Source organism: Coenobita brevimanus, chromosome 68 (genome assembly GCF_032717465.1).
Source record: "Coenobita brevimanus isolate Jiangsu-jjx chromosome 68, ASM3271746v2, whole genome shotgun sequence".
NCBI lineage: Eukaryota > Metazoa > Arthropoda > Malacostraca > Decapoda > Coenobitidae > Coenobita > Coenobita brevimanus.
In genome coordinates this window covers 7,198,331-7,270,419 of record NC_137021.1, presented here as the reverse complement: position 1 = coordinate 7,270,419, position 72,089 = coordinate 7,198,331, and the positions used below count along the sequence as shown (strand labels likewise).

Below are 72,089 nucleotides of genomic sequence, written 5' to 3'. Positions count from 1 at the left end.
TCATACAAATATCCGTATACCCTTAATTCATCCATATCTGTTATTCATCTACTATTCTTGGCTTTCTCAGCGTCCATGCCTCACCTTCTCACAAAACCACACGCAATGTTAAGTACTCTTCTCGTCCTTCTACTCTTCGTCCCACGCTCATATTCAATCACGTAAGACTATAATCTCATTCAGTATCCTACTCCTATCCATACTTTGTTTGACTCTACCATCTATCCACTATCTTAACCTAATGAATAAACCCACACATCTCTCATTGTATCCTGTCCTATCTTCACAGGCAACATATAGCTAGTCCTTGATAGTCCAGTTTACAGTGATCTCTTGACTGTTGGTACTCAAGCCCTGTCAATTTCTTACACCTAAGAGTCAGCCTTTTTTTAGGATGTGAGACGAGTTTATTCATTTGAGAGAGAGAGAGAGAGAGAGAGAGAGAACCTTTGTAACTCTCAGGACGTCAGATGTCTGCACAAACGGTAACCATCATAGCCTACTCAGACTACTGCCAAGCGATTCAGTTCAGCACAGAAGCTTCTCTTCCTCTAAGAAATAATTTAGGTAATAATATTCGCCTTAGCACTCGTCCAGCAACCTCTAGGTTATTATGCTCTGTATTAAGTCCTGCATAAGCTAGCGCCAGCCATTGATCTTCCATGAACCGCTCTATTTTTCATTTCCTTTTTTAAAGTCTTCTCTCATTTCCATCATCAGACAAGGCCAGTGCTGCTTAAAATCACTTACCAATGTCAGAATTTTTCCGCTCACCAACACAGTACATTGCAGCTGATTTCTTTTTCCAACAGCTCTCACTTCAGCCTATCTACATTCACTCTCAGATACCCCTCCTCACAAACATCCACACACCTTACGAGTCTGTATATATCCCGTTCAGTATTGGCAAGCTCCGAAACTCAGCCCAAAATATCTGTTCAGCCTCTAATCCTGAAGCTGGAAAGGGAAATTCAGCGGCACCCAAGCACAGCATTCCTCCCCCCCCACTCCAAAGTTACACCTCCATCCATCCATGCTATGTGACTTGAATATTTCCCCTCAGCAGTTCATTATACGCGCTCCACTACGGTGCATAGCCTAATTTCTGCATTTAGCTTATCAGTATGACTGCCATCTCATTCTTCTCTCTTTTCACAGTTCACATTATTTCTGCCGTATAAATCACTTAAACGCTTTCAGTCCGATGGTGTGTTCTTTTTATTCTTGTTACCACCGGATGATTGAGCCACTATGGAGCAGATCGTATGTAGTGAGAGTGTTCATGAAGTACTATCTAGCGTCTCCAGTTCAAGAAATGTTGCCTAAATTTATTAAAATCGTCGGACAGCAGTAACAGAATAAAAAACAATTGGACTGAAGGAGTTAACCATTTCTTCCCTTAGAAGCACCTTCCATCACCCTCCTCCCCTCTTTATTCTTCTTTGTAGCTTTCCGATTTGCCCAGCGATTGTCTTTCATTTGTGAACATTCTTCCTTTTCCATCTTCTTATTTTCCCATTTCTCTCACATTAATCCCTACAGATTTACACCTCCTTCCAAAACTGCTTCACACTGCTATTGAAGCAGTTTCTATCTTTTACTGATATATAGCTACACACCTCGAACTCTCACAACAGTATATTTCCTCTTTATTCCCTATGAACTTTTTCTTGTATCACCCTCAACCACTTCATTTTTTCTTCCACTGCTTTTTAAATGCGGGTTCATCTGTAGGAGCGCCCGGTCAGTCAGCGACATCCTAGGGGTGCAGCCACACTTGCTTCAAACATGTGATCGACAAGAGTAAACGAGGTTCCGAGGTGCGCCCAACGTTCAGACTCGGGTATTGCAGCGGCTTAAACCCAGTGCTTCGTTTCAGCTTGGCGATCACATGTTTCGGGTAAGTATGGCCGTACACTAAGGATTTTCATACTCGAGATGCTTCACTTTAACAAGGCCTCACTTTCTTCGAAGCCCCATATAGTGCTTCAGTTTAACAAAGCCCCTTTGCCCCGCATCTATCTTCGTTTTACATTCTTGACCTGACCACCCTATTATTACTGTCCTGCTAGCTGCAACCTTCAAAAACATCAGATAGCTTTAAAATAACTTTGCCTTTGTTATATATATATATATATATATATATATATATATATATATATATATACCGGTATATGTATATATTCAGCAATAGTACGTGTACTGATATTATGTTGGTAATATTGCTGTGTAGCGGAAAAATACTGTGGACTGCCAGTTTATTCGCTCTGTAAACTAAAATTATTTGCGCAAAGGCAGCAAAAAATACGAGCATATCATGACATTTTTACGGCCAAATTTTTCATAGCCACCCATAAACACAGCTTATTTTATGCCAGGATCAAATTACTTCTGATATGAAATCTGATATACGAGCAAACTCCATGACTAGAGCGAATATATATCCATCGCAACAAAAGCGGTAACTTGACTTCATTGCCCCGAACTAGAATATAATAGTTTGTGCTGTGCTTCTTTTATCAACGCTTAGTCATCGTGAAAATAATGAAGTTTATGTAGCATGTTCATTCTGTTAGCTTATACATCAAAGGCTTTCATTTACGCCTGACTTAGCAGGAATGTTTCGCATGGATCACAGCGCGTGAAATCTAACATAGCTACCGGTAATTTATCTGAGCTGGTAAAGCGATACAAAATTCAGCTGAAAGGCAAATAAAGAATCAGAAAAATCGACAGCGCGAGATTTTCTCTGTAAATGTTTGGTCTGGAATACAGACAAGTATGGTATAATGATAACAAAATAGGCACTTTCGAGATAGGAGAGTGTAAATAGTTCTACAGTAGTTTTAGTAAAAATAGTACGAAGATGGATACGAACATCTGTCTATCTGTCTATCTATCTATTTGTCTACTCGTATCTATCTTTAGCCAGAAGCCTCAATCACAGAGGAGCCTCTACAAGCAAATTGCCTCCATGTCACCTTGCACTTCACCATCACGCAACCCTCCTTCCAACTCACACCACGTTCATTCATATACCCTTCCGCTCTCTCTCTCCACCTTATCCTTGATCTACCCCTTCCCCTCTCCACCTTCATTTCACTCACATACCCTCTCCTAGTTATTCCCTCATTCTCCATTCTCTCCACATGACCAGCCATCTCAGGGTACTTCTTGCACTTGCTATCACATTTACATCAGCACCACAGTACTCCTTAACTTCCTCATTAGTCGGTCTTTCCTCTTAGCTCCATATGCTCCTCTCAGATAACTCATATTCTCTCCTCTTACTCTTTGTGTCCTTCCAAGAAAGTCCAGGCTTCACTTCCATAAGTAAAGTGGGGATCACAGTACTCTCGAGCAACGACTCCTTTACGTCCATGGTCATTTCCCTATTCTTTATCACTGCCTAGTCTTTATCCTGTTCCTTATCAACAACCTTCCCTTTCTGCTGTACACATTCTTTTACATCATCCACTACACTTCCGTCTCTGCTCATCTCACTACCTAAATTATATGAAAGCACTCAAGTTCGCTATTCCTGACCTTTTTTACCATCACTATTCACTGGCCATTTTCCAACATACTACACAGACTGCCATCATCAGTGACCAGGTTCCTCCCCCCTTCCCCATGCCGAACTCTCTCTCAGTGGTAGGAGTGCAGTCTGAAATTTGTAATCCTTTCATAGTCGGGACGTTTCAAGTATTTTACTCCAGCTGACTACAGATGATTATATTCAGCTGAGTAACCCACAGGAGCTTGAGAGTGTTTAATACCGTAACCTTTCCCCTCTCGGGACGGCTAAAATACAGTATTCATTTCGAACTAACGCCAGACGACTGTATTCAACAGAGTGAGTCATAGGAGGCTGAGAGTGTTAATTTTAATGCTGACGTTTGTGACTTAGGCTGTCCAGGCCAAGAGGTGCTTCCTTTTCTACTTAAAAATATCGGCGGTAGCAGGTTTTTCATTCATTCATTCATTGCCAGACGCCATGTATCCCAGACGGGGTGGCCAAGGGCTTAGAGTTAATTGTTTTACAGGGAGGGGCACTAATCCTCCACCAACCCCACTTGACACGTAGGGATGCCAATAGCATCTGGTGTTCCCAGGCGGTCACCCATCCAAGTACTAACCAGACCCAACGTTGCTTAACTTCGCTGATCGGACGGGAAGCGGTAAATATAAATATTATATATATATATATATATATATATATATATATATATATATATATATATATATATATATATATATATATATATATATATGAAAGGTTAAATTACACCCTAGTGATTACAGAGCGTTAGTGCTGGTGATTACAGAATGTTATATTTCACCGCAAAGAGTAACCTAAAAATCTTAAATTATAAGTTGAAAGTTATTACATGTATCGTACAATATTACTATGTAGTAAAGAGTCCTTCCTTAATCTGTATTATAACTTGTCTGCCCTAATGGAAGAAAATGAAGAGAAGGATAACCCCACGGTCTATATATCTGCATCTCCCCTGGTTAAGTAAAATTTTAAAATGGAAACTTTTGTTGAATAATTTACTGTGTTAGTTAATGACCCACCGCATTTAATAAACTCAGGCTGCCAATCCTGCGTTTTATATCTACACGTTTTTAGGCGTACTATTCGTTATTGAAAATATGACAGAGTAATATGCTTTAAAATTGGTTATTGTAGTAGCTATGTAATTTCCATTCATTTTGATGTGTTGGTAATTTTATTAAAAATATTGGTCATTGTTATCCATAAACTAATAGTATATTTGTCGTGTTCACAGATCGGAAAACGTGGAACTTCTCCCCACCTCCCCGCAGAGTTTCCTGTAATTATCATTGCTATTGATATTATGATAATTTTTAATAATAATAATATTATTATTACGTGTCCGACTCTGAGCATAGACTTAATAACCTGTTCTCGAAGGACCAACATCCCTCGTGTGTCCTACACATTCACATGTCGTCACTTTGGTAGCAATACCGGGTACATGTTAGAGCTGCCTCGTACAGGACTGGTGTGATGGTATTAGCGGGGTTGATTTGTGGATTTTGCAGATCAATTAAGTCTATTTTACCGAATTTCAAACAAATATGTCCTTTGCTCCAGCCCGGAATCAAACTCGCGTCTTTTTTTTAGACGACACACCACCTTTCCAGGCACTACTATCTCCCATCTCTCGCTGCTGCCCCAAGAAGGTGGTGTTATATAAAGAACGGTACCGTGCTGTGTGGGAGGGTTCGTAAATATGGCCGCAATGTGACCCTGATAGCGACTCCTCACGACCCCCCGCACCATTCTGCAACATAATAACCATTCACTTTTTCACTCTTCCGGGCCTTCCCACACTTTTATACTCAGCACCATCTCTTCTCCTCCAAACTTTACCGAAACCCAGATATCTGGTTGGAGGCCTTTATCACTTGAACTGCTCTCTCACACACTCACTCACCCCAGGTTTGCAGTTTGCTTTATACCGGTACTCCAGGCAGGTTGTATATGCAGTTCACTGAATTTACGATATAGGCTGCCTCTGCATTTTGATCTAAACCATTACATTCAGTATTTCCGTCTCTCTTGTCTAAGGGTCTTCTTAATCCCACGAACACGAAGACGTATTTTTCCTTTGAATCAAGGCCTCACCAAACAATTATACTTTACTTTAGATGTTATTTCTGGTGGTGAAGTGGTTAATTAAGGCAAGGCATATCTAACCCCCACCAGTTCAAATATTCTCCCAAAGCTGTATATAAACGTCTGGAGATAGCAACACTAACAAGAAGGAACAGCCTCGTCTATTACTGGTCTAAAGGTTGATTATCTGGTCTTACCCTATGACCTTGCCTTCGACCAATTGCTCATAAAAACCAGTTACTTCAGTCTTGTGTGGCACTTAACAATTACACCAACTTCCGTCCAAATCGTATTAAAACTGCCTGCGTAGACATCGCCCAGTGACCTTGACGTTTGGCATAACTCGAAATCAAAATACTTCGTCCTTGGCTGATCCTAAGTTCTTCCACCAAGTCTGGTCCAAATCGAATAGGAGCTGTTTAAGTTACAAGGTTGAACATTTTACCTTTCCCTGTAACCTTGACCTTTGATTGTTCTCTAGATCAAATATTTTCATAACTGCTTTACTCTGAACCGTTCCACAAGCTTGAGCTAAATCTTATAAAGCTGTTGATTTGGTCATGTGCCCTTCATCTTTACCTTTCCATATGACGACCTTTGACTGATTGTTCTCGAAACTGAATCCCTTCGTTCTTGCATTACTGTCAACCCTTCTAGTAAGTTTAGTCTAAACGGAATCAGAACTATTGACTCATGTGATATTGGAATTTGACCTTTAACTGTGACCTTGATCTTTGACTTATTGTTCTCAGAATCGAATCTCTTTATCCTTGATTTACCCTGAACATTTCCACAAAGTCTGGTGTAAATCTGAAATGGACGGAAATCAACACGGCTGATTTACGTCCATAACTTGGGCCCACCTGGAGTGGCTGAGCCACGACTGTCGCATAATTATAATTATGTCGTAAATATTAAGGCAGAATAGAGTAAGACGTGCATTTCAATTCAGGCAACATACGCCTGACTTACAAGTTCGTTGCAGCTGAAATGAAGTGTTCTTCTAGCGTTCATAATTCTGCATATTGCATTGCGAACAAGCCAGTATGTCTTACCACCGACAGATCAATGCACACTCCACGGAGTCATGTGTGAAATTAGCGACGTCAGTTAACGAGGCATATTAAGGAATGCAAGGGGACGTAATTTTTTGCATTGGTGCATGCACCTACCTACCTGTCTGTGCTTCTGTCTGTCTGCCTGTCTGTCTACCTATCTGTCTGTCTATCTGTCTGTCTGTCTGTCTGTCTATCAATCTATGTGAATAAAATATTTTGGCTGAGGTCAGAACAACATGGGTCTGAATACGATATATACAGAGCAGTGGTCATTGTACTGATTTATTTATTTTCTATTTATTTATTTCCCAATTCACTTTGCCCCCTGCACTCTATGCAATTTAATTTTTGTGTCCTTGCTAGTGTAGAAGCAAATGGGTGTTAGGAATTGTTGCTTTGTAGTGAACACGAAAAGTCAGATATTCTAGTTTCTGTTTAAATAATATTTCATTTTGACTAAGCTACACTGTTCTCTCGGCACTTTTATCCTTTTTCACTGCAGTATCGTTTTCCGCGCTAGCTGCACAATGAAATAATCAAAGGGTTACCGGGATGGATGATACCGACTCTTTTCACAATCCCTTCTGACTCTTAATTGGTGTCGTGTGGCTGAATGTGCATCCGTGTTCGCTGTTCACCTCAGTATTGTTCCGTTCCTTTGATCTGAGGCCAGTTAATCCTTTGACTGCGATGGCGTATTAATCAGTTTACTCAGAACAACACTAGACGATTTTATCCAACACAGAAGTTTCCTCTTATAGTGAAGGGGTCTATAAATGCAGTTCCTTACCTCTAAAGTGCGAAAAATCTCGCCTAAGAAGAACTAAATCATCTGATGGTAACAAGAATAGATAAAAAAAAAAAAGACCGTTTTAATGAAGGGGTATATTCTGAAACAACCTTTACAAATACGCGGCAATGGAAACTAGATAATAATGGCCACGGCGGCATTCAATCGAGTTAATATTTTTTTTTCCCTGATATTGACGCACTCTGGTAGTTTATTAAGTTGAACCAGAATGAAAATGATTTGAACTGACCTTATATGAATCCCATGTCATATTACACTTCCTGAATATCAAGAGTCAGGTCTAGTCATGACTCATCACTCGCCTTTTCCTCACTCATATTTTTTTTAAAAGACGAATCAGTTCGAATCACGCTCAGTCGAGTCGAGGCAAGTACCGGTACTACTGTATCCATTATCTCGTCGGTCATTATGAGTCTGTTGTGCTGAGGGCATCACCGCAGAATCTGAGAAGCTGATAAAGCTCGTTCGTGAGTGCCCTAATTTCTGTGATCCTAGCGATTAGTGGCAAAGTGTTATGATCTCAGTACTGTGAAGAGAGATTATGCAGATTTACAAAGAGACACTTCGATCAAATAACTACGAGGATGTGCCCAGCTGGTTGAAGTAAGGTGTGCTACCTATAAATATGACGCTTCACGATTGCCTGTGTGAAGATGAATAATTCTTTTTGACCTGAATTAAATGACTCCAATAACCTGGCTTGGCTCTTGGTGTGCAGGCAGCCGCAGGTCTGAGTGGAAAATGACGGGCCATTGTGAATGTTTTCCAGAGAGTTTTTCTCCGAGACGGGTAGGCGGTCGGAGAATGGGCTTGTTAACATAATGGAACGCTTTCACTGAAGGGAATATTTTTAGCTATATAAAATACGATAGTTTATATGCGAAATTTTTGCTTATTTTTACATTCTGAAACTCTTGCTTTATAAAACACGCCTCCAGACTCCAAATTTTTGCTGTTTTTAAGACTCGTATTTTACATAGTGTAGTCTAAACGTAAATTATTCTGCACCGTGTGGAAAGATTACTGAATAAAAAAATGGCCTTCCTTATGCTGTTTTTTATTTCTTTTTAATTCTTACTCAATGAAACACTGTAATTTATACGTGAGGTTTCTGCTGTTGGATGCATTGTGGAAAGCCGTCAGTGCATAAAACACGATGGTCCATGTGTCAGATCTCTGACTTTTTCTGTCCAGCACTGAATTCCTATTTTACAGTACACCCTAGTTCATGGTAAGTTTATTTTTTCCGTACGTTATTGAAATCTGTCAGTGCATAAGCCATAATTCACCGCCGCATATGATATCCCTCTGGAAATACAGGTGCCTCCAAATGCATATTCGGGCATTCAGGTTAAAGTCGCGGAAAAATGTGGCCACTCTAGCCGGCGGACACGACCTGTGGTGAATATTGAGCGGGCTAGCATGCACTCCCCTCCACCCTCCCTCACCCTCCCTGCCCCCATGACCACCTCCCTCACCTCTCTCTCTCTCGGTCCCCTCCCCTCGTCTGCATCCTCTCACCTAGCTCTCACACCTCCATCTCTCCCTCCTCTCCCCACCCACGACCGTCTCTCCCCCTCTCCCTCCCCTCCCTACCCCACAAGTATGCATTCTCTTAAGACTTCTTCCCTCACGCTTCCCTCTTCCCACCCACTACCTCTGTCCTTTTCTCCTCCCCATACACTACCTCCTATGCTCCCCTCTCCCTCTTCCCACCCTGACCCTTACTACCTCCCTCCTCTGCATCACTCACACATCCTCTCCCGCCTCTCCCTCACCACTGAACTTACTCTCATTCATGTGTCCACCCCCACCTCAGCACTTATTCCATTTACTCAGCTCCGCCCTGCACTTTTTCATGGAACTACTCTAACCCTTTTAGCATATTTTCATTCATTAATCCACCCACACTCTAGCATTAACTCTCATTCAGAACCCACTTTCACTATTTACGTTTTCTCATTCATTTTTACCCATCCCCACCTCTGCATTTTCATTCATTAATCCTCCTTCATCGCCTCAGATACTCTCTCCTTTACGCATTTTTATCTCAGCACCATATATATATATATATATATATATATATATATATATATATATATATATATGTGTGTGTGTGTGTGTATATATCTATATATAGATATATATATATATATATATATATATATCTGTGTGTATGTTTGTGTGTATATATATATATATATATATATATATATATATATATATATATATATATACATATATATATATATATACAGCATATGTATTATCAGATCATCAGCCAGGTATATTTATAAATTTCATCAGAAGACTCTCCACTTTTCCTCTTTACTGCATTCATTTATTTATTTGTTTTTCCTCAATTTTCCCTCTCTCCTTTCTTCCTTCTTACCTCCTTTCATTGATTTATTTTTCCTTTTTTTCCGTCCTTCTTTCCTTCCTTCCTTCATTCTTCTTTTCTTCCATCCTTCATCCCTCCCGGCTTTTCTTTCTTATTCTACCTTCCTCCCGCCCTTTCTCCCACTCTTCCTTTCTGCAGCCAACTTTTTCTCTTCTTATCACATTTCTTAGCTCTCATATCTTGCTTCAGACTTGTTCCGTCACCTGATCCCTTTTCTCCCTTGCATTTACCTCATATTTTAACTCTCACCTCCCTCTTTCTTTATCTCCACTTATCATTAGCTGCCCTTATCCTTACTTCTCTTATCCAAACAGCCCCCTTATCCTCAATGCATATCCTCACACCTCATCACTCGTCTCATTGTCCCCTTCCCCCTGTATCCTCACTCTCACCCCTCTCTCATCCTCGCCTCCACTGCCCTCACCACCTCATCCTTTACCACCCCACCGGCTTACATTAGAGGGTGAAAAATGGAGCAACATTTGAAAGGACGGAGGAAGGGAGAGACGAAAGGAGGGAGAGACAGGGAGGAAGAGACGAAGGGAGAGAGAGATACAGTGGGAAAGAGTGACAGAGGGAGGGAGAGACAAAAAGAGGGGAAGAGGAAAGGAGGGAGATAGGATAGAAAACGGTCGCATTCTCATGGATTTAGGGAACTTCTTTTCGCTTGGGGAGGGGGGAAAGAATACTTCCTGTGTCCCTGTTTGTCGTAAGAGGCGACTAATAGGGGTCTTTTTGTTTTCCAGTCTTTCTCTCCTTACTGTCCTCTTCTTCTCTTCTCTTCTCTTGCCTTTGTTCTTGATATTTCCATGTTTCCTCCGGCCTATGTTTTCCCTCTACTCCTATCAGTTAGGCTTTGGGTTTCATGGCATGAGTAGAGAATGGGCTTCCTATTGACGCCACCCTTCAACCTTTCCTGGTTAAGCCTTTCGATCAACCAACCAGTCTAGTCACTTCATCGCCACCATCTCATCGCCAAGACATTTCAACGCCAAGCCACTTTAACGCCAAGCCACCTCATCGCCAAGCCAATTTAACACCAAGACCACTTCAACGCCAAGACCACGTCAACACCAAGACTGCTTCTACACCAGGACTGATTCAACACCAAGACCATTTCTACGCCAAGACCACTTCAACACAAGACCGCTTCTACGCCAAGACCACTTCTACGTCTCCTTTCCCGTTTTCTGTCCCATTGCTAGTCATATATCTTTCCTTTGAATTAGTGCCATTTGGCCTGTCATACCATTTTTCAATTCAGTTTTGGTAATTTTTTCTTCCCAGTTTATTTTTACAGGTGGCACGTTAACCACCTTCAATAAAGTGCATTTGTAGTAGGCCCTAACCTGGTAAGATCCCTAACCCCTATCAGCTCAGTTGATGGTCAAGTGTGGCAAAACTGGAGAGCTGACTTGACTCGTAACCAAGGAGATTCATTCCTACCTAAGAGCTATGGCTTATCAAACTTCATGAAACAACGACTAAGTGTTCAAGTCATGGGAGTGGCCTAGTTCCGTCAGGTGAAAACAAGAGACTACAGCACAGGAAAAGCCAGATAAATACTTCAAAACTCTCCAAAAACTCTCCAAAACTCTCACTACAAGAGGTTCTTCGTGAATAAAATCATCTGGAAATATACCGTAACGCATTACTAGGGAAATAGGCTAAATCTCTAAAGATGATGTGGTATCGAGCCTCCCAAGGTCAGGAGAACGTCTCAGAGTCAGAGAAAGCTGCTTTAAGGCCAGAATGAAGTCCAAATTAGGTCTTCGGAGTGAAAAGGTTAAGATGAGCGTCTGAGGCATGATCAATAACGCTCCAGCATTATTCACCAAAGTTACATGATCGATAGTCTGGCCTTCCACCGTGACTCAGTGAAGTTCTTGAATCCAGTGGCGTCTTTTTTTAGTTTCTTCTTGCTATTTTCAGACGATTTTCTCCAGCTTAGGGGAGACCTTGTGGTGGAGGGGTAGATAAAGGGTGTACTCAATCTCTTCCGTTCAGAATGTCACTCTAAAACTAAGTAGCCTGTAATCGCTGGGAGATGGCAAGAATAGAATGAAAAAAATCGTATTGAAGGAACTAACCCCAACAATACAATGACTTCTAATTTTTTCATTTTATCTTATGCTTTGACCTTTCAGTACCTTCAGACCATTCCCTTCAGTTCTCATGGTTGTGATATGTTTAAGTCTGACATAACCCCCTCGCGGTCTGTACAACTGCATTCCAGCAAATGCCAGACGACTTAATTCAGCTGAGAGTGAGTGGTAGGAGCCTGAGAGGGTTCATTCCAGCGAAATTCCTAGCCTTGGTGTCTTCCATGAGTGATACAGCTATAGGGGACACGTGGAAGTTGACTCATATTCTTCAGCAACAAGGCACTCCCATGCATAAAGCTCCATGAATCCTGTCCTGCCAAAATAAAGCTGTACAATTCACTGTCCTGCCAAAATAAAGCTGTACAATTCACTGTCCTGCCAAAATAAAGCTGTATAATTCACTGTCCTGCCAAAATAAAGCTGTACAATTTACTGTCCTGCCAAAATAAAGCTCTATAATTCAGTGTCCTGCCAAAATAAAGCTGTACAATTCACTGTCCTGCCAAAATAAAGCTGTATAATTCACTGTCCTGCCAAAATAAAGCTGTATAATTCACTGTCTTGCCAAAATAAAGCTGTACAATTCACTATCCTGCCAAAATAAAGCTGTATAATTCACTGTCCTGCCAAAATAAAGCTGTACAATTCACTATCCTGCCAAAATAAAGCTGTATGATTCATTGTCCTGCCAAAATAAAGCTGTATAATTCACTGTCCTGCCAAGCTGAGGTCGGGGACATGATTTTATTTCTGGGTCTTCTAAGGCTTGAAATGATGATTAAATGGAGGTCTGGCCAACTTTCGTTCGACACTAATAATAGTTTTCCTGCTCTATTTTTCGTTTTTATTTTTTTTTTATTTTTTATTTTACCCACCGCAGTAATAATAATAATAATAATAATAATAATAATAATAATTCATTCTCCTCTACCTGTTTTCTTACTTTTCTTCTTTGTGTGATTCTGTTTATTCCTGTTTTCCTTTGGTTGCACTCCCCCTTTTTTGCACATTTCTGTTCATTTATAGTTGTATACAATTTGTCCTTCCTTTGTGACTATTAAATTCAGCTCTTCCGTTAGCTTCATTACGACTGGGATAATGATGATGATGACTTCAACTTCGTCTTTGCAATAATCGCTAAAATTAGTTTACATTTATAAAGATTTACTGATACCAATCTTAACCTTTAATGTATCCAGTTCAGTGATCCTCTCACATCATGTGCAGATAATCAGTACTGTAATGTGAAGAAATCCTCCTTAGTATCTTTGTATTACTCACTATACAGATGTTGGGAAAACAAAGCTTTTGTATGTATATCTATCTATCTATCTATCTATCTATAAAATGTATGTATATACTGTATATATATATATATATATATATATATATACATAGAGAGAGAGAGAGAGAGAGAGAGAGAGAGAGAGAGAGAGAGAGAGAGAGAGAGAGATGTTCATCCCATCTTTAAGTGGAGAAACGTCAAGATTATACTCATGATATTTGTCAGAAAGATACATTACACGAAGTAGATGAAATAACATTATATTTCATACGACGCGTCCAGTAATGTAGAAAAGGTTGGTAAAAAAAACAGGACATTCCAAACCCTGAAGACTGTATCAGGTAAAGGTCATCGCCCGTGTTTAACTCGCATCGCCAGCCCCGCTGCTCAAAGGAGGAACATATAACTCTTTTTCCCTTTGGCCGTAATTGTTGGGATCTAAATACGGTAACATTTGACCTCCACTCCAATCACCCCTGCTATTATCCTTTTATCTTTTCTTGCCAGCTGCACAAAAGAGAACATTATTTTTCTTCTTTATTTTACAGTCGTGAGATATGTTTCACTCTTTCTTTAATCCCACCCAGCATTTCACACCCAACAAAAGCCTGTTATCGGTAGTTCGAAGTTCTCCAGACTCACAAATGTCATCGCGAACTGTTCCCCATACAGCCAAGCACATCTTTGAACCACTACCTTAACGCTGAACAGTTCCTTCTTCGGTGTCAATCTGCAGCTTCGATTTCCCTCCAGCCGGGGCAAATTAGAGGATGAGTAAGAAATTATGGCTCATGAATATACAGTGCACCCGTTAAAAAATTATTCAGCGCCCTTGTGGTGTGATAAAATATGACACAGGGACCAAGAATTCTCAATTATCAATCCTGCCAAATGAACACGGTTTCACTAATACTAATCATTTCAAATCTCATCGCACCCAGGGATATTGAATAATTTTTAGTGGGTGTACAGACAAAGACAAGTATCTCTCCAAAGTTTGACGAATACATTACGGAAACATCGAACCATCTGAAACACGCACTAGCAGAGATAGGGTTCTCGTTGTATTTCGCCAGTTGTAAATTTTCTTCACACTGAACTGGGCATATAATTGTGTCCTTGATTTTGCCTACCCTACCGGAGACACAAGTGATCATCCCACCCTACGGTATGGCACTAGTTATTTTCTGTTTCCCTTTTTCATTCCTACATCTCTTATTCACACTCCATCTCTGTTACATTATATATAATCTCATCTTCTCCCTCCTCTCTTCACTCCCGAAGGCGAACTCTTATTCACACTCCACCTTATACATTATTTATTTCGCTGTCCTCCCCATTCACCCCCGTATTTCTTAATGGCTAACATTAATCATTAACTCATTCTCTGCTGTGCCCTTCTTTTGATATTAACGCATTTTCTATGGTGGCGTTCTTTTGGCACTTTATTCTTGTTATAATCATACGTTATTATTCTGTTTGGAGACAAGACAGATGTGATCTTTCCATTTTGTTATATTTTTTGCTCGCTGTACTCCAATGTACTGTATATTTATTTATCTCATCACCGTAACTAACATAAAAAGTCATTCCTTCTGTAAAGTGACGTAAATACAGAGAAACCCAGAAGTGAAAGGGTAGTCACTGTCCATTATTATTCTCCAGTACGATAACATTAATTTTATCTTCATTTTACCAGATTATTGTATTCGGCTGAGGCATGATCCCTTGGTGAAAGGATTAAAGGCGATCTCCAGTAACCCTTGAATATACTGTACTCACCTTTTTAATCTGAGTCAACCTAGGCTGGGCTGTGTTATTTAGCATGAGAGAGACTTACTATTATTAGGTGAATATGTACTCGCTAGTGGAGGTAGTAATTATATCTGATTATTTTGGCTGTCAGATTATATTATTAACCTTAACACAGACTGCCGTGTAGACAGGTAAGCAAATTCACCTTACTCGAGACTTGCCGTAATGAAGTGGCTATGTAAATTAATTGAGACTGAGAGAGACTTGCCGTAATGAAGTGGTTACTAACGCATCTTCTTGCATCCCTCAGCGGTGCCCACGTCTGCCATCCAGTAATGAAATGGATAATAATTTGTGCCCTTCCTCTCCCTTGCGATTCACAGGTCTGCCATGCCGTAATATGAATAATACGAGTCATGTGGCTTTTTCCTCCCAGCGGTTCACACATTTGCCAGGGATAATAACTTGTCTTCTCTTCCCCACAGCGGTGCACACGTCTGCCATGGCGGTGGTGAACCAGAGGGCGCGGCTGCCGTGTGACGTCACCTCCAGGCTGCCGAGGGACAGGGTGGTGCTCATCCTGTGGTACCGAGGCTCCACAGGCACTCCCATATACAGGTCAGGGCCAGGATGTCAGGCAGGGACAGGCGTACTGGGCAGGGAGAGGGGCAGGACAAGGGTAAGGGACAGTGATATGAGGCATAGACAGGGTGATGACAGGGGTAGGGATCAAGGGCAGGGGTCAGGGCGAGGGCAGAGGTAGGGGTCAGGGCAAGAACGTGGTTACTGGGGATGGACAGGCGAATGGCAAGGTTAGGAATCAAGGATATGGATAAAGGGTAGAGGTCAGGGGCAGGAACCAAGACGAAGGCAAGGATATAGGGCAGGCTATTCAACTGGCGGCCCGTGGGCCAAATCCGGCCCTTGAGCCGTTTTTATTTGGCCCTTTGAGCGACTCAGAAGAAAGTAAACAAATAAACAAGCATAAAACGGAAAGTTGTGTATTTTTCTTTTCAGTTACATATTTAGCAGAAAATGTACACGCAAATAATATATGAATTTCTCGTTTCTTTCTGTGTATAAGTGTTTAGATAGAGGGAAAAAATAGGGGTAAAATAATGTATGGCCATTTTGTTAACCTGAGTTTCCTAATTCGACCCTACTTTTAGAGTAGTTTAATAGCCCTGATGTAGGGCTTGGTCAGGGTTATGACAGGGTGGGATGAGGGCGAGGGCACGAGTACAGCAGGAACAGAAATCAAGGCAACAGCACAGGCATGAGGAATGGGCAGGGGCGTGACAGGGATGGGGGTCAAGGGCAACTCTCAGGACAAGAATCCGGGACATGGCAGGGGTAAGAGCATGGGCAGTCCTTTCGTTCCCAGTAATTTAGTCACCGACCACTTAATTATCAGGGCCCCGATCCCCAAACGTATTTACGATCAACCAAAAGACGTGCCTGTGGTTTGTTTTCCCCGGAAGGACAACGAAAGGGGAGTATAGCAACCTCCCATATCTCGTGTTCTTCCTGTAAATCAGAACCTGAGTTACGACAGTGTTGATCGTACGGTTGTTCGTGGATCCAGGCCCAGGACCTTTCGTTATCATGACTTTTCGGTACCAGGTCATTTTGTTACAAGCTTTCGCAAGTTGTTTATCAGATACTGTATTTGCATATGATTAGTGTTTACTCTTACTTGCCAATTCTCCTGGGATGATGTACTCTATCATTCTATCTATCTATTGCCAGATGCCTTAATCTCGTAAGGGATGGCCAGAAACAAATTGCCTCCATGTCGCCCTGTTCCCCGCCATTTCACTGTCCTGCTCCCAGCTCACACACCCCTCTCTCATATACCTCTCCACTCCATCCCTCCATCTCATCCTTGGCCTCCCCTCTCAAAAGCGGTAAATAAGTTAATTATTCGGTGCTACTACAGTGGTAAACTAAGCTATAAAAACAAGTGGTAAACAAAGCAGTAAAAACAAGATATTGCTTCGGTGCTTACTGGTAAACGAGACGATAAACAACTTATTGATTCGTGTTATGGTCTGGCGCGCTTGGCTTTCAAGGTGTGTATGTCATTTTTCTTCAGTTTCTGGCTGTATACCTACGTCTTCAGGAGATGCCAGCATACTGTTACCGATCAGAATTATGTCTAAGAATGTTGTAAGCGCTCCGAGAAATACTTTTGTTTTGAGATAAGGACTTGCATATCGTGTGTTCAGACCTGGTATCAAGACTGAAAATATTCATCTGGAGAGCCAGTTTACAGTGCCAACGCTACCAGGGTAAATCTCAATAGTGAAGGCTGTATGGGCCGGGGTCAGGGCAACGGGACGGGAAGAGCAGAGACAAACTAAGTGGTGACATGTAGAGGTGTATGGTATGTAGGAGGACTGCTGGGCCTTGATAGCAGGCTGTGAAGCCTATGCCCAGAGTCGAGCACATAAAAAAAAAAAAAAAAAAAAAAAAAACTAGCAAGGGAGAGGCCACGACGGAAGAAGGTCATTGGCAAGGGAGGGGCAGGTGCAGGGTCAGGCTAAGGGCAAGGTCATGAACAGGCTTGGTTCAGGGTGAAGGTAGTGGCAGGTACATGAATGTGTGGTGGGGTGGTTAGAGGAATAGGCTGGTGACCAAGAGGACGAGAGTTCGATCCAAGGCTTGGGTAAGGAAATAGTTTGATATGAATTTCGTTAAAATCGGATTTTACTGATCTTCCACAGGACCCACTGACATGTCACAAAAGACCGACAGTAAAACCATTACACCGTGTCTGAATGAGACCGTCCTAGCATGTATTCGTTGTGGAAAGTGGATTTTAGTGCTAAAATGGTGACATGTGAATGAGTGTGGCATGCAGCAGGACTGTTAGGCCTCAGGGAAAGGGTTATTACGTCTATAACCAGAATTGAATACATTTATCAAAGGGGTGGGTGGGTGCACAGGGGCAGAGGCAAGCAGGTCAAGACAAGGGCTATAGATAGGACATAGTCGGGAGCTGGGGCAGGATCGGAACGGGCATAGGCATGGCAGACAGCTACACAGGAGCAGGGGCAGGGACGTGGATAGGGGCAGGGACGTGGATAGACTCAGGGATGATGCTGGAGCAAAGGAATGGAAAGATGTGGAGTCAGGACAGAGACAGAGAGGCAGTGCAGGAGTGGAGGCAAAGTAAGGTCAAGGATAGAAGCAAGGGCAAGGTAAGAGCATAAACAATAACAGAGTATGGGAAGAAGAAGGGTAGGGCAAGGGCAAAACATGAGCAAGGTAAGGGCAGGAGCAAAAACGGGGAAAGAACAGGGTAAGTCTAGCAGCAAGGGAAGGATACGGGCTGGGGCAAGAACAGGGTGAGGAACAGACAAGATAATGACACGATCAGAGACGGGAAAAAGTACAGAAGCAAGGGCTATAGCAGTGGCAGGTTCTAGGATGGGGTACGTGTAAAGGTAGAGTAATTACTGGAGCAAAAGCAGGGGCAAGGTAAGGGGGAGGGCAAGAGCAGGTAAGGGCAGGAGCAAGGGCATGATCAGAGTAAGGGAAGGGTAAGGGCCAGAGAACGAGCAGGTGAGGGCAGAAGCAAGGACAGGATAAGGCTAGAGATTAGCACATGAGGAAAGTCAGGGGTCAAGGACGGTGTGAGTGAGGGTCGAGTGAGGATGAAGTGTGGCAGCGGTGATGGGTCATGCTATTCTGGTCCCGGATTCACAAATGAACTTATGATAAATTCTCTGTCGTAACTTTGATTTATCCTTGCAGGAGAGACAAGGAGAGAAGATACCAGAATCTTCCCTTGTCTCTTGTTCTCCCTGCTAAAAACAAATCACTTACGACAGAGAAAGGATCGTAGATGTGCTTGTAAAAGAAACGAAGAAAAATAAAGCCAAATAGAAAAATCAAGAACAGGAAGGAATAATAGATAAGATGAAGAGAAGCAAAGGAGAGGCAGACAAGAAAATTGGGGTAAGCGGTATTGCAGGGAGAGTGTGAGTTATGATGAGGGTCCGCACGAAAGGTTGGTGCTGAAATCTGAGCTGGTAGACGTATTGTGCTGAACTATATAATGTAATTATGTTAAAAATCCTATGTGCGGTCAGCGCGAGATTCGTATGATCAGCATTTACAGTTTACTTCAATGTTTTCACTTTGTTACAAAATTAAGCTGACTATTTTAGCGCTATTACATCCTTTGTGTTTTATTTTTATTGTCTTCAAACGATTGCATTCAGCTCAGGCGATACGTTTAAAATTCGAGGAGTTGGATGCAGCCTTCGTAACTATCTCATTATGAATGTTTTCCTTGACTGAATAAAATATCCTGATGATAGAATGAAAAAGTCTATGGGCTCAAAGGACTAAGACGACTGAGAAGTGAATTACAAAAAAAAAAGGTGGCTTATTTCTCTGTAGTCTTTTGTTACCTTCTTAGTATTCCCTATTTGCTCACTCGTTTTTAGATTCTTTCCATCTCACTTAGGGTACAAGGTGGGAGCTGGGATGTAGTGATGAAATTTCAGGAAACATGGGATGCAGGACTCTCCGGCTATTAAAATACAACTTACAGAGCGAATGCTTTGGTTTGACTTCGTTACTAATTTAACTTGTTTTTGCATTGACATTATGTAGGACTCTGTGAATTTTGAGGACACAAAGAATGAATTAATGCACTTCTGCTTGGTCAGTTTCAGTTTAGTGATAACTTTTCCTAGTTTAAAGTGTTTCCTTATTAGATCTGGATCCTTTTCACTCTGCTGAAACAAAGGGAACTTGGCTTGGATGGGAAGAAGTAGACTTTCTGTTACACGGATCCCATATCCAGTGATTTAATAGGTGCATTTTGAGTCTGATCCTGGATTGGAATACAGTGATTGACAATAAAAGTGATTAAGAAATAAATGCGATACATGAACTACATCACATACCGAAATCAATAACGCATATACCACGATCTTGTACAAGGATCATGAAAACTTTTACTCTCACCTTCTTCTACTTTACAGTCACGGAAAAGAGAAAGCAATTTTTACCCTCTTCATCCTGCGGGGTAGATAATAATTGTGTCCACCATTTTCCCATCCGTTCCACCATACTATTTTACACGAATACATTAACCCTTACAACTTCGCCTGGCGTCATTAGAGGTACAAGTTTCACACCAAAACTTTTTTTTCCCAACCCTAATTAGTCGACGTAGTTTTTCGTATGCTAATTATGTGACAACTAAACTTCTGTCGCACTTGTTAAATTTTGTTTGATGTGTAATAAAAGTGGTTTGCAGCCTTAAAAATTGGTTAAAATACTTGACAAGAAATTACGACATTAGTGTATGCGTCTCGTACTCAAAGTAAGAAGTAAGGGGAGGTAGGGAACAGAAAAACAAGGGAATCTTTTTGTAGGGGGGGGGGAGGTGCAGGATGTGGGGTTGGGCAATACGAAGATAGATATAGCTGCCCACATCTATACAGTAAGAGTCATAATTTTCCTTAATGATCCATCACGAGTAGTTCACCTTTACGGCAGGTCAATCACTTCCCCTCCGGACACATCATTATCAAAGGGAATCATCAGTGGAAAGGGGAAAAAATACTAAACAGTTCTCATTTTAGGAACGTTAGCTTCCACAGTACACCGAGACGTAAAAGTAGTGGAATTTTAGGCAATCTTACTATATATCTCTGGCTGTAACTTCAACTTTTGAGGCGACTGTGTTGATTAAGCACGATAGGGAAACATATATTTTTGACTGTGCCTTCTGCTTCTTGGGTAACGATGGGTACTGTTCTTTGCCCTCAGCTTTGACTCCCGCGGCAAGAGTATGGCGGACGGGAAGCACTGGAAGGATGTGAAGCTACTGGGGGATCGTGCCTACTTCCAGCTGCTGCCCGGCCACACCTGGAACGGGCCTCTTGCACCTGGGGCACACCTGGAGCTGTACCCCGTGGAAGACAGGGACGAGGGCAGGTACAGGTGCAGGGTCGACTACCTCTACTCACCCACCAAGAACACCATCGTCAACTTCACCGTCATTAGTGAGTCTATTGATATGATTATGAATGAATTTTAACCCTCTTACGGTTGGGTGACGGGGAGAACTCTTGTCGCCATCAACAGTGAGTACCTTGATTATTGAAATTTAGTCCTCTTACGGTCGGGTGGTCTGAATAACTCTAGTCACTACCTCTTCTCGCTCACCAAAACACCATCGTCATCTTAGCCGTCGTCATTGAGTGCATTCAACTTTTTGATTACAACGAGTTTCTGTGAACTGGATAAGATTGTTCGTCATAAGCAGGAATAAAATACGCATTTCTTTCTTCTAGTCGTTCCGTCAGTTGTTATAATCATACCGTTGCTTGTTATAATTTATGTTTTTGTTGATGTCATAGGTTTCACTTCAGCTTTGTAAAATCGCCCATCGGCAGCTACACTAAAATGTCAAGCAGGTAATCGCAGTCATTTCTTATGTTGAATGATAACTTGCTCATGGAGGAGACTGCTGTGTTATTCCATTTCAGGAAACGCCAGAACGATTTCATAACCTGAAGTTATATGTAATCAGCCTGCATCCCACTTTACAGCGTGCAGTCAGCAAGGACACATAAAGGCCAGACATATTCTATCACCAGAAGCTTCAGAAATTACTGTTGAAAACTGGGGGATTATTCAGACTTTTGCTCTCTCAATTTTAATAATATGGATCTGTATCTCATGATCGTACATTCGCTATGTTTACCGTTTAAAAAGAATTCCCACATCATTGTTATAGAAAGTTATGTTTTTGGAATGGAGGAAGTGTTTTGTCTATTTAAGCGCTGAGATTTTTTTTTTTTTTTCATATTACAGAAGCGAATCTAACCCGAAAATGGCATCAATTCTCTGGCCTTTTTTTTTTTTTTTTTTTTTTTTTTTTTTTTTTTTTTTTACGACGCAGAAGCTTGTAGTTAACCCAAGAGCATGAAGTAAGTTATAATTCCCAACTACAAAACTACAGTGAACTTATGAAGAAGCCTTGCAGCTTATCTCACAGTATCTCTTATTCTCAGTCTCATCCCGCCCCACCTCTTTTTACCCCACATCTCTGCCTCACACACACACACACACACACACACACACACACACACACACAAATAGCCAGGTCCACGTTTGCATCAGCCTCATTCCACTTTTTCCCCAGCCACGTTCCATCTCTTCTTTCCATAACCCTGGTCCACTTCTTCCTCCTCTGAGCCCCGCACCCCACGACACACCATTTTCTCTCTTTCTCCCCACAGTTCCACCCCAGAAGCCGGAAATATACAACGCCACTGAGTACTTGGTGGTGGGGCAGTCGGGTGCATCCATCATCGGGCCCTACAACGAGGGGGAGCAGCTGGACCTCGTGTGTAAAGTCCAGGGAGGTGAGTCGACTGAAGCTCCCTTTGTAGTTCGTGTCTGTATGAACCCGTTACTTGCTTCCTTCATGGGCGTAAAATTTTATAGGGTCGGCTTTTGGTGTCCCTGATGTTGGCCATGCTTTATGTATATTTGTAGTCATTTATTATTATTATTATTATTATTATCATCATCATCATCATCATCATCATCATCATCATCATCCAGTTACGGCTCTAGGTTTCTCTACTAATGAGGCTAGAATAGTTTATTTATTTTCTTTAGGTTTCCCTGCTAATGAGGCTAGATTAGTGTATTTATTTTGCAAGATCTCATTAGGTTTTGACGCTTAGAGGTGGCTTAAAGAAACCACCGACCTCCACTGTACAGTATGATACCCGTATAGTACCAGTTTTCTTCCTGTCACACTAGAAATATACGGTAGTTATCAAGGTTCCTGACAACGATGTTTTTGGATTTCCACTTATATATCCTGTAGTTTATGGGCATACGAGGTGGAGGGTCTGTAAGGGAAGCAGCCCCCCCCCCCCCTGAGGTCTAGCAAAATGTCTTTCTCTGGCCAAAAGCTTTTTTTTTTTTAAGGCAGATCCTTCTGATGATGTACTGGTATCGTTAATAGGAATGACCTTAATGCTGCTGCCATTCGAATCCGCGCAGTGTTATGAAGATACATTCTCCGTAATGTATGAATAATATTATTTAATTGTTTTCGGTTTGTTCTGATATATATATTCATTACTCATTATCAGTTTTCATGTGAATACAAATCTGATCATGCGATTTTAAATGTATAATTCATATACACAAAGAATATTCTTTATATTTACTCATACATTCATGTACTATGCATAATTAGTAGTAATTATTTGGAGATCATGGCATATTCGAGCATTATCAAGACATATCCCACCACCCCAAGGAAGCGCCTTTCCATACACTGATGTAAGTACAAAGACAAAGCAGTTGGACAAGGCCGGCAGTGTATGGGTGAGGTGGGTGATAAGTAGGTTAGACACCAGCCTGGCATGATGAGTCACCTGAGTAGCATATGAATCAGGATAATATTTAATGGCAGGCCGCATGAAGGATGGAGACCCCGATAGATAGGAAGCCAGATGAGTGATGGAAAAGGCATAAACAAAGGTTGAGGTAAATTGAAACTTAGTTAAACAACCAACGTTGGAGGCGTATCAACCAAGTAATGGGTGATCAGGTTTGAGAAGATCTATTAAAAACTTAGATTAGGACCTGGGATTAAACTATAGAGCACCAGTAAAAAAGAAAAGAAAAGAAACTAATCAATCAACGAGGACAAACAAGCCAGGCTGATGATGGGCAAGCCGAATCAAGCGAGGGACTGACAAGCTACGCAAAAGATGGGAGGAAGGCAAGGAGTGGATGAGTCAGACGGAAGGCGAGAAAGTTATGAAAATGAAGTCAGATGTGCATTAACTAATACACCTCGACGGGCCTCATCAAAGACCCGAGTTTCTTGCCAAAAGTTGTAATTCTCAACTTCAGTAAGTCTCTCTCTCTCTCTCTCTCTCTCTCTCTCTCTCTCTCTCTCTCTCTCTCTCTCTCTCTCTCTCTCTCTCGTCAAACTTACCTCTTCAACTCTTTAGACTTGCATGGAGGACCTTTTTGGGAAAGAAAATCAACTAACGCAAGTCTTTAAATTCAGCTAAGGGAAACCAGTCTCAGCGGTAGTGTTGATTTACATCCCAGGATTTTCACGCCTTCACTGACGACCTGAGAGGTTTTGGTTGCAGAAATTTGAAAATATCGACAGTAATAATTTGCGTGGTATTACTACAAATTGCATTCTGAATACAAAATATCGTGGGAAAATATCAGTGACACAATATCAATTGCTTGGTGAACAGTGTTATGCTACAATTTAAACTGTAAAGAAGGAAAGTATATTATCGAAGATCTTCCATCGTTTCACTGTGTCTGAGAAATTACTTTATCTTTGACTACATCGAAGCATGCCATTGTTTAGCTAGTACTTTATATTGTCACAGATATTTTCACACGATATTTACTCGTATCTGTTGTAAACGCAATTTATGTAGCTATCAGTTCCAATATTTTCAACTTCCTTGTTGCCCGAGCTCGTAAGTGGTCAATTTTGAAGACGAAAAATCAGAGTTGGAAATGGAGAAATTATAGCAATAGAAAAATACGCGTGGGAAAGTTATAAACACACATTCAGTGGAATTGAGGACGTTTTTGTTTTTATGTGAAGCGTATCGTATGTTTTTTTTTTTTTTTAATTAATGCTGTGGGACTGATAAGCAAGGGTGTGTTAGATTTTTTTTTCCTGTGTGAACGTCAGGCGTTGAAAAAGAAATACGAGTTGTTAATTAAGGTAAGTGCTTCCAAAGGGTATATACTTTTCTCATTCTTTTTCCCACCATGTTATCATTTTTAAAATTTCTCTTATGGTGTATCACTGCAGGCGTTTTATAATCATGGGAATCAAGGGAGAGTATTTATTTTTTCCCTTTGTATTTTGGATTACTGATTTCCTTCGGCGAAGAAGCCTGCTTTCTTCCGGTAACTAATATACTGATATCCGTTTCAGTTAATTTGAAGGGGATGTTCATCTCTCTGATGCTTATTTCACCTAGTATAATGGCAGAATAAGACAAAACTACGACTGTACATCATTTTTATAGCTCTTCTTCGTGATTAGCACCCTATTCTACTATTAATTTCATGTTAAAGCTCAGCATTCAAGGTCGAGAGGTGGCAGTTTTAGGCTAAGTTATAATGAACCAAGTATAGTCACCTGCAAACTTCACCAGGCACTTTGAGATCACAGGAAAACTTTAAATTCTAGTATTCGATTCCAGGTAACGCCAGAGTATTAATTTCAGGTGACAGTAAGCATAGGAGTCTGTTAATATTGATACCATTAGACTTCTCATGGTCAGGGCTACTTAAGTAGTACATTCCAGTTATGTCAAACAATTTAATTTAGCTAAGAGTACAAGAACAGTGGAAATCGCGAAAGAAGGAGTGGATGTGAATTTTAACATAGCCTCGTTCTTCACAACACACCCCTTACCACATTCCAGGGAGACCGACTCCGACCGTGCAGTGGCTGGTGAATGAGGAGGTGTGGCCCAGTAAGACCGTAGAGGAAGAGCCCGACCTGGTGTCCGCCCTGCTCACCATTCCGAAGCTAACGAGACGCCACCTTCACGCCGTCCTCGCATGTCGCACCTTCAACTTCAACGGATCCACACCGTTTGTGTCCACGGCCACACTCGACATGAACTGTGAGTGTTCAGATATTAATTCCTGTTTCCTTTCACGACTTCGATACAGTTATGTCTTGTTTCCCACCCTACAGCATGTGCGATGAATGGTTGAAGCATGACCAGTAAGCTAGTAAATCCCTCGCTTCACCAGAGTACGATCCGTTCCCCTTTTGTAACCAATATTTTTATATGTAAGAGGGACAAGGGAAGGAGAGATCAGATTGTTTTATATGTCTCTTGTTGTTCGTTACCTTGAGATGGTTTGGCCATGTGGATGGAATGGAAAATGAGACTGATTAGGAGAGTGTGTGAGTAGGCTGGTGGAGGAGGGGGTGCTGAAGATCCTGTAGAAATGAAGCCTATTTAGAAGAAAATTTTTATTACCTTCTGAGTCTCATCCCTGACTGAAAGCTGATGGGAGCGGAAGGGACATGTAATCTTCACTCGTTATCATCTTATTATTTCTTGTTTTCCTTTTCTGGTTTCTCGGGCCGGTCAGACTATTTAGCAAAGTCTGTTTTCCTTTGTCCCCTGTCACCCAGCGTACCATTGGAGACCTGGATTTAGGCTACCTTGACGATTGTGGGTCGTATTCTTGGCGAAGGTTAAGACTTAGCTGAAATTGATTGTCTGCATTACTGGCCATCTTGGTACTGGAGAGGGACGCCTTCATGTGGTGGCACCGATGTAGCTGGGCAGTTACACAACCTTCCCTATCCCCTGAAATGAGGACGGTGGATTGCAGGAGGCATCTTCAGCTTGCAGTTCACCGGGCATACATTTCAGATAGAACTACAACAAAAAGCAACACCGACAAGCAACAACCAAACAACAACAACAGCAACAACAACAACAACAACTACTACTACTACTACTACTACTACTACTACTGCTGCTACTGCTACTACTACTACTACTACTACTACTACTACTACTACTGTTACTGCTGCTGCTGCTGCTGTTGGCCCCTTTGTATTCGACGGGCGGTAATGTGGTGAACCTTCTTTTTCTGTTATGGTTTGTGGAATGATGTTGACATTTTTCTTCATCATATTGGTGGTGGTGAAAAAAAGAAAGTGGAAGTCTTTAGTAATTAAGAGAAGGTAACAGCGAGCAGGCCAGGTGGAATCGAGAACATGCACAAGAGCAATAGACGTGGGGGAACCTTCAGTTCAAGACCTGCCTAGTGGTGTGGTGTGGTGTGGTGTGATGTGGTGTGGCTTCAATAATGTTGGTAGTCTGCGAGAGTGAAGCATCTTGTAACCGAAATAAGCCACAGACAGACGGATAGGACCGCTCTGGCAGATGCTCCTGTATCTAAACAGTATCAAACACATATTCTTCTGCGACTGCTGCATGGGATATGTGTGATTGCCACCAGACGACAGTGTTACAGGGTAGTATTCTAAGTGAAGTTATCGTAATACCCCTTATTGAGCGATTTCTTTTTCTGCACATTAATCATCTGTATCCTCTAGTATGTTATTCTCTAGTATGTTATTTACGTAAAGTATTTTGATCTTTAAACATAAATAACATACAAACATCTATTGGCGGACTTAAGTAAATCGCCAATAAAGAGGTGCACGAACTCTCCCACGCCACGCAGAACGCACTGACTGACCCACAAGACAACAGCTTTTACCCATCCACTTTAACTGGGCTATTTACCTCGTGCAATTTTCTTTCTGCTCGCAGCGGCAATGAAAGTAATATTTGCTCGAGGTATCACAACATTTTGTAAATTCTGTTAAAAGAATAAAAACTTTATTATTTGTTAATATTATAAACATTCTATTATAGTAAACACTGGATTACAGTGGGACGCTATGGCGCTGGAATATAATGCTTGCTGTGGCACAAATACGATGTTGCTTAAAACCAAACAAAATAAGATGCCACCTTGTGCAGCGCCGGATGTTGTCTGCTGGTAATATTCCCTCAACTTTTCACCTTCTTTCCTCACTTGTGGTCGCACGGTGCTGCATTTTTATCCTCTGTGAAAGAAAGCGAATTTTTCAGTTGCCGCTTTCCTCCTTTCATTATCTGATCACACACGATTAGTTGTTTCATCTCACTTGGTTATAACAACTTTGAACTCAGTGTTTGACTTGCTCTTAAGAAAACAGTCCCATTTCGTTACAGTGAGATCGTGCCGTGTCGACATTGAAGTGTTAGTTTCATGTTGTACTGTTAAAATAATTTCGAGTGAATATTTGAAAGTACTAGCGTATTTTTTTTTCCCGTGCTAGGAATGATACAAGCCAGTAACAAATGTGTTTGTGGAGAAAGCTGGGAGAGGTGCTTATCTTGCAGTGGACTGACAAAAGATGCTGTTGAATGATGAGAATGGTAGTGATGATGATGATGGTGATGATGATGATGATGTGATGATGATGATGATGATGATGATGAACACGGATGATCATGATTAACTTATAACAGTACTAATGTAAGTTGTTCGTCGAAAACACAAGTGAAAAGAAAATCGTGGCACAATTTACCACAGCACTGTCATTTGTTGTATGAACAAGCCTTGAGAGGGGGAAGAATTTTTGTTGAGGGTGGATGAAGGAAAGGTGGGGGGTCGTGGCAGGGGAAGGACCTTGGTGAATCCAGGCAAGAGGAAATGACAAGGGATACCACGGCTGAGAGGGAGAGGTTGCGTGTTGGTTAGGGGATAGTGATGGATGCGGTGGGAATCTGCTGATAATGGGGAAATGGAGAGGAGGGTTAGTGGGTAAGACTGGGAAGGAAGGAGACACATGAGAGAGTAGGATAAAAGGACCTGGAAAGAAAGCAGATTAGGGTGTAGGATAGTAGGCTGTGTGAAAGGGAAGACAGCTAAAATGGAAGGATAGGCTTTGGGAGCGAGCATAAAATTGGTGGGTTGGATAGCATGCTTTAGCAGAGAGCGTGTGGTTAGAGGACTGGATGATAGGCCTTGGCCGGAATGTAACAGGTGGGAATATAAGATAGTAAGGTTTAGGGGGAGGCAAGCGAGAGAGTATGATAACAGGGTCTAGGTGGGAGGGTCAAGTGAAAGGGTAGGTAAGAGGTTGCAACAGAAGAAACACTGGAACAGCATGATGATCTGCTCGTTGCACAGTGGGAGCAAAGGCTTGAAAGGAGAGGGTCAGAGGAGATGATTAGACATTGAGATTAGGGAGAAAAAGGTGAAATATTACTATAACAGGCTTTTGGGACGACGGCAGAGATTACAAATAAAAATAGACCATGAAAGGGGAGAGACAGGTGGGAAGGTAAGATAACGGAGGTGCGCTTTTGGAAAGAGTAGGATAACAGCCTGTGGGAAGGAAGAAACATATCAACTTGTTGGATAACAGGCATGGTTAGGAAAAACAAGACTAGGCAGACTGACAGAATCACACAGGTCTTGGGAAGGAAGGGGCAGATGGAGGGATAGAATAACACGAACTTTGAAATGGAAGAAACGCGAAGTGGTGGGATAATACTAGCTTAAGTGGTAGGATAACACAGGCTCTGGGAAGAAAGAAACATGATGTAGTAGGTTAATAAAGGATCTGAGAAGGAAAAAACACGAAATGTTGGGATAACACAGTCTTTGCGAAGGAAAAAACATGAAGTGGTAGGGTGATACAGGCTTTGAGAGGGAAGAATCTCTAAAGTGGTAAGGTAACAACATTTGGAAATTAAAAGTAAGGATAATTTGATGGGATATGATAGGTTTGAGAAGGAAGAAACAAATTAAAAGGAAGAATAACACACACTTCGGGAGAGAGGAGAGACAAGGTACTGATGTTATTGAGAATCACACAGAGGGACCTACAAGTACCAGCAATATTGAGGACCAAACAAAGAGACATGCAGCTGTGGACAGTTATATCGCTCCATTTTTTTTGGTCGAACAAATATAAAACTCTAGGTTGGAATGTTAGCTGGGTTCCGAAATGGGCATCACTGAGTTTTGAAAGTTATTACTCATCAACTCGTTTTGTATCAGCGAAGTATACAACATCAATATTTTGCCCTCAAATGTATCAGTAAAATATCACACTCACTCCCTAGCAGGATCAGGTATCAGCAGGAATAGGCATCGGCAGGGACAGGTATCAGCAGGAGCGAGTATCGGCAGAGACAGAGATTGGCGGGGAAAGGTATCGGCAGGGACAGGTATCGGCAGAAGCGAGTGTCGGCAGGGACGGGTTAGTGTTAAGGACGGGTATCGGCAGGGACGGGTATTTTCAGAGCTATAGTTCATCCACTTGACGATAATTTTTGTCCTATCACACCTTTTTTCACGTAGTTCAAAAGCTGAATGAAACTACTACTGTTCTACATCCTCTCCATAGCACTTGTTTTTGGTCATCATTATAGTTTAATGTTGATCTCGCTACAGCTCAGCATTCAGCTTTGAGAGATGGCAAGTTTAGGCTAAATTAGAGTGAACAGAGTATAGAGAGTATAGTGAGGTATGTGGGGGAAGGGCGACTGCAATATTAGGCCAAGTTAAAGTGAACAGGGCATAGTGAGTGAAGGCGCAGGTGTGTAGAGGAAGAGATATTAGCCACTTAGCAGGTGTGGAAAATAAGTTGGGCTCATTAGGGCGAGTGGGCTCTCCATCACGGCCATGTCGACACCCCTGCCTCCCTCTGATACATTACCACCGCCTCCACCACCACCGCCATTACCGCAGCCCGTGATTTAAAGGCAGGACAGGCCCGGTACCTGCTCAGGGTCGTCAGCAGATGGGGTAAGGGGATCTACTTGTAACTGAACTTTAACTATAGCCATCAGTCCATCATCCCATCTCTTACTGCCCCATCAGGAGTAGAGGGACCCTGGGTTAGACCACTTAGGCCAGACATCTAAGCCAAGTAACCAGTCGCTCGTCCCTAGGCGTCCTTTTCCCTAACCAACCATCAAATTTAATCTAATGGGCCACATCCAGGTGGAACACCTAAATCCACAAGACAACCAAGCATCAGCGAATTAGTTATATGGTTACCACCCAACGTAGTAAATGGGGGTTACAGGAAACCGTCTGGATCGTCACCCCACTCATCTGGAAGTAGAAACATGTACTTATTCATTAGATTATTCAAACATACACGAACTTCTTCACAAGAGATACGTCCATTTAGCATTTATTCTTGGCAATACCAGACGATTTTACTAAACTTCGTTGAGTCCCCTAGCGCTCAAAGGGTTAATGAAGGTTATAATATTTCATCCAGCCTGAAATGTCTGTCTTAAGCTGAACAGAATTGCTTGCTAGTAAGAAGAATGCAATACAAAATACGTCACTACGCTAATGTGGCCAGTGTATAACAGATAATTTAGGTCAGCCTCTGGAAGATATTATGATAGCTATATTTAAAAAAAGAAAGAAAGAAAAAAAAAAGATTACGGCCACTTGGCAATCATTTATCTTAAATATTGGGATGTATCATAACAATTTCCAACATACAAAAAGAACTAGTTGGTTAGAGCGTCTGTGTAGTGTGCTGTACAAGTTTGTTTATATGCATTTTTTTTTTTAAAGACTTTAGATATATACTTACTAACACGTGGCTGCTATGGGGCTACCTTTACTTTAGCTAATACATTCTATATAAAAGTATAAATAATATCTTTTCTGGTACAAAAAAGAAAGCCAAGAAATCTGATATATAAGTTTTTCCTGATTTTGACACCCTTGTAACAACAGCAACAACAAAGGCAGTAATAATAAAAATATTAATAATAATAATAATAATAATGATGATGATGTTGATGATGATGACATTTTATTTATTATTATTATTATTATTGTCATTATTATCTAGTTTTTTTCTCAGGAGCGCTAGTTTTTCCGATGGAATTCAGTAGAGGTCGAGACACATTTTCACCATTACATTTACAAGAACTTAACATTGTTCTTCTAAAATACAAACCTCATCTGCAGAAGTGGCCTTTACAGAATACGTGTCATTTCATTTTGGAGAAACACTTGTAAAATAACGTGTCTTGTTTTTATTTTTATTTTTAGAGAGAGAGAGAGAGAGAGAGAGAGAGAGAGAGAGAGAGAGAGAGAGAGAGAGAGAATCATTCTTTTACCTCTGCGTTTAAATAAGTTGGTAAAAAACAAGTCAAGAGAATGTGTGAGTTCAGATTAGAAACACAACAGCAGAAATTTGGCTGCAGAGGTGTCAAATAAGTGCTTCACCATTATCTATTTTTATTACTAACACCACCATTACCGCCACCATTAACACCATTACCACCACTGCCATTATCACCCATTACTGTTACCATCACCTGTAGCACCAACACAACCCTTCCCAGTACCATCACCATAACCTCCACTATTACTACTACCATAAATACCATTACCATCACTATCAGTATTAGTACCATCACCACCACTTAACCAGTACCACCACCATCAATACTGTTACCACTATCACCATCATCTACACAACTTTACCAGTACCAGAACCACTACTGCCATCATCATCGCTTACACCGTGATTTGATCCATGACTGCTAACACCACTTTCATCCCTATCATTACTACTACCAAGATAACCACCTTCACCACCACCATTATCACCACCACCACTTCCAACATAACCACCTTTACCACCACCACCACCACAAGTATCACAGTCAGTATCATCACCACCACCGCTACAGATCCCACTATCACCATCAACATTACCACCCTCACTACAACCTGCACCACCACCACCACCAATTACCACCACTGCCTTTTCTAGCACCACTCATCATGTCCACTACCTCATCTGCCGCGCACCCAGGGATCTCGGTGGGGTATACAGTGTTATTAACTCTTGCAATACGAGGACACAGGCTATTATTTTACTTATTCTTGCTACGTCCAGGCAGTTTTACTTAGCCTGGAAAAGACATGATGAAAACTAGACACCTGTATTAATATGAAATCTTAATAAAACAATCCGACGGTAGCAAGAGCAGAGAAGAAAAGCTGTCAAAGTAGTGAGCGCTGATTTTAACACTGACGGAGATTTATTTGTGATTTCGAGGGGGACGACTTCTGAGACTAAACTGTACTTCGATGTAGAAGGAAGAGAGGTGGTATCTCCGAGGGAAGTAAGCTGCTTGTATGTAAAGTTTATCAGAATAGCCATAACGTCTAGTACGAAGCACAAAGACAAGAAGTGTTGCATAATTCTTTACTCGTTCCTAATCTGACATCATCATCACATTGGCGCTCATTTTAAAGGCGGTTTCCTACATAAGATCAACTTACATTTTCTTGTGTTATAGTTCTGCAACCTTAGTTTTTCTCTTTTTGAAAAGCAGCTTTTTAACTGTGAAGACTAAGTACTCTGAGGGTTATTTGAGGATGAACTTTGGATTTTTTTCCCTAGAATGCTAAAATTATAGGGGGGCCCAACTGTAGGGGAGGAGGGTTTATCTCACCCATACCTTTAGGATCTACGCCTATGATTGTAAAGGTAACTTGCATGGTCCACACTTCATTACGTATCACTGCCTCCACATCACTAGCTGATTTGAGATACATAGTTGGTGTCAAATGTTCCTTTACACCGTCACACGTATCACAACCTTTTACAGTTCACATACACAGTGTGCCACAGTCCTTTACACAGCCACATGCATCACAGCCCTCCACATCACTGTACTCTGGCCGTCGTTAATTCCTTTACAAGATCTCGAAACTGTCTGATCCATTTGGTGCATTGTTAAGGTAATCGGCATAGTGGAATTCTTTTGGGTTATAAAGGTTAATTTACTTCATTAGTTAAAAACCGTAGATGTGTTGAACAATAAAAGCGCATAAGACTGACTAGAAAAGTGTATGTGATTGAGGTGGTGGGCGACAGGGGGAGGGAAGACCAAAGATGAGATGGAGAGATGAGGTGGAGAGAAATATATGAGAAGATGTGTGTGAGTTGGAGGGAGGGCAGTTAAATGGCAGAGGACAAGGCAACTTGGAGGCGATTTGTCTGAGGTCACCCCAGCAGATGATTTTTAAGTGCTTGCTCCAATAGCACTTTGTTTTGAAATAGTCTGTGCATCCTACTTCAGTAAACATGCATAATGTTTTACGCTGCCACTCACGTAGTTTATATAATACTGAATAAACCTGAAGTCACACATAACAAAAAGTAAGGAGAAACCGCTCAGGTCCATACCCCCACCTCCTCCCCGAACCTATAGGTAAGGATTATTAAGTCCTTCGGTGAGAGGGAGCTCTTTAAAACCGAATACAATTAACTGATTAACATTTTTATTATCTCATTTAGAGGAGTATAAAAAAATCTTCGCTATAATGGAGGGAAACGGATTACACTTCCAACATTACCATATTTGTAGTAACAGCAGTCTACACTGAACCGACAGCGTAGTTGAACTTAATATTCGACAACCGTATATTCAAGACGAAAATATATATGTGAATGATATGGAGTGGTAACAAATTTGACTTCATTCACTTCAGCGTCACTTCTGCTTCGTTGCGCATGTCTCACCTTATCCTTCACGACACCATTTACATGCCAAGGATTCTGATTTAATGGAACGGGATTTGAAAACACGTGACTAGGCCAAGAACTGATTGCTTTAGACATTTCTTTAGGTTCCGACAGTATCGTGACAGTAGAAACGAGACATTCACCTCGGCAGTACAAAGTTATAAGCAAGCAAACTATTATATACCGTCTGCATTCCCCTATTTCCATCCTGGTTAACCCTAGTGATAGACATAACCCTCTGTTTCATCATCTACATTATTCCCCAAAGCCCTTCAGTTTGTTTTTCGAATTTCTGTTTGCGATTTATCATTAGTTTCATACATTAAAAAAAAAAGTCGCGCTCCGTGGGTACGATACATCATAACGAGCAAATTCCTTGGACGCAAATGGATGTATGAGCCATTTCTGGGACGCAAATGGGTCTCTTATGTTCGTACCTCAGACTATAATCGTGCATCCTGCTGTTTTATGCTATCCTGAGCACTGATAAATTCACAGTACCTACCACAGTGCTTGTTTTTATAATACTGCATGTCTTTTCTAGCTACTTCCCCGTCAACTTATTCATGGCAAAACAGGTATTTTTCTTTAAACATGCTTTCAAAATAATTCAGATTTTTTTTTTCTTCTCATCAGCTCCATAGTTCGGCATTTCCTTGTACTCTTCTGCAGTAGTATTCCCAAACACACGGAGCAGACCAGTAAGTTGTTACCGTATTGGCTTTCTTTCAGTTTCCCTTAGTATACAAGATGCAATACAGTAAATCTCTCTCTCTCTCTCTCTCTCTCTCTCTCTCTCTCCCCGTGATGCTTCTTCCCTGTATTTCAACACATCCTTACATATCACACTTACCAAAGAGAGATTTCCCCACACGCACTTTTATTTCAGTTGTTTTCGCCTTTCTCTGCTGTAGTTCACTTGATTTCACTGTTTAAAACATCCAGAAGGTTACTACAGCGTCCCTCACACTCACTCAGCAGCATACTCAGATCTGCTTGGCTACCACACGCATATTTCTTCCTTATCAAGCATATCGTCAAGTTATCAATTCTCTTCCTTCAGTTTCTACATCACCAAGTTATCAGCTCTCTCCCTTAGTTCCCTCGTCACCAAATAATTTCTTTCCCTCGAGTTTAGGTCTACATTACCTCCACTTGCCTTGGCCTAGTTTTTTTCCTTCCAAATCCAATTATTTCCACTGGCACTAACCTCCCATTTCATTCTTAAATCTCCCCTTCTGTTCACACTGCGTATTTCTTGTGGCGGGGAAGATGTTTTTTATGCACAGTTTTCCCCGTAAGACACTGTAACATCTTCCGAGCTTCTTTTACATATCTGGCATACATTATTCCCATATCTCTGTCCATTTTTATATGATCCATCTCCATTTTCATTCAGATTACACACACACACACACACACACACACACACACACACACACACACACACACACACACACACACACACACACACACACACACACACACACACACACACACACACACACACACACACACATCCTTCTTTTATCGTCACTCACACCCTTCTCAAGTACCCCCGTCAAGTCTCCTACGCTCTCCTTTTATACCCTAATAATTGCTATGGCCTACTAAAATCTTCACTACCTCTTTCACTCCACGCAGCCGTAAATTTTTCCATACTCATATACCCCATCCGTTGAGATAAGTTTTGCATAATGATCAAGCATCCCGCCTACAGTCCCGTATGGTATTCTCTATTTTGCCTTATTTTTCATTGATTTGACTGCTGCGTTCGTAATCGGGTCCCTTTCTGTTCCTTTGTCGGAAGAAAAAATCCTTCGTTGTCACATGGAACTGCGCTGCACAATGCATCCAAAATCTCATCCAATTATCTCAAACCAGGTGATCGGTGGTTTACCAATGAATGGTGTACAGTATATTAACGTTTTTATTATTATTATTATTATTATTTTTATTATTATTATTATTATTATTATTATTATTATTATTCACGTACAGTACTTCATGTGACAAATAAAGCTTCTTCTCTAAACTGCATTAGAATAAATGGCAAGTATATACATGAATTAGAAGTTACTGTATAATATTCTTAAAATTTCATCCACTGTTTCAGCAAGACGCAAAGTTTAAGCTACTTTTGAGAGGCATAAGACCATGGAGGTTTGCATGAGAAACTCCGGGACAAAAGCTCGCCTAATATTTCATCTCTTCTGCTTCTCACTTCACTCTGTCTGCTATTCTTCCTTAGCAGAAAGTGGCTTGGTCTGCCTCTTTGCCCATAAATAATGCGCTTTGATATGATGAGGTATGAAGGAAAATGAGGCGCCGTAAATGCGAAGTAGACACAGTGGAATGCAGGGCGAACTTTTGTCCTTGGCTGTAAGTGACTCGCTCCCAAACATATCATAATAATTATTACGGCATCCCCCAGCGCACACACACACACACACACACACACACACACACACACACACACACACACACACACACACACACACACACACACACACACACACACACACACACACACACACACACACACACACACACACACACACACACACACACACACACACACACACACACACACACACACACACACACACACACACACACACACACACACACACACACACACACACACACACACACACACACACACACACACACACACACACACACACACACACACACACACACACACACACACACACACACACACACACACACACACACACACACACACACACACACACACACACACACACACACACACACACACACACACACACACACACACACACACACACACACACACACACACACACACACACACACACACACACACACACACACACACACACACACACACACACACACACACACACACACACACACACACACACACACACACACACACACACACACACACACACACAGAAGGAGCTGGCAATGTATTTGATGGAAAACGCAACTTGCCATTTTGGTTGGTACTTACCGGGAGAAATGGGGCCAGCCACTGTCTAACCTTATCTGTAACAGAAAGTAAGACGAAAAATAATCATCGTATTACCTTTTTCCCCTCTGTGATAAAAAGCATAGTAACCCTTTCAGTAGGACAACGTCTTTATTATATTTCAAGTACCTCTAGAATGTTTTATTCAAATTAGAATTTTTGAAATGGTTTTTTAAAGCTTTCATTCACCCTTCCACTACCAGACGTTTCCCATAAGCTAAAAAAAAAAAAAAAAAATCTTCTGTATCTAGCGCCAATTATGTTTATGAAAAAAAACTCGTCCTCGTCCTCGGGATCTATCTATCTATCTATAGCCAAACTCTTTAATCCCTCAAGGGGTGTCCACAAACAAATCGCCTCATGTCGCCCTATCCCCGCCATTTCACTGCCCTCGGGATGAAGGGAAGGAACCATTATTGGAACCGGGGGTGAGATACAAAGAGATGTGAAGGGACTGGGGTCGTAATATTGCCAGCTTTGGAGCTCTCTGCCACCTTTTCTTTACCAGCTTCTTTTTTCATATGACACGTTAAAATTCCTGTCTGTGATATTTAAGGAGACTGAGTCAGTATTAAGAAAATAAATACAAGTAGCATAAATTATAAAACCAAGGTGATATGAAAAATAAGTCGCTAAGGAAGAAGTGCAGGAACTCGTCTATGATATTTTTGCAGAATTTTTCAGTAATAAAAAGATAAATATAAATAGCATAAATGACAGTGACAGTGAGGTGTAATATGCAAAATAAATCGCTAAAGAAGTGCAAGAAAGCCTCCCGAGTCAACGAGAATATGGCTTTTGATGTGGGTGAAAAATAAGATCAGGTCAGTCTGGAACTCGTGTGTGAGAGAGACGGGGTTGTATTCATAAACTTTCTTGATCTTGAGGTGTGTATATGACTTTCTGTTAAGCTATACTTTAATCTTGACTCACACAGGTACCAAATACTTCACAATGAAACGAGGGAGATTATTACTGTGGAAAATATAACAAACAATACGGCCTTTTCTTTCGTATACTTAACTGCTGTGGAGACCTTTTTTACTCCAGGAAATTGGCCAAGATCCTATATGAATATGGGTCTTGAACTCGGAGGGCGCGATCAAAAGCCAGGGAGGACCTCGGTAAAAGAAGGCGCCCCATTGTCTTTGTGTGGTTATGGTCTTTTGTCTTCGTCTGTTCTGTCGGGCTATTGTTTGGCTTTGAAGACTTTTGGTTATCAAAGGCAGGAACATGACCCACACCAATAGGCATCGCCCTTCACCCTTTGTCCAGAGCAGAAGAGTCCATGTGTGACGCATTGAAGATGGAGGACATGGGAAAGGGAAGATGTGACATATTCAACGTCATTTTTGTCCAGATATTTTTGCGGATTGAATGCAGGGGTTCTTTATGCAGATTTTGCTGTACTATCTCGACCATAATTTCGCAGACATTTCCCTGCCGGCTATGGTTGTGGCGAACGTTCTGTGAAATCGTTTTCTAGAACAGTAATAAATATTCAGCAAACGAGCACGGGAGGGTAGGATATTCCGTGACGTCTGGGGAGAAATGGAAAATACGAAAGACAGGATATGATGTTGGTAGGGGCAGGCTTTGGGTAGGGGACTGTCGACGAAATTTTGCAGGTGACTGATACATGGAAAGTTTATTGATTGTATGAATTGCGATTTTTTTTCTTGATTACAGTCCTTCCAGTAAACGTGAGCATCATCACCGGGCATGGCAGCTTGAGTGCAGGCAGCGAGTACGAGGTGGTGTGCCAGGCGTGGGGATCGCGGCCCTCCGCCATCATCACCTGGTGGAAGGGAGGCACGACCCCGCTCAAGGACGCTCTCATCACTGTGCGTACAACTCCAGATATTGCTCTTATGCTTGCTTTTTCCCTTCCCATATTTCTTACACTTCTCCACCGCTGGTTTCACCGCTGACAGCGGTTAATTCATACTTTATAGAAATTTTTAAGTAATAACCGTAAATCCAATACCTCTACAGTATTGGTAAGGATTATTAAATGCTTCCAAACGAATACGTTGTCTTGTATCCATTAATATGCCACGACAAGACTTGTGTTATGGGCATGTACTATAATTCATTCACTTTTACTTGGCCACAATTTCCGTCCTTTTGCACCTTATTTCACGGACCTCAATGGAGGGGGGGGGGGTGAGAATGACAGTCCTATAGCCCTACATCCATTCCATAGCGCTTCTTTATGACTAGCACCATATTCTAGTGTTAATCCATAGTTGCAGCTCAGTATTAAAGCCTCACCTTAAAACGCAGACCATAACCCCACATCGCCTCAAAGACCATGACCCTACTTCAGCCCACAGACCAGTACCCCACCTTATCCCACAGACTATTACCTCACCTCACCCCACAGACCTTTACCCAACCTGGCCCTACAGATCATTACCCAAGCTCACCTCATAGACCATTACCCAGCCTCACCCCACACACGTTTACCCAACCTTGCCTAGAGACCATTACCCAACCTCACTCCACAGATCATTACCCAGCCTCACCCCACAGACCATGTTCTTATACCCCGCCTGTCCCACTCATTACCAACGACCGCACAAACTAACTACAGCCCCACCTCACCCAAAAACCCGTGTCCCACCCCACCCCTTTCAATATCCCCAACTCGCCCTCAACCGAAAACCCTTGTCCCATCCCACCCCTTTCGTTACCCATAACCCCAGCTCATGACTTCCTCCTTCGCTGACCAGGTACGACCCCACTTTACACACAAACACCATCCTGCCCCACTGACTGACCACAGCCCCGGAAACTAACACCTTCACTATCTTCTCTCACCACCGTAGTTCTTGTCCACTAACTTTTCCCGGATTTTGTCCTGTTGTATATTTCGCGTAGCAGTTTATATACAATGGCAAAATAAAACAATACTACGGCCCCTACATCCTTTCCAAACCACTTCATCTCTGCCAATGCTGTGATCAGTGTACTCACGTTTCAGCTCAGCATTCAAGAGGAAGAGGGATCAGTTTCGGGTCGAGGTGAAATGAAAAAGAACGTAACCACTGTCCCCACCTTTCCTCCCCCAGACCTCGCCTGACAGCAACGTAACCACCTCGATCCTGAAGTACCGCGCCGAGATGGGTGACAGCGGGAAGTACCTCACCTGCCGGGCCCACAACAAGGAGATACCGCAGAGTGCCAGGGAGGATGGGCTTAGACTCAACGTGCTTTGTGAGTTATGATGATTCTCTCTCTCTCTCTCTCTCTCTCTCTCTCTCTCTCTCTCTCTCTCTCTCACTCACCTGCCAAGCACATAACAATGATGTAGCGCAGAGTGCCACGGAGGATGGTCTCAAGCTCTACGTGCTTTGTGAGTTGTGTTGGCATATTCTGTGTGTGTGTGTGTGTGTGTGTGTACAGGTAAACGAGCGCGCGTGCAAGCATGTGTGGGTGTGAGTATGTGCACGTGTGTGGGGATTTGAGTGTGTGTGTGTGTGTGTGTGTGTGTGTGTGTGTGTGTGTGTGTGTGTGTGCGCGTGTTTGTGTGTGTGTGCGCGCGCGCGAGCACGAGTGCACCTCCTTGCTGTACTCATTCCCAATATTCTTAATTTGGTATCCATTTCATAAAGGTTTGTAGTTAAAGAATAATGCCAATTTTCTTAAGATTGAGAAGGAAGCCCCTATTTGTGACTCCCAAATTTAGAACGCTTGTAAAACAAGGAAGTGACGAAATTGCATTCCACTTTACACACAGCAATTAGCAATCAAGCGGAAAGTTTAAACTTTTTAAAATGTCGTCCTGTGTTTGAGTAACGTAAAAGAAAAAAGGGGGGCGGGGGCTGACTATCCCTTCCCGTTCGTTAAGAGTAAGACCATTAGTCTTTATCCGTATTTATATAAAAGAAAAAGTTTGTCTGTCTGTCTGTCGGTTCACTATGGTTATCGAGAGGAATGCATACACACCTCTCAAAACAGCATTAACTGGTGTACTTTTTCCGATATATTTAGATATGCACATTGCAGTTGTTAAAATGGCGTCCCTGATAACCAAGTTTAAAATTAATTAGAAATAATTGTCATCGAAGAAACATGGTAGCCGGCTACTGTAGAGGTTTCTGGATCTACAACCACATTATTATTAACTACAACGGATCGGATGGGTAGACGAATTGGTGAGATGGGTGGGCTTGGTTGGTGGGTGGGTGAGTGGGTAGTGAGATAATAGGTCCATGGTAGGAATAGGTCCATGGGAATAGTATATTCCTTGGAAAAGAAGCTCAAGGAGGAATACAGTTTCAGTGGGTAAAATGGGGCCCGGGGGGTCTTCTCCGACAGAGGGAGTGGCCATCCAGGGTCCCAGACAATGCCGGTATGCACGATGATAAGGTTTTATCCGAGCAGCGCCTGATACCCCTGCTAGTAATATCATTAACGGTGGACCTAGGAAGGACCTTATTAAATCAGCATGGTCTGTGGGTCTACATTAAATATTGCCAAGCATGATTTATCCACCTATTTCCGTCCTTCATCAGTTGTTTTGTTTCATCATCGTCCATACGTCACTTTCTCACTCATTGTCACTCACTCTCTCACCATATATCCGGGCATTGTTTTATTTAGTGACTGCTTTTAGCCGTCCTGCTGCTTGCACTGATTTCCATTTATGTTCATCACGGGCGGCTAATCATGAATTCATAATCGTGGTATGTGGTAATTTCTGTCGTTATGTGGTTTTTATTAAAAGCATGCTTACATAGCTGGAAAATGTTGAACACTGATATACTTTATTTGTTGAATTACGATGCTTGTGCAATCGTGCCTGACGGTGTGTGGCAGTGAATGCACAATTACATTTTGTCCAGGCAAAGCAAATGCTAAATAGGGGGTCTTTTCGATGCCACTCTTTTATTCACATTTTTAGGTCTTTTTTTATTTTATTATTATTATTATTATCATCATTTTTTTTGTGGGTGGGAGGACTTCGCAATTTCCGGAAAAATGATTATTTCAGCGCATGGAACTTCAATATTTACTCCTTTATTGTGTTGCCACTCTACTGAAACATTACAGTATTTATAATGTTCAGTCTCATCCCTTTCTTGTTGCAATTTTTCCATCGGCCTCTTTTTCTAAGTTTAATTCCTCTCTTTTTTTTAACCTCCCTTTTCTACTTAGGGTATCGTCCTCAAGTGTTCTTTTCATCACGCCTATATCGATCATCTCCTCCACTTCATTCAGCTCCCTCATTACCTCATCTCCCGGTCTTGTGTCCTCCACGCCGCCCTCCCCCATTGTCTGCGCCTCGAGTGCCCTCCAGAAGTAGAGGTACATCAAACGCTGGGGCTTGTGAAGGGCTCCGTTCTTCATTAGTGCTTCCGCGGCCGTGTAAAGGCTTACTTTAATGTCCGTGAAAGAGTAAAAAAGAGTGGGAGAGAAAAAACCTGAGCAGAGAAAACAGAGTATGTGGGATTCAAGGCACAAAGAGACAGTGTTCCTTACTAGCTGTTGTTGCACTTTGATGTGGGATACGGAAACTGAATGAGGGGGGAAATGGCGTGAAATATTAAACAGTTCAGGGACATTTACTTAGTGCTAAAGCTGGGGTAAGAATTAAGCCTGTGATTGGAGTAAGTATTATAACAGCAGTGTGTATGAACGTTTTGCTGTGGAGGAAAGAGTAGGGGGTATACAGTGCAGTGTAGTGTTATAGACGAAGAGAAATACACTGAGACGATATGAGGTGTAGCGGAATGGATGTAGGGAAATGAACCGAGGTAATTTAGATACGTGACCAGAATGCAAGAAAGTAACACCCAAGAGAGTTCTTAGGGTGATATTTGACTTGTACACATAATTCCCCTTTCTCTTTCCTGCCTATATCTGCTGCACGCACTCTCTCTCCCCAACTTCTTCCTCACCCCATTTTCATCCCCACTTTCTCCCTCAGTCGGTTTCTTAGCTTCCTCGCGTCCTTTATGGCTGCTATTTTCCTTACCTTTTTAACACTTCCTCTAGTCCTTCCTCGCTTCACAACTCTCCTAATTTACACATCACTTCCCTGCATCTCACCCTCCTGTGTTAAGCTTCTTCCCACCCTTCTGTATGCACTCTAATTTCCTCTCATCTTCCATACCACTTCGTCTGCTCCTTCGTCTCTCCATATTTCTTTCTTCACTCCCTCCCACTCTCCCTTCTTCCTCCATTTCTCCCTCCACTCATATGTGGCTTCCTCCTACCCTTCTTTATGCACTCTATATCCACCCTTTCTTCCCTACTAATCCCATACCCATGCCTCACCTCATCTTGGCTTGCACAGTTAATTAAATCTCTGTTCTCTCTCTCTCTCTCTCTCTCTCTCTCTCTCTCTCTCTCTCTCTCTCTCTCTCTCCACCCACACCTCATTGTCCTCCATCCTTCACTGTCTTTATTTTCGCCTTACTTCCTCCTCACTTCACCTCAACGTTTTCCTCCCTCTTTTCCATATCTGGCTTCCTCCCTACACCTCTTAATGCTCAGTTTTTATCTCTGTATCCCTTACCACCTCTTCCACTGTCCACTTCCTTTCCTCTGCCTCTCCCTCAGTTCAATTTCATATTCTTTCCTCTTGTCCTCCTCTTGCTTACTACGTTCACGCTTTTTGTATCTCTCTCCCTACCTCTTCCTCATCTCACATTGCACAGATTCTTCATCCTCCATGTCTGTGTCCTCCCGTATCTAATTTCTTCCCATCCCTTCTTCTCTTTTATCCTCATTATTTTTCCTTCTCTACTCAGTCCTCCTCACTGCCTTTGAATGCGGTACGTGGCTTGCATTCTAAATTTTCTTTTCTCTCTCTCTCTCTCTCTCATTTTCCTCTACTTTATGCTCCATTCTCACTCAGCCCTTTCAGTACGGTGGCGTCTTTAGTTCAGTTTATCATTGTTACCTCCAGATGATGCTTTTCTGATTGAGAGCATCCTGGCGGTGACGGGTTAATGAAAGCTACCTCAAACTCGAAAAATCTCACCAAAACTGGATAAAATCGTTCGGTGACAGCAAGAACGAGAGAGAGAGAGAGAGAGAGAGAGAGAGAGAGAGAGAGAGAGAGGTCTTCAGGTTATTGTAGCCAACCCTTTCAGTACGGTGACCTGTTTTATATTTCATTCTTTACTGCCACCAAGCAATTTTATTCAGTTTAAGAGAGACTGTTTGAACTGGAGAAGTCTGACACAATCATATGTAACCCCAAGGCGACAACACTTCTCCCCTGACGCTGGGTAAGATCGCCAGACGGTAGCAAGAATATAAGGAAAAAAAAAGGGGGGGTGGGGAAAGGACATCCCTACCTTTTTCTCTTTCTTCATCTCCAGTGCTGAGCCGATGTTCCAGGAAAACCAATCAATCCAGTCAGCTTCACTCCTTCCACACCCAGCAAGCCTGTGCACCAATTAACACCTTCCAGCATGAGACGTCCTTTTTTTTTCTATTTCTAATGCTGCCAGACGATTTTATACACCTTAGGGAAAGCGTCTAGTTGTCAGGGGGCTAGAGGAAGCTGTATCTAATCCCTCAGGTTCGAAACGCCTCTCCTGACACGGTTGAAACTGTATGGGAGTAGCCACCGGAGTTCCAGGAAATTCAATCTCCCCAGCCGTCTATCCAATTACCCTCACTCCTTTATACAGGGTGTACCGTGACGGAGGTGTCAAACTTCAGGAGGATTTTTTTTTAGGTTGATTTTGCGTCATAATTGCTACATCAACTTGGGTCTAATTTGCAGCCGTCACGGAGCTACATTTACTGATTACGTTAAGGGTGAATTATGAGGGGCATCGTTTTCGTCCACAAGGTCTTCAGAAATTATAACTCCTTAACTTCATGCTCTAAACTAGCCCAAGGGTAACTTTCTAAACTTTGACTCATGCTTCACGGGACACTCTGTATAAGTGATGACCTGGTGCAAGGAAGAGTTAAGTAGTCTTCAATCGGAAACGTCTTTTCTTTTATTCTTACTGACACTTTTCTTTTGTTCTTGCAGCCACCAGACGATTTTATATTATACTAACCCTTTCAGCCTAATGACGCGATGTTGTTTTTCCATTCTTGATGCTCCGTGACGATTTTATTAACCCACTGAATCCGATGACGTATATTTTAAATCGTTCTTGCTCCTGCCACAAGATTTTATTCAGCATAGGGAAGACTTTTCCGACTGGGGGAGATCGTTGTAGCCTTCCTTAACCCTCTCACTTCCAGACATCATTTCGAAGCTGAATAAAATCGTCTGGTGGTACAAAAAAAAAAAAAACACGAAAAAGACCCGTGCCTGTTCCTTCCTCGCCTCACTTCCTGCCCCCAGCCGGAGTTCGGGGAAATCCAATCCCTCCATCCGTCTGTCTAATCACCTTTACCCCCTTTCCTGCCCAGCGAACTATAGCGTTTTCATTTTACTTTGACCTGATTTTGTCATCTCTCAACCTTGAATGCTGAGCTCTAACAACAGATGCTGTTAATCGCGAAGAAGTGCTATGGAAAAGATGTAGAGCCGCAGTTCTGTTTATTTCTACCCTGAGCTAAAGGAAATAAGCTGCAGAAGGACGAATATCGGGCACAGTATAACGCTTTGCCCCTTGACTTCTTAGACCCAAGGAAATCTTATGTTTATGCTGCCACCAGACGATCTTTTTCTCAGCGTGGGAGAGGCCATCCAAAATGCAGGTGTTAGATGCAACCTTTATTAACCCCTTCACTACTAGAAATCTCCCCTAACTCAGAGAAAAATCGTCTCGAGTTAGTAAGTTGAAAAAGGCGCGCTGGAGAGGTCAACATCCCCCTTACTCCTCAGGTGCTCACCCAACGTTCCGGGAAAATCAATCTATCCAGCCAAATATCCAATCGCCCAGGAAACTCTATCTGTCCAGCCGTCTATCCTGTCACCCAGGAAAGTCTGTCTGTTCAGCCATCTGTCCAGTCACCCAGGGAAGTTTGTCTATTGAGCCATCTGTTCAGTCACCAAGGAAAGACTGTCTGTTCCATCTGTTAGGATTACCCCTTTCATCAAAATGGAATCTATTGTATCTGATTCAAACTCTCCCCAGACGATTTTAATTTAACGGAGACTTCTCGAGTGGCATTGCTAGGGGGCTTTCCTAATTCTGAAAAAAACAAAAAAACAAAAAAAAACATTAGGAACCATCAGGAATATAATAAATCTGAAGTTCTCTGTGATTGTGGCTGGCAACTTTAATAAAAATGAGTCACTTATTTTTCCCTCGTGGCGACTCCTGACACGTCATCTCTCTCACCCCGGGGAAGCTTATTTTTACTCCCTCTCTCATTCACCCACTCCCACTCTCACCCTTTAAATCACTCCATCTCTCTCACCTCTTCCCCCTTTAAATCTCTCTTTCTTTCTCACGTCTAACCCCTTTAAATCACTATCTTTCTCACCTCTCATCTCTTTAAATCTCTCATTCTTTCTCACCTCCAGCCCTTTAAATCTCTCCATCTTTCTCACCTCTAACCCATTTAAATCACTCCATCTTTCTCACCTCAGACCCCTTTAAATTACTTCATCTTTCTCACCTTTCATCTTTTTGACAGAATGATAACGCTATTTGTTTAAGCAGAATATTTTGCAGCTCAGGTTTTGGGGAGACGTCTCGTAGTGAAGGGGTTACGTCACTCCATCTTACTTCCTCTTAAAACTGTCCTGCATTCCTAAAGACACTGTTTAGCATAGGAGGCTTCGCTGCACCCCACCTTAGCGATTTATTTTGTTTATTGCACTATAAGTTTCTCTTGTATGCTGTTTATACCGCTTTCATATCGACCTAGTTTGCATCATCAACATACAAGAGGGTAATGAGATGTGATGTGGAAAATAAATTGCTAAGGAAAAAGTGCCACGAAATTTCCAGTCACTTAAATTACGACCCCATATTCTCTCTCTCTCTCTCTCTCTCTTTGACACCTCCCTCCTCCCTCGTCCCCAGACCAGCCAGTAGTGACCCTACAGATGGGCAGCAGTCTGGACCCTGACAGCATCAAGGAGGGCGATGACGTGTACTTCGAGTGTCACATCAACGCCAACCCTGTCGTCTCACGTGTCACTTGGCACCACGACGTGAGTTATTGACACCTGAATCTGGTTGTTGTTGTGACGTGATAACATCTGGTTTGTAATGGTTAAAATGCTGGATTATCTGTATTCCTTTTGTAGCATAATACTGAGGTTGTAGAGATGCAGTATGACAGTGGCGTTTATCTGAACTTACAGTAGCTTTCAAGTGACTCAGGCAAAGGATTTATCGTGCATATAACACATCAGTTGCATAACACTTGATTGTAATTTTCGATCTCCATTTCCTGCATTTTGTCGCATCTCTGTCATCTTTAACAACATTTTTGCCCATAAAGGAGTTGTCTTAGGTATGCCAATGCCTCGCATCCGTCGTGTTAAGTTAATCCATTCTAATGGGCACCAGTTTTCTGCCTCAAATATTACCAGACTTATAACTACTTTTCTGAAAATTTGAACATGGCGAGGGTGCTTTGTTCAGAATAATTATAGGCTTTTTTTTTTTCCATAGAGGTAGAAAAGTGTTTTTATGCATTTTTTTTTTTTTTAAGAAAAGAAGTTGAAGCTATTGCTTTGTCACTCATTGAGGTAAATAAACATGGCAGTTTTGAAAACGTAACAATTATACAGTTGTATATTATGTGTATAATGAATAGCACTAACGCATAAGCTGGATCTCGTGCCATTTACCAAAGATATTGTTTAGTGCACGCACAGGGTGATGTTGGGTGTGGGTGTAATTCTAAGTAAAGTATAAATATAACTGCTCCGATGAACTGTGACACAGAAGGTGAAGAGCTCTTATATTCTGTTTCACAATTTTTAAAGTGTAATATACCATTTAAAAAAATAAATAAGTCCTAGACACGCAGAACAAAACAATAATTAAGTGACTTAATTGGAAAGATTATGTTTAATGCTTTGTCTAAAAATGCAGTAGATAATCTTTTAGTGAGTTATCTCACGACTAAAGCACTTTCATCACTATAGATATTTTTTAAAAGAAAGCAACCATAACTTCTGTTAAAATTTGTGCTAAAATTAATTTGGAGTTCATTAGGAAGGCAATTAATAATTAACCAGACAGCACAGCACTGGCATACTTAGACTTTATTTCGCAACCAATTAACTCTCTTGTTGTTTGAAAATAAGTTTCATTCCATTCCAATTAACTATCTTGTGACAGAAAAAAAAATATAGCTTTCTATTCCAACTAATGTCAGACACTAAACATTCAGGTGCGCGTGAGTCATAGGAGCCCGAGTATAATCCCTTCAACACGATGACCTTTCTGTTTTATTCTTACCATCTCCAGCTGATTGTTTTCAGCTTAGGAGATCCCCTTGGAAGTAAAGAGCTTGATAATGGCTGCATATAACCTTTCCAGCTCGAAATGTCTATCCTTAGCCGAATAAAATCGTATGAAGAGACTAATGAAAAACATAAATGTTGAGAAAATAACTGTCCATGCCAATCCAAAGGTTTTCTTATTCCAGCAGCGAAGCATCAGTCTCATATTTCGCGTCTATGTAGGGTGTAGCAGTGAAGCACCACTCTCCAATTCCACCTTGTTAACACAGAGTGCACCAGTGAAGCACCATTGTCATAGTCCACCCCTCTTCACTTAGGGTGCAGAAGTGAAGCACCAGCTGACGAGGGGCATCATCCTGCAGAACCAGACACTAGTGCTTCAGAGGATCTCCAGGGACGCAGCCGGCTTGTATACCTGCGCTGCCAAGAATACCGAGGGCAGCGGGGAGAGTCAGGCAGTCCACCTCACCGTCAAGTGTCAGTCGCGTTTCTTAAGTTTAATATTTTCACTTTAACTTGGCCTAATATTGACATCTTTCCATCTTGAATACTGGGTTATGACAAGAGATTAACACAGAACATAGGGCTTGTCACGCAGAAGTGCTATGGAGAGAATATAGAGCCGTAGTTTTAATCTGCTAATGAAGGACGGAAAATGAGCTTCAAAAAGATGAAAATCTCCGCCTCATTAAAGTGGACGAGCCATAACATCCATTTCTTCAATTTGGCCCTAATGGACGCCCGTCACAGCTCATTGTTCCCGGTGTCAGAGGAAGTCCATTGGTTTTAGCCATTCGAAGATCATTACAGTAGCGTTACCTGAAGAAAAATTACAGGCTGAGTTTATGCAATCTTTCACTGGTATATTGCAGGTTCCACTGAACACTAATATTGAATTTAGGAAACACAATCAATAAATATATTTTACAATTGATGGACTTCTGCTAATAAAACACTGTCAGAAGTAAAATCTAATGAGGCACCCTTTCTTACTGTATTGTTCTGATCTTAAAAGTCACATCATTAACATTAACTTTTTCACTGCCATTCTAATGATTTTTCTCTTCACCAAGAAATGTGAGAATTTTGTCTTTCTTACGTTCAAGTCACTTCCCCCACGTCTAGAAATGAATATAATTTCTCTTAATCTCAAACTTGGTTTTCATTATATTTTCTGAATCTGATGTCAGATATTTATTTTTGCAGTTACTGAAAATAGCTTTGAGAGTTATTCATAGCCAGTCAGGTCAGCCTCGACAGTCTGTACATAAACTGTGGACTAAATATGAAGATTTCAGTGAATGACAAACGTATTGTTGATCTGACAGTGTGATGCTGGTGTTTATATTTAGGGGCTGTACCATAATACCACCTCAGCGTTGCAGTCAGTAACATATAGGCCTACCCCTGTTATGATGCTACAGACAAGCCGTACTGCCGACGACACCGCAAAACAATCTATGGCACGGCACTGCATGAACCCGCCAGCGTCACGTGTGAGGTGGAGGCTAATCCTGGCCCAGTCACCTTTAGATGGACATTCAACAACACCTCCGAGCATCTACCCATCCCAGCTTCCGCGGTCACCTCCCAGGTCTGTTTTACCAGTTCACTAAAAATTATTTTAGATGCGAATAGTGTCTCATGTTAATTTACTTTGAAACTTCCAGTTGACTAGGTAATGCAATAACTCCAGGTCACACACACACACACACACACACACACACACACACACACACACACACACACACACACACACACACACACACACACACACACACACACACACACACACACACACACACACACACACACACACACACACACACACACACACACACACACACACACACACACACACACACACACACACACACACACACACACACACACACACACACACACACACACACACACACACACACACACACACACACACACACACACACACACACACACACACACACACACACACACACACACACACACACACACACACACACACACACACACACACACACACACACACACACACACACACACACACACACACACACACACACACACACACACACACACACACACACACACACACACACACACACACACACACACACACACACACACACACACACACACACACACACACACACACACACACACACGTCTGTCTGTCCTTTTAACACCCATCACCTCACAACCCATCCCAAGCTCTCAACTAAAGGGCATTCACATCTCCCCCAGGGCCAAACCTCAGTGGCCAGCTACGCCCCCAAGAGCCACCTGGATTACGGCACTCTACTCTGCTGGGCCTTCAACTCCATCGGCGAGCAGAGCGTCCCCTGTGCATTCGCCATCATCCCCGCCGGTATGTTATTTATTTAGGTATTTTCTTATTGTGAGCTATTTCACTACCGTCTGCAAAATTATCTTTACCCGGGACGGTCGCTCTTACTATATTTATACCTGTCTTTACTGAACCCAGCCCTGAACGACTAACGACATCCAACCAAACATGTGAAAATCATCTGACCCAATCCTACCCTAACCTACCCATTTCCCACCAAATTTAACCCAATCCTGCCAGACCAACACAGGAAATCTAACTTTACTTACCCTACTAGTCTAACCTTGACCTAACCTGACCTGACCTGACCTAACAAAGCATCCCAGCCCAACCTTACCTGGAGAAGAAAAAGTGGCTAAATAAAGCACAGTTTCCGAACCCGCGTCGTGGTCAGTGCTTGTTTATTCAGTGGCGCCAAATATTCTGGCCAGTGTTTATTCAGTCACTGACAAAAAGCATATACTCTTTCAAAATTGTTTCTTTTTATATCTCCTAGTGTAAATCACATTTGTTTTGCTCAGGCAGGCTACAGGAAATCACTTATTAAACCCATCAGTCAGAGGATGTATTTTCTGTTCGATCTTTTTGTCTCGAGACAATTTTACTCGGCTTGAGTTATGTTTTACGAACTGAAGAAGTTACATCATCATTCATTAAGCCTTTTACTGCCAGAGAGTGGTGGCAGGTGGCGGCACCCATCATCCATTCACTTGATGTAGTGCTGCCTACTTCATCCTTCATGTCTGCCATTCTTATTCTGCTCTGTCCTCTTGTCTTCCTGTTTCTTTCATCCTTCCTGTCACTATTTATTACTCTTCTTTTCACTTTAGGTGGCTTTACATCGAGTGACAAGCCAAATGGTTTCCTGTAACTCAGGGAACCATTTACAATTTTGGATGGTAACCATATAGCCATATAACGGGATGACGAGGAGCCTACTATGGTGCCCCTGTCACTCGGGAGGAGAGACGGAAATGCGGCGTCCACCCAGGAACTAAACATTCATACCAATCCCCGTGCCTCGTTGTGTCGAGGTGATGTCAGCTGCTAGGGACGCCCCTACAGGGGTGGTTGTATGCCTGCGGTTGATGGATTTGCTCGATCAGACAGACTGGGGTAACACAACAACAATATCAACCAGTGGACCCTCTATGCGAATTAATGTATATTCGAAATAACTCGAGGATAACAGAATGCTGAAAATTTTCATCGGAAAACACCATTTTTTAATATTACCGAGACCATCATTCCATTTTGCAAGAGCTTTGTATAACGGGATGTGGAATACGGTAGTAAAGCTTTATTTCCCTGGCCAACGCATGGATTTGATCAGGGCATAATCTGCTTAGTGGGGGGAGTCGGTAATGCATTGGTTTGCACATACAGCACGCAGAATAAAGAACCTGAATTTGATGCTGTGGGTCAGACTGTTGAGTGTTTTATATCCCTTGTCCCTGTTATCCCAGGAGTACTAATGGGGACCTGGATGTAAACTCGGCTGTTGCAGGTCATGTTCTCGCTTGGGGAACACTGGGATTGGGCAAAAATCGACTGTAGATGATCAGCATAAAACCGAGCCTCCTCCCTTGTCCATTGGTTAGTGCAATGCTTTCACTCTTTAATTAACCTTGTGCCGTGAAGGATTAACTTCCTCGGCCTGAAGGGGTCTTTCCTAAGCTGCGTATAATTGTTTTGCAATAGCCGTAACAAAAAGACCTTACAGTTGAAGAGGTTAATTAAAGAAACTAATCTTTGTTTTCAGAGCACTTTATATTTCAGAGCGGTACCTGTAAATTTTGTGACTTAAAAAAAATCACGAGAGATCTTCCTATTTACGAAAACAGCATAAAACTTGAATATATGAAAGTCAGGTAAATGTCAGGAAATGTTTCTTAATTAGAAGACGATTAGCTAATGAAACATACTCCCAGCGGTAATGTCGAGGGCATCACAAGTCATGCTTAAAAATAGATGGAACCGCCAGCTAACATCGACTGGTCTGGAATCGGCTCTCTTACTGAGTTGTTGTATCCTGCCTCACTTCCACACACTTGTATTTATTATTATTATTCTTTTTTATTTAAAGGGCTTGCGACCACTCGTGTCTTGCCTGCCAGGATTACCCATGTTAGCTCAAGACCTGTAAACAAAAACGCACACACACACACACACACACACACACACACACACACACACACACACACACACACACACACACACACACACACACACACACACACACACACACACACACACACACACACACACACACACACACACACACACACACACACACACACACACACACACACACACACATATATATTCCCTACATGGAACACTGGATTACACGCAAACACTGTGCAGCAGATGCATCCTGATTGTGTCTTTCAGACATCTCACATCTTGTCTGTCCATCTCTCATGCATCCCTTCTCCTTGCTCCTTCATCCCTCCCATCAATTCTCCTTTGCCCTTGCATCTCTCCCACACGCTAATCTCCCTGGACTAATCTTTCACTTCCCCCCTCCCTTCTTCACTCATCTCACTTTTTCCTTTCTTTTCCCCAAATCAAACTCCCCCTTCCTTCCTCCCTTCCCTTATCTTCGCTAATCTCCCAGGACATATCGTTCCATTCACTCCCCTTTCTCCACTCATTTCCTCCTTTTCTTCATTTTCCCCAGATTCAACTCCCCCTTCCTTCCTCCCCTCATTTTTTCCTCCTCCCAGTTCTCCTTTTTATTCTATCCCCCTCTGTCGTCCCCTTCGTTGTTTTTACTTTCCCCAGATCCAACTCATCCTTCCTTCCACTTTTCATTTTCTCCTCCTCCCAGTTCTCCCCCTTATTCTATCTCCCCTCATCTCCCCCTTCGTCTCTTCTCCTCCAGGCCCGCCCGATCCTCTCCGCAACTGCTCTATCGCCAACCAGACAACAGACACTATAGAGGTAGAGTGCGTGGCTGGGTTTGACGGAGGGCTGCCGCAGACGTTTCACATGGAGGTGAGGCATGTTCCTTGAGGTTTGTGTAGTATCGTCTGACATTAGCTTAAAAATAATGTGGGGTTGATAAGTCGTGGCTAAAGGATATAGATTGTACCTGGATTGAATAAACTGTCGACTAGTTGTATATATGTGCATAATTGAGCAACCTACTGTGTGTGAGAGAGAGAGAGAGAGAGAGAGAGAGAGAGAGAGAGAGAGAGAGAGAGAGAGAGAAATCAAAACCTAAAAGTGAAAGTGGGATAGGTAAACTAATTTTTTCGAGGGAGACATCCATTCTCCGTTTCATCTGATGCCAAGCAGTCTGTGCGAGGGAGCAAGGACCATTCACTTAGTTCACGCCTCTTCTGTGTTAAAATCTCATATAAGTCCCTACTGACATGCCACAAAAGGCAGTCATAACAGGCCAATGTCTCATCTAAGTGAACCTTTGTGTCTCTCTAGCACCAAAACCAGTCGTATCTCCTAAACCCTCTATTGTCGTGTTAGCATAAGTCGTTTTCTTGTAGGTTAAGGAGATGTCTAAGTATCTCTTCCTTACCAGCTTATTTCTGCATTTAGCTCGCTAGTAATCCATTATGTACTGTGTTTTTTATGAAGGGTATGTTGGTAATAAAAATGTAAATAACATGCAAGGTAATGATGAGGTGTAGCATGTAGATGAAATTAATGAGAATGAGGCACTATACTCTTTTTACTCTACCTTGGCCTAAGCCTGCCATCTCTCCATCCTGAACGCTGGATTCTAACAACAGAATAACACCTGAATGTGATGCCAGTCGCTGAATTTATGGAAAAGATACTGAGCCGCAGTATTGTCCTTTTCTGCCACCGAGCTACGTGAAATAAGCCGCTAAAGGACGAAAATTTAAGCCAATTTAGATTAAAAGTGTATGGAAAGCCTGCTAAACTGACAAGAATACTGGCACAGGTCTACGACTCCTCTACTGGCACCCTCCATCGCAACATCTCCTCCCGCGAGCCGCTGTTCCAACTGACGGCGCTGAGACCCGGCCTGGCCTTCCTCATGGTGACCTACGCTGCCAACACCAAGGGCAGGAGCAGCGTGGCCAAGCTGGAGACATTCACGCTCAAGGTGGCAGAGAAGCGAACAGGTCAGTGCAACAGAGTCTGTCTCTTTCTGTCTCTCTATCTATCAGTCTATCTATCCATCACCAGACGCCTTAATTCCGTCAGGGTTGGCCACAAACAAATTGCCTCCATGTTACTCGGCCCTCCGCCCTCTGGCTGCCCTTCGTCCAAATAACGTTCCCCTCTCTCATCTCTCCATCTCATCCTCTGTCTCCCTTTCCCTTAGCCTCTTCATTTACATTCACTTTCCTTGTCAGTCGCTCACTCTATATCCGCTCCACACAGCCAAACCATCTCAGAGTATTTCTCCTGATGCTTTCTAGCACATCCACATCAACCCCACAGTGCTCCTTCAAATCCTCAATTCTGTTTGTCTCTCCATGTAACTCTCAGACAGCTCATTTTTCCACTGTTTTTACTCTTGGCTTCCAACAAGATCCAGGTTTCACTTCCCCTTGTTGACTAGGGATCACAGTACTCCCATGTGGCGACATTTTTACTACCATGCTCACTTCGTTCATTATTAATCACTACTCTCAGTCACCAACAGCCTTCCTTCTCTGCTGCAGCATTTTATGCAACGAAAAATCCTCTGTAACCCCTTTACCGCTTGGCCTTTTCAAAACGTGTTTTAAAAGCATTTGGAGGTAGCTAGAATAATGTTGAAAGGACCTGAGCGTACTGAAGGGGTTGTCTGAACAGTGAGCGTTGCTCGTGCATTCTAACCACGTTATCACTAGGTGTCTTCCTTACGTAAAGTCGCCTAACTTAACAAGAGAGAGAGAGAGAAAAAAAAAGGCCTTCGTACTGAATACGTTGATATAGATTAGTAGCAGCCCCTTCATTGCAAATAGTCTTCCAAGTATGTGAACTGTCTGGCGGTAACATGAATGCAGCAAACACACTGTCATACTAAAGGGTTTAATTTAATGAGACATTTTGCTTTTCGAACATATTCAGATATGTTACAGTAATTTTATGAAATAGGAAGGTAGAATTAGGAAAGAAAAAGACAGTATATGGTTGTCGTACATTACTGTTTTGTCATAAAGTTCCTCTTGACATATGTGGTGCTGAGTGTGAATGTCGTTACTTTGCGTATTTTGTATTTCTCCCTCTTACTCTTTTTCGGCCATATTTCCCCCTTTCCCTTATTTACGGATTTTCGTTCACTTATTGTTTCTTAGGTCCACCTGCTATACTGGAATTCACTCCATTTTTGGGCATCGTTCTGGGAGTCGTCCTTGCCATCTTTCTTCTCGTCATCGTCATCATCCTTGTCTTCAAGTTTCGGAAGCCGCAGCCCAGTCACGCTCCGGATGGCCTCAGGAGTGGAGTGGGAGGATCACTGGGAGGGGGAGTCGTAGGGGATGAGTTCAAGGAGGACCTGGAGAACAAACCTCTGAATATGGTGAGGTCGAGGGTGAAGGAGGGGACGAGTGGAGACGAGGTGGAGGACAACGACCCTGACCTCATACCGCACAAAACTGGTGAGTTTCCCTTGTAAAAGCTACCATCACTGCTACTATCACCGTTACTCCTATCACCATTACTACCATTATCATTATTACCATCACCCTTACCACTATCACCCTTACTACTATCAGCATTTCTATCATCATTACTGCCGTCACCATGACTTCCATCATCCTTACCCTCATCACTGTTTCTATCATCACCATTACTATCATCTCTGTCACCGTCTCAACCGGAACCACTACCAAGAACACAACTGTTATCTCCAAAATTATCGCCACCAGCAGTTCCCATATGCGGGAGGTCCTCGGTTATGCCAGGGGTGTATTCCAAAATATCTCAACTTTTTCCATAAAATCGACGCATTAAGGAATTAGTGCCTGGCAAATCTGCCGTAGAAACGGGACTTTACTTGGCTGTTTTCTGTGACTCACTTGGAATTGATAATAAAAAATAAAAAAAAGTCAGAAAAGACGATATATGAGTATACCGAGGACGTAAAGAAAACAAGGCAATTCTTATCGACACTTAAGAACGGTGGCAGTTTGACGATGTGTATGTGTTGGTGTTGGTTAGGTATTGTTGAGCCATAATGCCATCAGGCAAGGTAAGTCTTTAGACGGCAAATATCTATGAGAAATCTCACCTTCAAGTAAGGTAGAGATGAGTGTGTCACTCACGGTAAAAGTTGGTTAGGGCCACTGAGCTACTTAGTGGTTAGGGCCGTGTTGTCGACAGCTAGGAGGCATTCTTGCTCCTCTTCTTTAGCGATTTATTCTGTTTATTTCTGCTTATTATTTTCTTGTATGTTATTTGTATCTTTTATATCTACATTTTTTTTTAATAGAAGATGCACGGAGGAAGGAAAAACAAATTAGATTTTAAAAATTCATACACCAACTTACAGGTGCCCTCCATTCATAAAAAATCTGTCAGATTTGGACTTCAACTGCTGTAGGTTGAAGTGAAGGGGGAAACTGATTGGGGAAAGCTTGTAAAGAGGAGCTGGTGGGGAACAACTGAATTCTGATTGGCAGAAGTCCTGCAGTTGGGCGTGATGACAGTCAGGTCATGAGTGCTTCCCTAAATAACATACAAAATTATATTAACGTACTAGTTACAGAAATTCCGATGAGGAAAATGTGCGAAAACGTCACATTAGTCGGCGAGATTACGTGCTTTAGCGTGTACTGTCACTTGTTCAGAACCTAGGGTCAAGTCGTTGCATCTGGCCCGAGGCAGGAAAAACAAGAAAAAACTTTCCTCAAAATCGTAAACTCGTCCTGCTTCACAGTTACACAAATCTATTAGAATTAGTAATGTATATCTTAAGGCCACTCGAGCAATGTGCATCCCATTCAGAACTTTGATTATCCAACATCTGATTCTCTCTCTCTCTCTCGACCAGATCTAATGCCGATGTACCCACACTACGACGCCCTTGAGCATGTGGTCCCCAGCAGCCACCCCCAGCACCAACCACAGCACCAGCCACAGCCACAGATACCCTCCACCTTCGACACAGCGGCGCCCCTCACCCAATCGCCGCTCCAGGTAACGCCAAACACCTCTTGACAGTTCTTGGCTGCTAGTAATGCATTGTGCTGTTACCTTTTTTCCCCCCGTTTTTGTGGCCTGCTTATGTCGATTTTGTCATGTATTTTTCGTGTACGGGTTTTTATAGTATGTTGTGGGTATTTGAATGTAGATATGCTCGACAGGGATCCATCAGATTTTTTTTTTTTTTTTTTTATACAAACGATGTCTGAAAACTTAATGGTAGTCCAAGAACTTTTCCCCTGCTTCTGATTGATGTGTTAGTGTGTATGGATAATTCATCTGTTGCTGCTTGCTGGTATTTTATGTAGATGTAATTTTTGCACTAGAAAATACCGCTCACATTAATTTGTTTTGTGTCGGCTACAAACACAAACTGAAGGGAAGACAAGTTAGCTCCGCAAAACTGTCAGTAAATTTGTTCAGATGTTTCCAGTAGGCTATAGAGCACAAGACCCTTTGAGTAGCTATGCTCTGACCAGTGTTCGTTTTCCTTTAGGCCAAGTACATTTTTCTAGTTAGAGGCTTCTATATAATTTGGCTTCACATTTGAAGTAGCAAGGCAGGATGCACCGCAGTATAAATTAAGTAGGTAGTAGCAGATATTTTTATTCTTGGTGGCATTACGATACTAATATTCATCATCAGTTCTATGCTAGTGGTAGGACTTCAGCAGCAAAACTACGGTATGACGTACAGCCTGGAGGATACAGCACTGACACAGCGACAAAATAAACACGGCAATACACAGAAACAATTCACACAAGACAGTAAAAACTACGACAGTGCAGACAATGAGAATATACATAGAAGAGCATAGACATGACAGCATATAAGCATTCACATAACAGATACGACAGTACATCAAGGCAGCACAAACAACAACAATATATGATCTATCCATGATAATTCCCGAGAACAGTGAAACCCCAAGTACATTAGAAGATGTTGGGAAGTTGAGGTGAATATTGTTACATATTAACGGATACTCGTGTGGAAGATTATGGCAAGTCAGAAGACGTATAAATCGAGTTTGGAATGAGAGATGTAGAAACTGAGTCTCGGGGTATTAGAAATCTGATACAACTTGCTGGCGGTTTCTTTTCGAGGGGAGAGGAGGGTGGGGTGAGAGGGGAAACGGTACTTCTCTGTCAGCTATGTATAAGGTCATTGTATATTACCTCAGCTATGGAAAAAAAACATTCGGTCAACAGATATGGTGTTAGTGAGCAACATGACTTTAATTACACAAGCCTCTTAATGTGCTTGTTAGACATTTACGGTTCTAGGATGGGCCAGGAATCACTGTGAAATCGTAAAAGCCACATCCAGTTCTTTGTCATTCAAGTGCGGTTTTTATACATACCATGACAACCCGGCCTTCCACCCCTGTCAGATCTCCATATCATTTTTTTTTTTTCAGTACTAGTGCTCTTTTCTTCTACTCTTGACCAGTTACGTATGCCCTAACGTATCACTGTTCACTTTTCTGTTCAACTAACTTTTTGACGTGTAATCTGAGTTGTCTTAAAATTCGTGCGCTGAACTAGCCTAAACAATTACAAAAGTTGATACGGAAGCGAATTTATTTTGGAGAACAGGGTAAATATTAGGAATCAGCTCTTTAATTTCCCCCTCTTCATTGTTTCACCACAGGCAGCCACCCACCTGACCTTTTATTGAGAGGGTTAATGTGGAATGGGGGAGGTGAAGAGGAACCCCCAGCACAAACTTTCCGCCCAGCCTCCAAAACCAATGTAATTCTCTCTGGCTCTCTCTCTCTCTCTCTTTCTCTCTCTCTCTCTCTCTCTCTCTCTCAAAAATTTAGCGAGAAACTGAGCATATTGCATGTGCTGTGTTGCCTGGCGTTCCCTCGAGATTGCTTTATCGTGCTGAAAACATTTAGTATCCGCCAGAATGCACGAAAGGATAACCTAGGCTGCGATATTGCGAAAGGACGGCATCATGTCTGAGAGCTTAATGAGGAGCTTAATGAGGTGTGTCTGGCTCTGCTGCTTGTTACATGCCCAGTTTTCTCTATAGTTTCTTGTCGGTTTAAAGTTAATGCTTGACGGCGTTGTGCATATAGGCTAGTGCATATAATAAGAAACTATCAGAGCCATGGTGGCGTAGTGGTAGATAGATAGTCTCCCCATCTGCATGTGCTTTGAGTCTGGGAACTGTTCCCAAGCAGTGGTGGACTCTTAAAAGTGGGTTCTGGTATAGGGTCCTTTCATATTCTCACCTTGTCAGTTCACAATAATGACACAGACACATACAGACAATGGCCACTACAACACGTTTCCGTGCACTCCTAGTACAGACGCCCCTTCCTCGTTCATAATTCTCTAGTACGGGGAAAAGGTAAATTCTGACTATAATACTCTCTCCGAATGGAAATTCTGGTCCTGCAGTGGACCTCACACAAACTGTTACAGCTATAATAATAAAGCAACATTAGCCTTCGCTGAGTCCCACTAGCTTTACCTGCCAAAAAATGCTGAATTTAGTTATCAAACGTAGCATAATTCCATAATTCGATATTATCATCATATAGAGCAGAGCAGCAAGAGGACATCAGGAAGAGATTTTCCAGGAACACATCTAATTAGGCTAATTGTGTATGTGGGTCAGGGAGGTTAATATCGACTAAAAGACTTCCTAGAGTTAAAGAACAGCTAACTGTATGCTATCATATGCTCAGTGCTAACCCCATTTTGTTGTTTCGTAACAGTATTTGTGTTAAATAGTGATGGTACCATTTTATGTGATTAAATAATAAAACCAAAAGTTTATGGGACACTTTTTCATATATTTTACTGGGGGATTTCAGTGACAGATGTGGATTATTAGATCTGTATGAACGTAAGCTTACAAGTCAAATTTCAGACAAAATACTCTAGAAATTTTCTCATAGCAAATTATAGAGCACGCTATGAATTTATGTAATGATTAGGCTTGGCTATATAATAACTGTGATCCTGAATAACAATTATTTCATTTCTACCAGATTTGTTGCTTAAATTAAAGATTTACGTAACATGTGATCCATTTTATATATTTTTTACAAAGTTACGTTCGACCTCAGGACCCAGTTTTGTTTCGATCTGGACATCACTTGGTGGAAGGACTGAGGGTCAACAAAGGGTGAAGAATTTTGATGATGAAAATAATAGGTCAAGGGTCAAGGTCACAGGGCAAGCTTAACTCAAACAGTTTTGATCTGATCTGAACCCAGTTTAGTTTAAAGGACGAGGATCGGGCAAGAATGAAGTTAGTCGCTCTTCAGAACAGTCAGTTGAAGGTCAAAGTGTCAAGATCACAGGGTAGTCAGTTATTCTCTCCTTACACATTTGGAGGATGAGATGTTGCACTGTGTAAGCTGTTCGTTATTTTACATATTAAGTTACAGTTTAATCATCTACTGCCAGTTATTTACCTTTTTGTTATAGACATAGCATAGATCTGCGAATATTAACCTCTCGTATGGAAAGAAGAAAAAAGTCAGGAGGAAGTATTAGTGCTGAAGAGAAATCCCGACCGAAACACCCGGACACATGAGACAGCTGGCAGCATAGGCTGTAATGACAACAGTACGTCATTTATGAACTAAAGCATTCGGTGCCATGACATCTTTTTCCCGTTCGCGATGTGGATTAAAAAATGTTTTCGACTACAACTTTGTGTTCCTTTCTGTCAATCTCTTCCGGATTTAGCTGTTGACAGCCTTGCCCTAGGAACCGCACATGTGTAGGGGGATAGCTCTTGGCAATATTTTGATCTTGTTTGAATACTAAAATCGTAGGTTGTAGGCTAAGGTCGCAGGAATGAAAAGACGAGACGTTAAACCTCATCTAGAGGTATATTAGTTTAATTTATTTTGGGCTACTATTATGCGACTCTATTCAGTATACTAGTAAAAGTGTCTCCTAGTAGTGAAGGTCAAGGAGGATGTGTTGATGATAGATGCTGTGGTGAACAACGGAGCGTGAGAGTCGAAAGTCACCACAGAAAGCCAAGTTAGGTTAGCTATGCACCTTCCTTCGTTAATAGCAACATTAAAGAAATAATTCTGCACTGCACGTTTGTTCGACGTAATTTTATGTTGTTAATAATGCAGCAGTTTGTAGATTAAATTATTTACTACACTGTTCTCGTCTTTTATGAGTTCATTTTGTGCACTGTACAAGTATTTGCATAACGTTGAAATGTTTACTGAAATATGTGTGTGTTTAGAATTTTACATGTTGGACGGGGCTGCAGGAACACTAAGTAAATAATGCATGTTGCTCACAGTGTGTCCAAAGTAGCGTATTACTATTCGCCAACAAAGAAATTAGATTTAATAACATCCACCTACCTTGCCTGGCATGTGTGCTGGGAGTAATTCGTGCATCATCAAGGCTGAGGCATGCTCATACACATCTGAATCATGAACACCCTCTCCACCCTCGCTTACCCCGCCTTTCAACAACTGTCTTGGTGCCACTCTGCCACACCCCGCACCCCGGCCAAGCCTAACATAATAAACTGTTCCATAATCATTAACCTCATCACCATCCTGTTTCCAGCAATATATTTGTGTCTTTCTGGATATGATCCAGAAACTGGAACAGCAAAAAACAAATGTAGAACTACCAACAGAATTCGTGGTGAGATAATTCAACCATCCATTCACTCATCGTTCAAGCCTTTGAACATCGCAGCTCCATTTAGAAACCACATTGTGTCCACAAAAATGTGTTTCATGAAGCCAGTGGGAAAGCCAAGTTAAAAGCAATGTGCAGCCAATATCCTGTTCATCTCCATATGTACAGTACTTCATCCATTCGTTTCTGTCCTGTGTCAAGTGTTCTGCTTCATAATCTTCTGTATTTTGCCCTTGCACGTTCATTTACCATATCTAGCCATCGTTTTAGCATTCAGCGCCTCATCGTAAAAACTGTTTACATTTATTCCCTCTACATAACCATATTATCTATGCACAACCTTTTGTTACCTTCTGATCTATGAGTTTGCTTACTCCTCATACTTCAGCAATATTTATTTTACTCATTTCATTCAGTCTACACTCCTTGGCAGTCTCCTTTCTACTTTTCCCACACGATGTTTTATACTTATGCCCTACTGAAGTCTCACACCTACATGTCAGCCTATTCAGTATGTGAGTGTTTTCCCGAGCTGAGGGGAAGAGTCATGTGGATGGGGAATTAAACAAGAAATGAACGTACTGAAAACATTCATTAAGGTTATTTTATATCCCCTTCACTAGCAGAGACTCCTTTAAAGTGAATATCGTCTGACGGTGGGAAGACTAATACAAAAAGGCAATCAAAACAATCTTCATAGTAAAAGTATTAATGTGTGCAATACTCCTCCAGTATCCTCTAGCAGTTCACCGAGGAATTTAAATCTTCCATAATTCAAGTCTCTCTCTCTCTCTCTCTCTCTCTCTCTCTCTCTCTCTCTCTCTCTCTCTCTCTCTCTCTCTCTCTCTCTCTCTCCATAGTCCTCACATTACTATCAACTTCAGACTTAGTACCCGGAGACATTCACAAACTTAACTACTGTGCATAAACCCCGTTCATTACCAGCAAGGAGCACAGTGGTCCTTTCACCTGCATGCATCGTATTTGAAGTGATTTATCTCCTACCCTTTATTACCAGCTTGAATTCCGACTCAGCAGCTTTGTTTTCACCTGTCTCTTCACTCCAACCAACTTTCGTTCAGGAAATTTCACCTTTTATCATCACTGATATGCTTCATCTTCCCAGTAATTAACACTGATATGTTTGCTTTACGGTGAGCTTCAAGGTTATTGTACTACCTCTAGGGACCCTGTTAGTTTAACCCCTTCAGTCCGATGCTTATATGTCAGTGTTACTGTCCCTAGACGATTTTTTTCAGCAAGGGAGAACATTTCCGAACTGGAGGAGTTTTGATATAACCTTCATTATCCTCTCCACCAGATTTCCCATAAGCTGAATAAAATCGGCTGGCGGGGGCAGAAATAAGATAGAAACGACGTACTCGGGTTATAGGGGCTTTGTATGTCAGTGTGCTGAGGCTTTGTTCAGTCTGCATGATGTGCAAGATGTTAATGCTCCTCACATTTTGGCACTTGTCTCTTAAACCGATCGCCTTGTTGAAATATTAACCCTTTCAGGACCTGAGAACACTGAACTATATTTTGTGTCCGAGATGCCGCCACTCTTTTATTTCATCTGGCTTAGGAGTGGCTTTCCGTTCTTTTAGGGTTAATATCACAGGGTCAGCATGATATTATTATATCATCCAAGAGCTTGCATGTTGATACTTTAGAAACACTGACATGTAATATATATTATAACTATAATGGTCAACCGTGGCACATACTACGGCACTAAGCCTTCAGTAGCTCTCTCCCTTTGGTTTTTGCGCATTCATAATTCTGGGACCTTGCCACAAAGAGGTCTGAATCTGACATATTCTAGTGCAAACTGTCCAGTCATGATGGCTGGGAAAAGGGATAGAAGAACATCGCATCTTATAGGACCAGTTCTGGACATGTCGTTTCTCATTGTCACTTACCTTAGCTATGTCAGGCACTGAAGAATGTACGAGTAATGTCTAGAGCGTAGCCAGTTGAAATTGGGTGTTCCCCTTTCAAGCATTACTTCAGCCTACACAGAGTGACAAATTTGCATCAGAATATGTCCAGTTCCAGCCTCGGTGTTCAGAGGCCCTAGTAAGTTTTGCATGTGGTCTTCAGCATAACGTGGCTGACCCTGAAGGCGACCTCAACTACATGGAACTTCCTCTGTCGGCCAACTCCCCAGGGGGCGGCTACATAGGAGGGCCTGAGACTTCCAGCTATTACCATCATAGGAGATCACTTTCAATCAACCCGGCAGGCCACAATCTTGACGAAGCTCTTGGCGCCCAGGAACGTATGTATGCTACCTTGGGGTGCAGGAGGGGTGGTGGGGATGGCAGAAGAGCAGCGCAGAGTTTCCCACAGCACGCCAGCAACCCGAATCTCTACGCAACGCTAAACTACAGGCACGGTGTCACATCAACCCTCAACCCCAGCCTGTGCACCACAATGCCACACCAGAGGGACAACGCCGCCTTCACCTCCAGCATGAGCGTTACCAACATAAACAATAATACTTCACCGCCGGGGTTCAGAGACTTTAGGAGGAGCCTGGCAATCCCTCTTATCAGAAGGCCAAGCGAGAGTATAGTGTGAGGTACAGTTGTGGACATAAATTCTAAATTACTTCATTAAAATAAGTAATGAGATAGTGAATGATGACTTTTGAAATCCATTAATGCGATCATTAAAGCCTGTCATGCTCTTTCGAATACCCCGTAAGTTTCAAAATTGTTTTACCAGAAATGGAATGCCATCAGCCTAGTCTGTGCATCTGTACCGAATTGCACCAACCACCACTCCGGCAACACTTGGTTCTTGGATAGAAAATGTAAACTGTTAAAATGTCAAGACTATGGTACAGTTGTTTTTCAGAGGCACAAACTTTGCATTACCCCGTGTGATACAGCCTCACAGACTTTCGCTGGCACTTGGTGATTTGGTACCGAGTTCGTGACCTTTTTTTTTTTTTTTTTTTTTTTTTTTTAAGTATGCATTTAAAAAATACAGCAAGTATATAAACTTATTAGTGAACTACTGGACTTCCATCTCTCTCTTCATGACGCTGCACTTGTGATGTTCTGTGTTGGTAAAGGTTCAGTAATACACAGAGATAACATACCAGCCGATTACTAACATCTCTTGTACATACCAGAAATACCAGGAAATAATTTACACTTATTGATGTTTGACTATAGAGGTATGTTCTTCAGTGTGCTGGTTTATACAGACATAAAATTGTCAGTTGCCATTAGAGGCGAACAAAGATTGTATAACTCAGGGGCGTCCGCAAGGGGGAGGGAGAGGAGACACTGAGAGACACTTAGCCTGTAGGTTTTTTAACATTATAACTGGTGAACCAAATTTCACCCATTCAGTTTATAAGAGTTGTATGAATAAACTGTCATCAGGTACAATAAATGTGTCAGTTGTATCAAGAGGCAAATTCAGGTCTATGCCTTTGATGTGGCAGCATTGTGAACTGCAGCCATTATTATTAACATGTACTGTACCATTCAGCAAGTGCTGGTGGTGCCAGTGGGGGCATCCAGTCTGAAATGACACAGACGAATATTGATGGATGAGTGTTTGTCGCAGAAGATAATGTATTCAGCGGATGAAAATTACAAAGTCAACGTCTGAAGGTAACTGATTCAGTGGAAGGTTGGCTGAACGGCTGAAGAAAATAAAGTCAGCGGCTGAAAGTAACTAGTTGAACGCCTAAAAGTAACTGATTCAGCGGCTGAAGCTAAGGTAACTAACTGAACGACGGAAGGTAATGGATTCAGTGGCCGAAAGTAACTAATTCCACGACCGAAGGTAACTAATTTAATGGCTAGATGTTATTTTTTAATAACAAATCTTATTAGGGACCAGTCAGTCTCAGTTTTGGCAAGTGAAATTAATTCTTAAAGCTGCGTTTCGTATACAGGCCAATGTATAAAATTCAAGCACATAAGGTGTGTCCATAGCTGAGTATACTTTGGTCACACTGTCCCTGTATACTTCTAATTGTATTTCTCATTATCCACAATCAAATTTCCGTGATTTTTCATTATAGCCAACATTTCTTTTTTCAATAAATAATCAGTTCACTCATACGAACTTAACAAATATACGCCTTAATGTCTACCTTATTTTCAGTAAAGGTGACTACATGGTCGCTACATTTTAATTTTTGCTTATATTTACACACTCACCCTAGGAAGAACTCCCTGTGGACGCCCCTGAAATCTGTAAAAAAAAAAAAAAATACGCTCAGTGATATTTCTAAGCCTGAAACTGCAGAAAGTGTAATTTGTAAATAAAAAAGAGGTATTAAACTTTTGATACTTCGGTTTTCCTCAAACATATTGACCTCGTTTAAATAAGAAAATGGAAATGAACTCCCCGCTCCGCCGAGACAAGAGCTTTTATTATTATTATTATTATTATTATTATTATTATTTTTATTATTATTATTTTTTTATCACTTCGCCGCAATGACCTACTGGTTTCGTTTATTCTTGCTACTTCCACACGATTTCTATTAACTTAAGAAAAACATACTGAAGACATGAATGAAGGGAAGGGTATGCTTAGCCTCTCCAATTTGTAATAATTATGTCTCCTAAGCTGAATAATATCTTTCAGGAGCAGCAAGAATAATATACATAAGAAGTCATCAGATTTTTTATAGTTAAAAATGTTATCAGATGCTGACTTTTAGTAACGTAGGTATTTATAGTCCGTTTGTTTTCACCTGACGGAGAGTGGCCAAGGCTTGTATTCTCGTTGGTTAAAGAAGCTTCCTAACACCTCTTCGTTAGTGATTTATTTTTGGAAATGGATGGTCAATATCCTTTTGTACATTATTTATGTAGAATATGGCAATACTGGAAGGATTTCTGTAACACAGAGAAGGGCATTAAAGTGTAGTAAATAAAATAAATCACATAGGAAAATGAGTTTGGGAGCTTCCTTAATCGACGAGAATTCGAGTCCGAGTGTAGTTTCATTGGTGAGTTAATTTGACTAGTAAACAAGGAGACTCATTCCTTCCTTAAGGCTCATCGAGTTTCATGCAACTACGATAATGTTATTCAAGCCATGGGAGTGACCCAGTTCCCTCAGGTGAATACATACCTGAGGAGGAGGAGGAGGAGGAGGAGAAGAAGAAGAAGAAGAAGAAGAAGAAGAAGAAGAAGAAGAGGAAGAAGAAGAGGAGGAGGAGGAGGTGACAAGACTTCCGCTGCAGATTTTACAGTACCTCCCAGTAAAGTATAATTCTTCGGGACAGCAGTGTATCAGCCCCTTCATTACGATTTTTTTCTTATTTTATTCTCGGTTCTTTCAGACGAGTTTACAGTTCACAGGAAAGACAATTTTTAGCCGGAAAAGTTAAATATAGGCTTCATGAACCTCTCCATTAAGGCAGGCATTTCCTAATTGAATAAACCAATTTAGATTTTGCAACAATAAATCCTTGAAATACGTCATCAGTTTCAAGAAGTAAAGAATAAACGATATTACGTAAGTATTATTCCACAAAGATGACACATTAACAAAAATAGATAAAACATAAAATGTTCATTCTGTACTAAGTCACATCCACAGGTCTATGCTGTTTTTATAAGGTCAGTTGGCATGTATACAGGAAGCGTGTTAACTCCATGACGATAATGAAGTAAAATAATTTCCTCCACCTGGGTAATGTGTGTGTGTGTGTGTGTGTGTGCGTGTGCGTGTGCGTGTGTGTGTGTGTGTGTGTGTGTGTGTGTGTGTGCGCGCGCGCGTCTTTCAACATCATCATCATAATCATCCAAATAAGAAGGGGGTCTTTCACTGAACAACAAAGTCATGGCATGTTTAATTTCTGATCCTGGACCTTTCTTCTCACATAAGGCGAAGACCTTCTCATCTTGCTACGTCCTTCATCTGTACTATTAGTCCTGATTAGTCTTTTCTTTGCCCCTTGCAGCTTGGTTTTGTGGATTAGTAGTTGACAGTTCTGATGGTTTATCTCAGTGATATTTCTCAGAGCTTCTACTTGGATGCAGCCTTTCTTCCCTTCGTACCAAAACAGTTGTGAGAATATACAGTAAATGGCTTGAAAGAATGAATAAAGTATATAGATGATAGTCCTATAGAAATACTCATGCCAATTTTGGTGCTTGTTTTACGGTTTGAATAAGTATCCTGAATGCTGTCTCATATCTCCCTTGCTGTAATACTGAGTTAAACTGGCAAGGAAGAAGCACTAGGGAACATCCTAAGCCCATGAAAAAACAGTCCCTTATGTATGAGAGCCTTGTTCCAGTACTTCTTATAAAAACACCCCTAATATGTTAAGTAATACAACCTTTAGATGGCGTTATGTGTTATCCGACTAAGCTGGAAACACTGCCTCATCTCCCATGCTTTCATTCTCACACGCGACTCCAATGTACTGCACTTTATGACTCGCCCACGTTTCTATTCTGCAGTTCTCAGACTTTCGCTTCCAAAGTCTGAGTTACCCGTTCCAGCTCGCACTCTCTCGCTTCCCAGTAACTTAGGCCTGTACTTTCACACCCACGCCCACACTCCTACCCGCTTCCCCTCACAAACGGACCCGGAACAAGAGAATCATAAACGTGGCTGAGGAGAGAAAGATGGTTGGATGAGTGGATGGATGGATAGGTGCCTGGATGGATGGACGGATACACAGATAGATAGATAGACAGACAGACTGATAGATTAACTGATGGGTGGATGAGTGGATGGACAGATGGATGTTTAACCACGAAATTACATTTGGGCTTACACATTTAGAGATTATAACGTGATCCATTCAATAAAAAGTGTTCTTGCGTGTAGGTGGCCGTATTTCTTTGGGAGACGAAATGATCACTCACTGTAATGGCAGCTACCTTCATGTGACTCTTCAGTGAGTGACAGGCCATTGAAGTGTCGTCCGTATTCTAGCTGGGGAAGGAGGCACCCTAGCACCTCTTCCTGAGCGATTTATTTTGCGTATCATGGTTTGCTGTTCTGCTATGTGTTATTTTTATCTTTTTGTTATGGACGCAGATTGCACAAAAAATAAACATCCATTTTCCCATGTCATATGGAAAAATAAATGGTAAGTAACAGGCTCCCTAAAGCAGACGAAAATACAACCCCTCGCCTCTCTGATATAACCCTCTCACAGCAAAAACACAGCCTTCTTTCTGCAGTCCTTCTTACTCTATCGTTTGGGAAATCTTATAACAGGAATCACTTCTTCATTATATTAACTTGTTTCCTAGTAGCCCATTAATTGCGTGGGCAGGACACTAGATGCACACACACACACACACACACACACACACACACACACACACACACACACACACACACACACACACACACACACACACACACACACACACACACACACACACACACACACACACACACACACACAAGAGAAAGGTATCAGAATACCAAGTGACATGAGTCTTACCTCCATTTACTTGTCATCTATACCTCCAAAATTCTCGTGGAAAATACGGCAGAAGCAACACATAAGAAAGAGGAAGGCAAAACGTAACACCCAGCCACGGAACACGCCCGCTGAAATGGTTAGTTAGAGGGAAAGGGGAGAAAATCCAATTGTTTTTCAGTTTTTACTCCGGATGCGTGAGGTTTTGCGTGTGTGTGTGTGTGTGTGTGTGTGTGTGTAGGAGTTTGTGAAAGAGACAGACAGAAAAACAAAGGGGTGACGAATACGAGAAGAGGATATGCAGGGGTGAAAGAGGGTACTGGGGAATAGGGTGGAGGAAGAGAGAGAAAATACACTATTGTAGGAATGAAAAGGTGAAAAGATGAAAAGACTGGTGATTGTATGAAAGAAATGTTTAGAAAGGGATATGAGAGAGAGAGAGAGAGAGAGAGAGAGAGAGAGAGAGAGAGAGAGAGAGAGAGAGAGGAATTAGGAACGAAGAAAAAGTAACATACGACAGAAAGAAAACAGACATAGAGGACTAAAAAATGAAGAATTAAAGACAGGAAAGCACATGAACGAAAGAAAAGAGAAAGAAAAGAGGAGGCTTTGACTGAAGGTAACAAGAAGAAAGGATCGCACGAGGGAAAGGAGTGAGACAGGAAAAGGAGAGAGTATTGGCCACCGGAGAATCGATGCCAATATAAAGGGGAGACGCAGACGAAAGGCAGATAAGACAGACAGACAGACGAGAGAGACAGACTGACAAGATAGACTGAAACAAGACAGAGAGTCAGAAAGACCGATAGACAAGAAAGATGGACAAGCAAGAAAGCCAAACGAGAAAAGAGACAGACAGCCATGAAAAAACAAAACACCAGAAAGAAAGAGTCAGACAGTCACAGAGGGAAGTGGGACATGGAGGCAAAAAAAGAACAGTAAGCGGAGATGTGATGCCAAAGATAACAGAGAGAAGCAAACACAAGAGAGATATGAGAGACCGCAAAAGAAAGAGGTTTAGAGGAAGACGGAGGACAGTGAAGGCAACAAGGAACCTGGGAGAGTCGGAGGGGAGAGGCTGAAGGGAAGAGGGGTAAGAGGACTGTACTCTGAATATAATCTGGAGGTAGCAACACTAAACTAAATTACTCGCATGTCGTCACTGCTAAGAGGCTTAAGAATACTCGACATAAAGCTCCTAAAAATAAGGTGTTTACAGTCAAGGAAGCAGTGAAAGAATTTTGCTGTGAGAAATTTAGTTAGTGAGGGATAGGAGGAAGGAGGTAGGGGGAAGGGGAGGTGAAGAGGCGAGGAGAGATAGACAGGAGCCGGAGGGGGAGAAGAAGGAAGGGGGAAGAAAGGGAAGGGAGGCTGAGGGTAAACGGTGGGAAGGGAAGTAGGTAGGTGGGAGAGGCGGGGAGAAGTTAGCAGGGGGAGGCGGATGAGGACAGGAAGGATAAAGGGGAGGAAAGGGGGAGGGATGCAGTGGGGAAACAGTGGGGGGAGTGTGGTGGGGAGGTTGGCAGGGTGTGAGAGGCGTGCCACCGGGAGGGAACGTGCCGGCAGCATACAAGTTTACAGGCAGCTTGAGCACGTTTCATTAAGAGAGTCCTTCTGGAATTACAAGTTTATTTAATTTTGCCGACGGCCTGAGAGTGTCGAGAAGAGCAGGATGTGTTAGTGAAGCCACCCCTCCTATCCCACCTTACCGTTCCCTGTCTCCTCTCCCATTCCTCTCCCTTTCCTCTCCCTTGTTCCCTATCCCCTCTCCCTTTCCTGTCCCCTCTGCCTCCTCACCACTTCTCCCTGCCCTATCACTCTTCCTTCTTTTGTCCCCTTCTCTCTTCCCTCCCTACCTTTTACCAGTCATGTATCCAGTTTCCCTTCCCCAATCCCCTTCCCTGTTGCATATTCTCTCCCCTTTC

The 72,089-nt window shown here is 42.0% G+C and overlaps 1 protein-coding gene across 1 annotated transcript; it reads left to right on the top strand.

The window, feature by feature from the left end:
- The first annotated feature begins 15,567 nt into the window (after positions 1–15,567).
- On the top strand, positions 15,568–65,657 carry LOC145405819 (protein turtle homolog B-like). Its single transcript, XM_080277057.1, has 15 exons — positions 15,568–15,683; positions 20,859–21,094; positions 22,337–22,462; positions 25,541–25,744; positions 38,942–39,096; positions 40,327–40,471; positions 47,215–47,345; positions 48,929–49,088; positions 50,036–50,205; positions 50,856–50,979; positions 53,846–53,958; positions 54,890–55,073; positions 56,238–56,540; positions 57,935–58,080; positions 64,836–65,657. Exons 1-15 carry the CDS (start codon positions 15,568–15,570, stop codon positions 65,313–65,315), a joined length of 2,793 nt encoding a protein of 930 aa, XP_080133183.1. The 3' UTR covers positions 65,316–65,657.
- The last annotated feature ends 6,432 nt before the right edge of the window (positions 65,658–72,089 follow it).

What these genes read in the sequence shown, in the direction of transcription:
- LOC145405819 (XM_080277057.1), top strand. Translation starts at nt 15,568, where the DNA reads ATGGCGGTGGTGAACCAGAGGGCGCGGCTGCCGTGTGACGTCACCTCC. An exon ending in CGTCAACTTCACCGTCATTA is followed by an intron (nt 21,095 to 22,336) that starts GTGAGTCTATTG and finishes TTCTCCCCACAG; the next exon opens with TTCCACCCCAGAAGCCGGAA. An exon ending in CCTCATACCGCACAAAACTG is followed by an intron (nt 56,541 to 57,934) that starts GTGAGTTTCCCT and finishes TCTCTCGACCAG; the next exon opens with ATCTAATGCCGATGTACCCA.